Below are 69,425 nucleotides of genomic sequence, written 5' to 3'. Positions count from 1 at the left end.
GAGTTGCCGTGGAGGAGCTCGGGCTGGGCGGCAGCTGTGGCGTCCACTCCTGGATCGAGGACGCAAGCGGCAATGGAAGGCGGGTTTCTTGGTTTGCGCCACAAAACCAAGGAGGTGGACGGCGGTTGAAGACGCCAAGTCGTGGAGGCACGGGCGTCGGTCTCGGGACTGACGGAGGCGACGGGCGTTGACGGCATCTAGGGCCTCGCTGCGGGCGAGGAGGTGACGGGCGTCGGGCGGCGTCTAGGGCCGTCAGAAGGCGTGGAGGCGGGAATCTTCCCGCGCGTGGAGTTTTGGCGGTTTTCTCAAAACCGGCCACCTACCCGGGTTTTGCGGGCCCTCCAAACCGCGGACCGGATCTTCGTCCACACGGCGGCATCGCCGAGAAGACTTCGACTCGAAGAAAGAACCTCGGCCGTCGGATGAGTCCAATGTATCTTTTCCAGTTTTACCCCTACGGGCTTTCTAGTGTCTAGTTAAGTCTGGGGGTATTTTAGTCTTTAGTCTAGAGAGTTAGTGAGGTTAAAAGAAAGAGGAGGACAGCTAGCTCAGTGAGTCTGGGTGTTCCCGTCGCCCCCCCCCCCCCCCCCACCTTTTTGGTTTCTTTTGTTCTTCTGGTTCCTTCTCCCCTCCTCTTTTCCTTCCTCTCTAGGGTTAGGAAATCACCATGGATCATTGAGTTCTTGTACTGAGATTGGAAGGGAATGGAGGCCTTATCCTCCTGTGCCCTCCGGGGTGTTTGATTCATCTTTTTTGCTGTGTTCCTTTTTATTCCCGTGGTTTGGAGTTGGCTCTGTTCTTGGTGCAGGAGCTTTGGGCGGCTTGATTCTTGTGCATGCGTGTGCAGGGAATTAAGTGCAGTACAAGAAGCAGACACCCCCTGTCCTCAGCACATGAGCAGCAGCAGCAGCGAGGAGCCAGGAGGGGCACTGGCCTTTTTGATTTGGCGCCAGGCAGCAGCACAGGGAAGGCCAGCGGGGCACAGTAGTTGCGGGGCAAGGGTGGTGCACGGCGCGCGCACGGCCTCACGGAGTGACGTGGCTAGCGGCAAGCGGTGCTGAAGGCTGGTCAGCAGCAAGCGGAGCATGCTGCACGCGCTGCAGGGGGGCACGCAGGCTGCCGTGGGTAGGGGCGTTCGCGCTTGCCGGTGCAGGGCACCTAGTGGAGGAAACGGTAAAATTCAGCAGCTTTGTGGTTTCGTGTTTGTGTGATTCTTGTGCAGGGAGACGAATCGAGTGCGTGTGTGGGAAATCCCAACTCTGATCGTGTTCATTCTTCATCAGCACAACTCTGCCCGTAAGGTGTTCGATGAATTGCTTCACCAGTCTTTTCTTTTTCTGTCGATTTTGCTAGATTTTTCTTAGGTCCCTTTTGAGTAGCAAATCATGTTTTAGGGCTGCCTTCTAGTATTAGTCGCTTAGCTCCTTCTCTAGATTTATTTTCATGCTCTAGGTTTAATTAATTTTCTGCTTAATTAAACAAAGCAAAACAAAAATTAGTTTAGTTGTTCTTGTGTTAGCTAGATTTCATTCCAGTATTTCTAGTTTATGTTTTATCTATGCTCTAACCCCTTTATTCGAGTTTCTGAGATATTTTGGCTTTCCGAACGCTTTGCTCCGATCTTTGTTTGCGTGCTTGAACTTGTGAGATTTTGTTCGGACTTTTCTCGATCGAGCTTCCGATTGTGAGTTAAGAGTACTCCTACTGCTGATATTCGTTCTGATCTATGCGGTACTGATACTCTTCGTCCGAGGTGTGTTGGGTGTAATCGGGACTTTTCTCTTTGGTTTTTCAAATCGAATTTTAGGCTCCCATTCACCCCCCTCTAGTCGCCTATCTAGTCCTTCAATTGGTATCAGAGCTTGGTTGAGGTTTTCAGTACCTTAACCGGTTCGAAAACCACTTGGCGACCATGGCGAGTCTTGGTAAGATCCTCGTGTTTGCGGGCGAGGACTATGATTATTGGAAGGTGCGTATGCGGGCCTTCTTGCAAAGCATGGGAGCCGAGGTTTGGGAGATTACCAAGAACCAGGTTTACGAGGTGCTTGCCGTTCGGACCACACCTCTTCAGGTGTCTGAGCACGAGGCTAACGCCAAGGCTGTCAATACCTTGTTCGCTGGCGTTTCTCGTGCGGAGTTCTCACACGTCCAGGGTTTTCAAGAAGCCCACAAAGTTTGGTCGTGCCTTGAGAACTACCACGAGGGCACACCTCAGGTGAAGGCCAGACTATTCGAGACTCACCGGCGTGAATACAAGAACTTCACACAGGGGCCGGGTGAGAGCATTGGCGATATGTTTAGACGGTTTCAATCGATTGTGAACAAAGTCAATGCAAACAGATCTGCTGATGCCCTTGAGTACACGGAGCACGAGAAGGCCCTCAAGTTACTCTACGCACTTGACCGCTCTGTGTGGGATCTCAAGTTGAACACGATCATTGAGTCTGCAGGCTATGAGACTCTAACCGTGAACGAGCTTTTCAGCAAGCTCAAGGCCACGGAGGCAGATAACCAGACACGAGCCAAGCTCTTGTGACTGGCCCAGGTGGAACGAGCTCTAACGCTAACTCTGCTCTTAGCTTTTCTCTTGCCTCTTTGCCTTCTGTTACAGATGAGCAGCTGGAGACGCTGGGCGACGACGACTTGTGCCTCCTCATCAGCAAGTTCCAGCGCGTCTACCACAACAGGCAAAGGAAGAAGAACCTCGGGTGCTACAACTGTGGCGATTTGAACCACTTCATCGCCGATTGCCCTAAGAAGTCCGGCGGTGGCTAGAACAACCACTTCGACAACTACCGCCACCGTGACCGCGATGACGGAGGCTCCAACAAGGAGCGTCGGCGCCACAAGTACCGCAGTCGTGACCGGGGAGGACGCTTCGACAAGGAGTCGCTAAAGAAGCGCTTCCAGTACAAGGCCAAGAAGTGGGAGAAGGCCTTTCTGGCACAGCTCAATGACCTTGACAGGAGCTCCGACACCGACCGCTCTTCTTCACCGACCTCCAACGACGACGACAAGAAGAAGAAGAAGAGGGACAAGGAAGCCACCAGCTTCATCGGCCTGTGCTTGGCGGCCGGTCGGCGCAAGGGTTTCTGCACCATGGTGGGCGAAGCCGATGGTGCTCGTGCATCTTCGAGTGGACATGCTACACCGATGCACGTCGACTCTTCTCCTGGATCCGAGAGCGATTCAGAGGTAAACTCCACAATCGACCTGCTTGATATGGAGGTTAGGGAGTTGTACTCCGCTCTTGACAACCAGAAGAGGCTGCTTAAGGAAGCAGCTAGAGAGCGTAGAAAGCTTAGGGCTGAGCTGGCTTGTGCTAGGGAGAAATCTAGTGAGGATGAGTGCGCTGGCTGCATATCTCACATGAATGAGAAGAACGCCTTGATTAAGTCTTTAGGGAAGACTAAGGTCGTGGAGTCTAGCCCACCTATTGACTGCTCTGTTTGCCCTAGTTTAATATCTGATTTGGATAATCTTGCGGTAGAGAAAGCCAACTTGGAGAATGAGAATACCTATCTTAGGGCGATTCTTAGTTGGGTTTCTGCTAGTGAGCCGCAGTTGGGCATGATGATTAAGCAGTTCAAGCGGGGTGATGGGTTTGGGGTCGGTTACACATACACGAAGTCAGACTTTGACAAGTTGTATGGTAAGATTGGCAAGGCTGCTGGAAACACTGCTAGTACGAGCACGCAGCCTTCGCTTGTTGACCCCGCGGATGATGTGCTTAAAGAACCACCGAAAGCACCTCCGCAGAAGCAGGTTTAGGTTCCAAAGCCCAATGAGCTGAGGAATCCCCTCGACACGCTCCCTGCTGCTGCAGCCCATGTTGCCCAGAAGAAGGGGGCTGCTCCTCCCCGTCCGCAGGCCAGGCCTCCACCTCCCAAGTGTGAGGTGAGGTACCACTGCGAGTACTGTGACAGGGAAGGTCACCGGAGGAGTTTTGCTTCAAAAGAAAGCAGGCTGTGAGGCATGAGCAGGAGAGACGGAACGCGGACATGTACTCTGCTCGGGTGCATGGTCCTCCTCGGCATGGTGGTAGGCAAGATGCTTAGGCGCACCGTGTAGTTGGAGGTCACGGAGACGGTGGTGGTTACCGTGCTCCAGTGGGTTGTCGCTCTGCCGGCCGTGCACCTGGTCATTTTCAGTACGGCTATGGACCACGGGACCAAGGCTTTGGACGAGGTTTTGAGGCTCCACGCTTTCCTCGTGGTGGTGTTCGTCAGTCACGCGGTAGACGGGACGGGGGATACGCTTTGTCTGGTTTTGCTAACCCCTCTGTAGAGCAAATGGCTCGACACTAGTTTGCTTCTCACTTTGCTAACCCCAGTGTTGAGACATTTGCTCACCCTTTGTCTCACTACTGATGTGCAGGTTGGAGGCTTGGAGAACAGGTGGATCATGGACTTTGGTTGTTCGCGCCACATGACCGGAAATGACAAATGGTTCTCCAGCCTCACCCCAATGCGCTGTTCAAGTTTCTGATCGCTTTACCCTGAGAGAAGTTGCTTTGGTTTCGAATCTTGGTTTTAATTTGCTATCTGTTTCGCAACTTCTTGATGAGGGGTTTGAGGTTCGCTTCAAGGAGGGCTATTCGCGTGTTTTGGATTCCAGAGGAGATTTGGTTTGCCGGATTACACCTCGCGATCGGGTTTTCTTGGTTGACTTTTCTGGAACTCCTCTTGGCCCTTCTCATTGCTTGTTGGCTGGTCCTTCTTCTGATTTGTGGAAGTGGCATAGGAGACTTGGACATTTGAGCTTCGATTTGTTGTCGAGACTTAGCTCACTTGGCCTAATTCGAGGATTGCCCAAATTGAAGTGTCAGAAGGACCTTGTGTGCCATCCGTGTCGCCACGGGAAGATGATTGCCGCTTCTCATCCGCCTGTTAATCAGGTGATGACCGCTCACCCTGGACAGTTGCTACACATGGACACAGTTGGTCCTTCTCGGGTGATGTCAGTTGGTGGGAAGTGGTATGTTCTTGTGATCGTGGATGATTTTTCTCGCTATTCTTGGGTCTTTTTCATGAGAACCAAGGATGACGCTTTTGACTTTGTTCAAGACTTGATCTTGAGGTTGAAAAATGAGCTACCCCAGGCCATGAGAGCGATTCGCAGTGATAATGGCACAGAATTCAAAAACGCTCGTTTTGATGCCTTTTGCAGTGATCAAGGGCTTGAACACCAGTATTCTTCTCCCTACACTCCACAGCAGAATGGAGTTGTAGAACGGAAAAATCAGATGCTGGTTGAGATGGCGAGGACGATGCTCGATGAGCATAGGACTCCTCACAAATACTGGGCTGAGGCGGTTAACACCGCTTGTTATGTGTCCAACCGCATTTTCTTGCGTGCTTTCATGCATAGGACTTCTTATGAGTTGCGATTTGGACGCCAGCCCCGCGTTGACCATCTCAGAGTTTTCGGTTGCCGGTGCTTTGTGCTGAAAGATGGAAATCTTGATAAGTTTGAGTCTCGCTCGTCTGATGGCATCTTTCTCGGTTATGCTTCTCACTCTAGAGCGTACCGTGTGCTAATTATTGATACTAACATCATCAGAGAGACTTGTGAAGTCACTCTCGACGAGACTGCACTGTGCAATTCTTCTGTCTTTGAAGTTGCAGGAGATGATGAGCTCGACACCTCCATCTTTGAAGATGAGGAGGAAGAAGCTGCGGAGGGCGACCCTGTGGCTACCACGCATGCTGTGGACCCAGTTGCTTCCGCCACGAGCTCAGACGATGACGACGGCCCCGACCTAACTACGTCTACTTTCCGGGGGCCGGTCGAGCAGGTGACTCTGGCTTCACCAGATGCACCTGAGGAGACACCAGCGTTGGTTGAGGAGGAGGCAACTTCGACAAGGGAAGCACTGCGGCACATTCAGCGCCGCCATCCACCTCAACAGATGCTAGGTGATCTCAACGAGCGAGTCACCAGGTCCAAGGTAACAAGTATCGCTGGGTTTGCTCATTCAGCGTTTGTTGCCTCTTTTGAGCCCAAAGATATTGGACACGCTCTTTCTGATTCTAATTAGGTCAATGCCATGCATGAGGAACTTGAAAATTTTGAAAGAAACCAAGTTTGGGTTTTAGTCGAGCCTCCACCTGCTTGTAATCCCATCGGAACGAAATGGGTTTTCAAAAATAAGCAGGGTGAGGATGGGTTGGTTGTTCGGAACAAGGCTCGTCTTGTTGCGCAGGGGTTTTGCCAAAAAGAGGGTATTGATTTTGAGGAGACTTTTGCCCCTGTTGCTCGTTTGGAAGCTATTCGAACCTTTCTTGCATTTGCTGCTTCCAAGGGTTTTAAAGTTTTCCAAATGGACGTTAAATCTGCCTTCTTGAATGGTTTTATCGAAGAAGAGGTTTATGTGAAGCAACCCCCTGGTTTCGAAAATCCCAAGTTTCCAAACCGTGTTTATAAACTTCAAAAAGCTCTTTACGGTTTGAAACAGGCACCTAGAGCTTGGTATGATAGATTGAAAACCTTTTTGCTGGCCCAGGGCTTTAAAATGGGATGTGTGGATAAAACTTTGTTCCTCATGCGGTCTGGCTCTGATTTTCTATTAGTTCAGATATACGTGGATGATATTATCTTTGGTGGCTCTTCTCACGCTCTTGTCTCCAAGTTTTCTGAGCAGATGTCCAGGGAGTTCGAGATGAGCATGATGGGTGAGCTGCAGTTCTTCCTCGGGCTGCAGATCAAGCAAACTCCTCAGGGCACGTTCATCCATCAAGCCAAGTACACCAGGGACTTGCTGCGGAAGTTCGACATGAGTGACTTGTCACCTCATCCGACTCCGATCAGCACATCGACAGCGCTTGATGAGGACTTGGACGGCGAGGTGGTGGACCAGAAGGAGTACAGGAGCATGATCGGCTCCCTCCTGTACCTGACGGTAATGTGACCGGACATTCAGTTCGGCGTCTGCCTTTGTGTGCGCTACCAGGCTTCTCCGCGCACCTCCCACAGGCCGGTGGTGAAACGCATCTTCAGGTATCTGAAATTCACCCCTGAATTTGGTCTTTGGTATTCTGCGGATTCTTCTCTGGTTTTGGTGGGTTTTTCTGAGGCCGATTTCGGTGGGTGTCTGTTGGATCGCAAGTCGACATCAGGCACTTGTCAATTTCTCGGTACATCTTTGGTGTCTTGGTCCTCTCGCAAGCAGTCTAGCATAGCGCTTTCTTCCACAGAAGCTGAGTATGTTGCCGTTGCTAGCTGTTGTTCCCAGATACTTTGATTGAAACAAACCTTGCAGGATTATGGATTGAGTTTCGGTAGGGTTCCCATCTTTGTAGACAACATGTCAGCCATTAGCATTGCAAAGAACCCTGTCCTACACTCCAGAACCAAACACATAGATATCAGATTCCATTTCCTACGGGATAACCATGAGAGAGGCCACATAGACTTGATCCATATTCCTTCAGAGAGCCAAACCGCAGATATCCTCACAAAACCACTTGAGCAGGACACCTTTACTCGCTTGCGAGGGGAGCTTGGGGTTTGTTACCCCTTTTGATCGCTGACTTTTCTTTGGTTAGCTTTGTAGGTTTTATTCGCGTCTCTTTGTTTTCTAGGTTTGGTAGTTGCATTGTGCATATACATTGTACATGTTTGCATTTTGCATTGCTACACTGCACTGGCATTCTTGTATACACTGTTATGATCTTCTAGTGCTTGCTAGTGTAGTTTCTTAGACTCCATCATGTATAGCTTGCTCCACAGTATATGTCATATCATCTGAGTTAAGCTATTTTGATTTGAAAATCTGAAAACATTGTCACCCTATCTTGGCTACTAGCATGATAGGATGTATTGATGTGCTTTGCTATCTTATTCATGCTAGTGTGGCTTGTCATCTTTGACATGAGCTAAAATTGTTAAATTTGTTTAAAATATATCTAAAATGGAATGAAAAGATCCAGGTGGGATTGCTTGTCGCACTGATCGAGCTTTCGGGACGGCTCACATAGCACTAGTGAGAACCCGGGTAAGGCTGTGCATGACTGAAGCGAGTGCCTTAAGCTTCTGACTGCCTTTGGCATAGGCTTGGCCTTGTTGCTAAGTAAAGCATGACAAGCTTTCAACCCCTGGCAAAATCACTTGCTTGATAAGTTTAAGATGCAGAATTGAATCATGATAAAATATATTGGCTGCTTTGGATCACCTTGTATGAGTTTGACTAGCACTGCTTTCTTTCTCCTACTTGCTGTTGCTAGATCATGGGTGATGCTTTTATTTTTGCTAAACTGAACTAGCTAGCTCTAGAATTGATTGATATATCCTATTGAGCTGGATTCAGTTCCTGTTTATGAAGCACACATGCCTGTCACTAGTTGATCATATCTGAGTATGCCTGAGTGTTCCACGTACACCCTCTGCACGACATTCATTGCATAGCATGATTTCAGGGGGAGTTTTAGGCATCTTTTAGGCTTGATGTGTGCAAGTGCCAACAAGGGGGAGAATTTTTTGGAGAAGTGATCGAACAAGGGGGAGACTTGGTTGATTTTTGAAACTTGTTGCGCAAAAGGCATTGATGTGGTGAGAGTTGCACTTGTGAGAGGGAAAAGCTTTGCTTGGGGAGTGTCTGCTTTGTTTCTGGCTCCTGGTTTTCCTCGTTTTCCCTCCACTTCCAGCATGACTGCGTCGAGCGTAAACTCTGTCTTTGAGGAGTCATGTTTTGGCTTTTGATCGATTGCGTCGAGCCATTGCCCTTGTCTTAGGGAATCGATCTGTGCTTGAGTAAGTGACTATTCTTGACTTTCTGAACTTTTTGTCACTTGCTTGAGTTCTTCACTTTCTTGCTTCTATTTTATCACTTCTTTGGTTTCAGGTGGTGTGTTGACAATGCACTCATCAAGGGGGAGATTGAGGAATATTGAGTACTCTATCCTGCCTGTGATGAGTGAATTGTCAACCGTGCGGTGTGATCGTGTGCTTGGTCTTTGGATTGCAGGTACACGGGCATCGAGTGTCGACGTAGAGTTGCCGTGGAGGAGCTCGGGCTGGGCGGCAGCTGTGGCGTCCACTCCTGCATCGAGGACGCAAGCGGCGACGGAAGGCGGGTTTCTTGGTTTGCGCCACAAAACCAAGGAGGTGGACGGCGGTCGAAGACGCCAAGTCGTAGAGGCACGGGCGTCGATCTCGAGACTGACGGAGGCGACGGGCGTTGACGGCGTCTAGGGCCTCGCTGCGGGCGAGGAGGTGACGGGCGTCGGGCGTCTAGGGCCACGGCGTGGAGGCGGGAATCTTCCCGCGCGTGGAGTTTTGGCGGTTTTCTCAAAACCGGCCACCGACCCGGGTTTTGCAGACCCTCCAAAACCGTAGACCGGATCTTCGTCCACACGGCGGCATAGCGGAGAAGACTTCGACTCAAAGAAAGAACCTCGGCCGTCGGATGAGTCCAATATATCTTTTCCAGTTTTGCCCCTATGGGCTTTCTAGTGTCTAGCTAAGTCTGGGGGTATTTTAGTCTTTAGTCTAGAGAGTTAGTGGGGTTAAAAGAAAAAGGAGGACAGCCAGCTCAGTGAGCCTAGGTGTTCCCGTCGCCCCCCCTTTTTGGTTTCTTTTGTTCTTCTGGTTCCTTCTCCCCTCCTCTTTTCCTTCCTCTCTAGGGTTAGGAAATCACCATGGATCATTGAGTTCTTGTACTGAGATTGGAAGGGAATGGAGGCCTTATCCTCCTGTGCCCTCCGGGGTGTTTGATTCATCTTTTTTGCTGTGTTCCTTTTTATTCCCGTGGTTTGGAGTTGGCTCTGTTCTTGGTGCAGGAGCTTTGGGCGGCTTGGTTCTTGTGCATGCGTGTGCAGGGAATTAAGTGCAGCACAAGAAGCAGACACCCCCTGTCCTCAGCACATGAGCAGCAGCAGCAGCGAGGAGCCAGAAGGGGCACTGGCCTTTTTGATTTGGCGCCAGGCAGCAGCACAGGGAAGGCCAGCGGGGCGCAGCAGCTGCGGGGCAAGGGTGGTGCACGGCGCGCGCATGGCCTCACGGAGTGACGGGGCTAGCGGCAAGCGGTGCTGAAGGCTGGTCAGCAGCAAGCGGAGCGTGCTGCACGCGCTGCAGGGGGGCACGCAGGCTGCCGTGGGCAGGGGCGTTCGCGCTTGCCGGTGCAGGGCACCTAGTGGAGGAAACGGTAAAATTCAGCAGCTTTGTGGTTTCGTGTTTGTGTGATTCTTGTGCAGGGAGACGAATCGAGTGCGTGTGTGGGAAATCCCAACTCTGATCGTGTTCGTTCTTCATCAGCACAACTCTGCCCGTAAGGTGTTCGATGAATTGCTTCACCAGTCTTTTCTTTTTCTGTCGATTTTGCTAGATTTTTCTTAGGTCCCTTTTGAGTAGCAAATCATGTTTTAGGGCTTCCTTCTAGTATTAGTCACTTAGCTCCTTCTCTAGATTTATTTTCATGCTCTAGGTTTAATTAATTTTCTGCTTAATTAAACAAAGCAAAACAAAAATTAGTTTAGTTGTTCTTGTGTTAGCTAGATTTCATTCCAGTATTTCTAGTTTATGTTTTATCTATGCTCTAACCCCTTTGTTCGAGTTTCTGAGATATTTTGGCTTTCCGAACGCTTTGCTCCGATCTTTGTTTGCGTGCTTGAACTTGTGAGATTTTGTTTGGACTTTTCTCGATCGAGCTTCCGATTGTGAGTCAAGAGTATTCCTACTGCTGATAGTCATTCTGATCTATGCGGTACTGATACTCTTCGTCCGAGATGTGTTGGGTGTAATCGGGACTTTTCTCTTTGGTTTTTCAAATCGAATTTTAAGCTCCCATTCACCCCCCCCCCTCTGGTCGCCTATCTGGTCCTTCAGGATGTCATGAGGAATTTTTTTCTTGTCCCACTTGAAGATCTTTAGGAGTATCTGATGAGCATTCAGAAGCCTTTGCACAAGGATGCCATCAGACTTGGGGAGAAGCATAACATGGTGAAACTTTGCCTTACCTAAGGAGCTAACAAAGATATTAGACTTGTCTAAGGGTCCAAAGCATCAGGCATTTTCAGCTCTCTCCTCAAGCAAAGAGTGACCCAACACCTTAGACTCTTCTTATGCTAGTGGATATGCTCCGGCATTGGCTGTTTCACCAGGTATAGATATGTCAACATTGTCATTTGTTGCTTTTGAATATGAAACCATCCTGACCATTTTATGCACGCTTAGATACTCATTAAGGGTCATTACATCATCTACCAGAAAGTCAACCATGTAATTGTCCTTGTACTGGTCATAAGTGATGCTAGACAACGTTGTTGCAAAATTAAACAAGAAAGAATAGAGTAATAAGTGTCACCAATATAGAAGTGTGGCTCAGAGTAGCAAAAAAGAAATGTTCGGCACCCAATTCTACTGATGATTATATCGTCTAGGTATTAGATTCAAATCACAACCATTACAAATATTGCTATCTTACCGATCAAAATCACTCTAGCGGAGTGATTATTCTAATACAGAAATGAAATTTTAGATGCAAATTATATTCAGCAATTAAGTTACTGACAACATCAATGGACAATGATGTTAATCAAAATTCAGTAAGAACATTAAATGTTTTGGCAGTACACCTCATGCATATTTTCATTTGGAATGCTTACAACTGAACAAATGAACAAAAGATCATTTGAATCATAGCCATGTAGCGTGCACATAGTCCCTCTACCGAAAAAAAATGCAAATCTACTATGATAAAGGATCAACTATATTGAGAAATCGGTGCCCCTGATCTTGACACTGATTTCTGAGAAACATACCAAATTAGTGTGATACTATTTCTTATGCAGACTCTATACCCACACTACACCGAGAAGACTTTCGGCTAGACACCAACACGTGAAACCAACTCTATACATGAGATAATTTTTTATTCACTATAGCTTGATACAACACAGGACTCTTGTATTTTTTATGCGGCTATCATATCATGGCGCAACTATACAATATGACTATCATGCCATCTTCTAATTGAGACCTCTTATGCCATGGTATGGCAAGAGGGAAGAAGAGCACCTTTATTTATCGGTGCTCATGTTTGTTATGGTGTTGTCATGTACTCCCTCCATCCTATAATAAGTGTATTTCTAGAGTTTAAAATTTATCCCAAAATAAGTGCACGTCTAGTAATGGGACCACCTAACTTTAGTTGTCTTTTTCTACTTTCTCTCCTCTCATAGTGCAATGATTACATCTTTACGGGGGTATATATATAATTTCTCACTAACATTGATCTCTTCATCCAAACTCTAGAAGTGTACTTATTTTGGGACGTAGGGAGTAGTAAACTTTCACACTATTCTTTACAAAATATGTAACTCTAGAACTTTCTCTCATTCTTATCCAACCATCCAAAATACCTAATTGTAGAGAATTCCTATCTTGCAGATGAAGCATGGCAACTCTATCTCTTGCCATTTTAAAATTCTTCTAGAACCTTCTCAAGTATGTATTGTAATTTTCAACAAACTATTTTCGATCAGATCATGTGAAAGAATAGAAAAAAATGAAGGTCATTCAGAATTACTCATTAAGTGATGATATACGAACAATTAAAACAAAATAAGTAAATAGCCCAGTGGCGCGGCGCGGCATGCGGGAGTAAATAGCCCTGATTATTTTGCATATAGCATCAGCCTGTAAAATAGCAATTGTCCCTGGCTTCCCAAACTACTCCAACTTGGATTTCAAAGATGAATTCGATATCAGCTTTCTTTATTTTAACTAATTACTCTGTATTAGGATAGCTTGCTATACTTGAGTAGTACTACTACTACTACAACATTTTATTACTAAGGTTGGCGAGCCGAGCAGAGGTGAGAGCAGGTATAATAAGGGGAGGTAGGCGGGCTCTATGAATTGCCACATTACATTAATGCTGAGGTGGAGGAGAAAACAGACAAGAGAGAAGAAGCGGGCTGCAAGTTTACAGCCAATTGAAAGCAAGGTTAATAATTTAACTAGTTGTTGGCTATATTCCATTACCATTCATTCTAAACCAATCTTATAACCAGCTCATATAATAGTTGGCTATATGTGTGGACTGCACAATTAATATATGATTCATCTTCCCTTTCTTATTCCCTCACTAAGTTTATTGGAGTTTGTGTTGCACCTGGTTGAGAGCATGCTGTAAACTTGCAGCCCGTTTTTCTTCTCTCTCCCTCTCTCTCCCCCTTCCAACTCTGCATAAATATATTGTGGCACTCATTTAGCAGCTTACGTCACCTTATTAAAGGGTGGCAATAATACAACCAAACAACATGTTATATGTTTTTGCCACATCATATAAAGTTTTAGACATAGGCTAAATCATTAATATATGGTCCATCTTGTTCTCTCACAAATTAAAGCATTTAGGAACATGTGCATTAATTGGCTGCAGTGGAGGAACGTGAGACCTAAAATTAAGTGGGGTCAAACCAAACGGGTGAGCTCAAGAAGCCAACATGCCGTTGGCAAACACAGCCCCAAGTCGTGTGATGTGATAGTGCTTGCTCATTTTAGCTAGCTTTGCCGGAAGTGCTAATGTGCTATGCAAGAAATTGGATGGATGAGTTCAGTTTTGAGGGTAATGCCTAGTGCTGAATTAGCCGATTATACGTGGTGTTTAGAAATCTTATCAAAGAAAGGAGGGGCCGGATCCCAGCTTGGCCTCCCTACCGCGACCAACCTGCGCCAAGCCATGGGCAACAGAGTTACAAGAACGAGGAACATGCAAAACTTCTACAGAGCTAAACAACGTCGCCATAATGAACTTCGCCTCTCTTAAGAGTACACCCGATGGTGCTCGATCCATTTCATCCGATCGCAACGCCTTCACCAGGATCTGAGAGTCAGTTTCCACGATGACGCGATGCATACCACGATTTGCGGCAATCTGAAGTGCTTCGATACATGCATGAGACTCGGTATATAGAGCATCACTGACCAAAGCTAGCCTGCCTGCACCTGCAAGAACAGCATTGGCCTGGTGGTCACGGATCACAAAACCCCACGCCCCTTCCAACTCCTCAGCCCAGAAAGCTACATCCACATTTATCTTCTAATATCAGGAGGCTGTGGTGCCCATCGTGGAACACCCACCCTCGCCATTTGCACACCATCGCCGGTGGTCGCATCCGGCAGTTGCTGTGTTACCATTCGAGCTTTGTATATAATCTTCTCAATGGTTCTCCGTTGATCACCCGCATTGGCCTTATTGCGAGCATCCCACCATGACTAGAGAAGGCCGATAATGAGAAGCTTCGTCTCCTCAGATAATGAAAGGACATGGGCTGAAACTTGCATGGCCGAGGGCAAACTAGCCAGGCGATCCTCTCCTCTTCCAGGTTTAGAGTCCTCCAGCATTGTTTCACATATTTGCACTTTAGAAAGCAATGTCCACCATTTTCATCCAGCCTCCAACACACCGGGCACCGAGTGTCAATTTCCATTCCCCGTCTGCTAATATTGCGTCTGACCGGTAGACTGTTGTGAGTGAATCTCCAGAAAAAATGCTTCACTTTCGGTGGGCACTGCAACTTCCAAATCTTCTGCCAACCGAATCCATGATGGGAACTCTGGCCAACGCTTGAGCTGCCTTCACCATGTTGCCGGCTAGTCTCTCTTTCTCTGCAATCATCCAGGACGTGATAAACTGACTTGACAGAGAACTTCCCCTTGCTGTCCAAGTGCCATGCTAACAAGTCCTCCATGCCGTGCTTGATTGGTATGCTGAGGATACGTTTCCAATCCTCCTCCCAAAACACTCCTTGAACCATCTGTCCATCCCAATCACCCGTAACTGGATCTATCAATTATGAAACTCTTGTCAAAACAGTTTGACCTCTTGCAGTAATCGGCCTTTTGGTCACACCATCTGGTATCCATGGGTCAAGCCAAATGTTGATCTGTGACCCGTCACCAACACGCCAAATCAATCCCTTGTTCAGCGCTTGTATGTCCCGGACAATGCTCCGCCACGAGTATGAGATGCCCGGTTTTTCCTTCACTGCCAACAGATCACCATGAGGAAAATATTTAGCTCTGAGGACCTGTGCACATAAGGACTCCGGATTAGCAAGCAACCTCCAGCCTTGCCTTGCCAGCTCGAACCGGAGGCATTGGGGCGACATTTGGAGACAGGGAGGGAGCAACAGGTTGGGAGGGAGGATCCAAGCTGACATCGGTGGAGGAAGGTACCTCGCCGCCGGATCTGGCAATTGGAGTCGCAGGGAGGTCGCCGGCGAGCTCCATGGGGCAGGATCTGCTGGCGGCTGACAGGGCCCTGCCCTAGGGTTGCAGTCAGTTGTGTCCAGGGGAGGAAGAAAGGCAGGACACGGGAGGAAGAAAGGCAAGTAGCGCTCAGGTCTGGAAAATAGAAGGAGAAAAACGTTTCGTTTTTTGCTGTGTAATCGATGGCAGAGTGGGTAAATATCCTCCAACTTCACGAGGAGGTATAAAACGTCAATATGTGAAGTACGCTGCTTCAAGAAATTTGTGAAGTTGAGGCCAATTTCACCATTTTTTATGAAGCTGACCAGGTGAAGTTGTGGGTGTTTGGTTTGAGATATTGGAAGCTGAGCAGCAAAATTTGAAGTGAAGCAGTCCCAAACAGGCGTGCAGATCTCAGAACCCCAGCCCCCATTTTTCTTTTCTAGAACAAAGCTTCTCCTTAGACAGCCAATGCATTTTATTCTCATTTTCTTGTTGTGCCCACCAAAACTGACAAATCATCGTGTTGATCGCATCACATAATATTTTTGTGAGATCCAAACAAGACATTGCGTAGCTCGGAATTGCTTGTGCAACTGCCTTTATCAAAATTTCTTTCCCAGCCCTGGATAACAGCTTCTCTTTCCAGCCCTGCAGACGTTTCCATACTCTTATCTTTCAGATAAGTGAACATCTTCTCCTTCGACTTTCCCATATACACAGGTAATCCCAAGTACTTTTCATTACGAGCTTCCACACTAATATCAAGAGCAGCCATCACCTGCAGCTTCTGCACAAATTTTGCGTTCCGACTAAACATAACCAACAATTTCTCCTTGTTTATTGTCTGACCCGAGCAGTCCTCATATAACGAAAGAAAATTTTGCAAACGATTTGCACTCCGTTCATCAGCTTTCAAGAGTAGCAAAGAATCATCCACAAACAATAGATGGTTAATGTTCGGTGCTTCTCGACACACTTTCACCCCCTCCAAATCACCTCTTTCTTCGGCTGCATGAAGCAAACATGAAAACGCTTCAGCACACAGCAAGAACAGATTAGGGCAAATAGGATCCCTTGTCACAGCCCCCTTTCAGGTACAATCACATCCGTAAGCTCACCATTAACTTTGATCCTATATGTTACTGTAGTCACGCACTTCATGATGGTGTTCACCCATCGCTCATGAAACCCTCAGGAGCATTTTCTCTAGGAAGAGCCACTCCACTCTATCGTAGGCCTTGCTCATATCCAATTTTACAGCAGCAAAACTATCCCGTCCACTCTTTTTCGTCTTTTTCGTCTTGGATGCAATTTTACAGCAGTAATGTGGTATTGGTATAAAGTACTAGAGACGAGATGATCGAGCAAGTCGGTAACCGGTTGTCCGGATTCTGTCCAAAAATGTTCCCAGTGAATTCTGCATCAGTTCCAGTATGTCCATGACACGCGGACGTTGAGCCTGCAGTCAAAGGAGACAAAAGACAAAGCTCCATTCGCAATGGAACAACGTACTGCTACCTCCGTTCAAAAAAAAAGTACAATCTAAATTTAGACCGAGTAAAACTAAATTTATAAAAAACAGTATTAATATTTATAACTCTAAATAAATATATTATAATAAATATGTTTTATGATATAACTATGCGCTGTCATATATTTATTTTTTATATATATTTGGTTAAAATTAAGATAAATTAACTTGCTAGAAATTTAGAATTACATTCTTTTGGATAGAGGGAGTAGTAACGACCTACTACCTCCTCCGTCCTAAAAGAATACAATTTTAGATTTGAATAGTCAAACCTCTTCAAGTTTAGTAAGTTTATAAAAAGATATATTAACTTTTATGGCTCCAAATAATTATATTATAAAAATATATTTCATATAATTAGTTGGTAACATAAATACTATTAGTTTTTAATATATATTTGTTAAAGTTGAGGTAGATTAACTTGGTAAAAAGCTAGAATTGCATTTTTCAAGAAATGAGGGAATCCCAACTATGCTAGAAATACGTGCCCCATTCACAAATGGGTCCACTATTATTATTTGCCGCACTACAAGTAGTATTCCTTAAGTACCTGGTCTTCAAATTTTTAACCAAAGTTAGCGGTATTGAAGATAACGTTTCTGCCGATGAAAAAATAGAGGACTTTCAAGGTTTGTGTCTAGAGTTCCCAATTGCATTTTTTTTCCGTTTAAAGTCCTTTGGAGCAAAAGATTTGAATTCTTGCGGCCCTTCCGATTCCAAATGTAACATGCTAGGTAATTAATTTTAGAGGAAAACAAATATGTATCTCTGTCATTTGAAATCATATATATGTATATTTTTCGTACCATCTAAATGCTTCATTTCTTTTTTATTGCTCTATAGATTAACGTTAAATTCGAAGTGCTACGGCTCAGCGATCTGAACCTTATATTCCATTCTAGAACAGAAACTCAAGTTTTTTTTAATGAAAAAGGAAGCATGATTTTAAGAAAAAGGAGGGAGAGAGAGGGGGATGCTTCCGGTTTAAAATTCAACCGAACAATTTGTCTACATCCCTCCGTTTGTACTTCTTCTATTTTTATTTATATATCATATTAGATTTATCTTAAATTAAATTTAAACAACTTTGATCAAATGTATAGAAAAATAATAATATTTATAATATTAAATTTATTTTATTAAATCCCGTGAAGTCCCGTAAGGTATATCATGCTCTGGAATCAGTTCGCCAGTGGCAAACCACACGGATTACCGCGGGTCGAGGCATGACCCACTCGTCAGTCGTGACTGCCTGGCTGGTCAGACTCGTGTCACGTCACATCCCGCGTGCCCTCTGCCTTGCCCGCAAATCCCTTCGCCACGAAGGAAAAAGTACTAGGCCGCCATCACGAGCGGAGAAAAACTGTCAGCTTCGCCCTCTTCAATTTCCCACCCATTTCCTCGAACCACCGCGCATTAAACTCCTAATAACCAATCTCCCGTCTCCTCCCCTGCCCGCCTCCCAATCCAACCCCCGCGCCTCCCCGGGAACCGCCCGCCCGCCCCCCGCCACCCTCCCGCGGCGGGGATCTCCTCCGGGCTGGTTCCTGACCGCATCGCCGCCGCTCCCCCAGACCCTCCACGCGCGCGCGGGCACTGCCTCGCAACGATCGACCGCAGGAACAGCCTCTCCTGTCTGGGTCGATTCGCGGGGGATTTCGGTCGGGAGATTGCCCCCTTCCCCTCCCCATCTCCGATTTGGACTGTTTCGTGAGCCGGGATGGGGCTGCAGCAGTCCAAGGAGGAGCTGCTGTACCAGCAGGTCAACTACGGCAACGCCGACGGGATTCGGGCCCTCCGCGCGCAGGGCGCTGGCCTTGAGGTCAGTCGGCCACCCAGCCCAGTCAGGATAATAAACTTTTACGCCCTTATCACCGCACCAACCCCTCGACTCACTGCCGCGCTGCTGCTGCTGCTGCTGCTGCTGCTGCTGCTGCTGCTGTTTGCGTGCTTGGTTGCAGTGGATTGACAAGGAGGGGAAGACGCCCCTGATGGTGGCCTGCATGCGTCCCGATCTGCTCAACGTGGCCAAGGTGCTCATCGAGTTGGGAGCCAATGTCAACGCCTACAGGCCAGGTATGGGCGCTCTTCTCGTGCCTTTCTTCTTGTTACACTGTCTTAGTTGAACTTACCACTGCGATTCCTATGCCACAGTACTGGGGTTTGCACAGATTCGGTGGCCCGGATAGGGAAAAAAGGTTGGGGTTTGCACAGAACTGGCGTGTTCCTGTTAGTTTAGTTCTAGGAAAAGAGCCATAGTTAAGGATTGCTCAAGAAAAAGGTTAATTTGGATACAAATGTGGGTGTAAAATGTGTGGAGGTTGGAGTTTGGAAGTATAGCAGAACCTTAAAGTTATTAGGGAGCCTAAACTGCCCAATCAAATAGGTAAATAGGGTACATTTCAGGCACATAAGAGCATGGTTTTTAAAGCGTTAAGGCGAGGCGAGGCGAGCCACCACCGCCTTATCGCCTAGGCGACGCCTAGGCGGGCTAAGGTGGACTAAGGACACCTTAGGCGAGGCGAGCCACCACCGCCTTGTCGCCTAGGCGGCACCTTAAAAACACTGCACAAGAGAAGGTTTAGCAAACAGCATTCCATTTAGATACCCTTGAGTATTATATGTTCATGGAATCAAATCAATAAAGACATGGTGTCACAGTATAGCACGCTTCTGTCCAACTCTGCATTAATGAAATGTTAACTATTTGATATGATTCTTCCAAGTTGCTGAAAAAGTTACATGTGGCAATAATCTCAGAACGCATGCTTGGTTGGAGAGTCTACCATTTCTTGTTATTATGTTTCTAATCCTCCCCATTTTCCATTGGCAGGATCATTTTGTGGGACTCCATTGCACCATGCTGCCAAGAAAGGGCTTGAGCAGACTGTCCATTTACTTCTCACACATGGAGGTATATCATGATCTATATATATATGAAATGCTGCATTCCTTTCTCGTGAATTGTAGTAGTTTTGTTAAATGCATATTCTTGCAGCCAATCCTTTCATACCAAATGATGATTGCAATACTGCCCTTGAATTGGCAAGAGAAAAGGGCCATGTGAATGTCGTACGGGCCATAGAGGTATGTTATTTACTGGGTGTCCTACTGTGCATATAGTACTTAGTACTTACGGAAAAGTATTCGTTCTGATTGTTTCACACATTTCTTATGTAATTATTTGTAGGGACGGATTTCTCTTTTTTGTGGATGGATGAGGGAGAATTATGCTCCTGCTTTTTTGGATGCAATTGCTCCACAGTTCATGACAAGAAAGATGTAATATTTTATTGACATTATTTTCTGTCATTTATGTTGTACATCTGGATGCATATCATGGAGCAATTAGGTGTGAGAATCATTACACAGTATGTTTATGAGTTTCTAATCCTTGCTTCTTTTTCCCAGTTGGGCTGTGGTTATACCCTGTGAGGTGCGGGCTCCAACCAGGCTTCTTAAGTTGGAGCTAGCTATATATCCTGAATTACAGGTATGACTTAAAAGTTTGAATGGATTCTGCTTTGTTTTTAAATTATGCAGTTACTGTTTATAGTTTTGGATATTTGGCGTATCTCCTACACATTGAATTCCTACGCTATTTTTGCAATTAATTAACATTAAAATGAGCTAGCAATGCTATTAGCATCGCGTCCCTGGCAAAGAGCGAAGCGAGTAAATCACTGGTGCTGCCATGTTCTGTTGTTAAAGCGCACATGTGCAATCATTTCCTTTGTTTGTTTCTTAGAGTTGTGTTTTGCTTACTTCAGCGATTAGCAGTGAACACTGTGCCTCCTTGGTTGCAGTCGATATTTTTTTCTTGATGGTACATGCTATTGAAATGACCATGATTTGTTATATTTGTTTTCTTAATGAACTGCAGGCTTCTAAACCACGTGCTGTAGTTAAACTATGGAAAGCTCAAATTGAGGAACCAAAGCTTAACCTGGCTGACCCTTCCATTATCATTTTTGACAAAGGAACAAGTATGTACCATGCTTTAGTTTTCAATTTACAGATTTGGCAATTTTAAATGCTTGATTATGTTATTGGCTACTTGCTTTGCCAATATGATTTCCATTGTGGTGTGTAATGATGCTTACATCTGATTTAAGATATATCTTATCTTTTTTTTAAAAAAAGGAAGTGCCTTGGGTTTCTGAAGGTTACATGTTGGCAACTCATTTTATTCCAACTAGAGTCTGGATTAGGAGACATGCTGTGTCACGAACTCACGACTGCATATATATCTTCCGCGCACAGAAGATCAATCAGCATGAATTGTCACACCCTTATACGTATACATATGTATGCTTGATCACTCCCTTACTCTTCTAAGGGGTCAGCTGGTTATCTTTAGTCATCCCTAAGTCTCCACTTAGATCGAAACTCACATAAATCCACAAAAACCTGCCTATCATTCTATCTGTTGAGCTCATGCCATGGCTGTCGCTGCAAGCAAACATTAGACTTACCATCATTGGTTGCAAATGGATAATTTACATCAAAAAAAATCCCCTCATCCGCTGGTGTGCTTTTATTACACTATATGGTATTTTAATAAAGAAATATGAAATGTGAAATGACAATGAACAACGAACAACAAACAACGAATTGTACTGCATAACGTAAAATAACTTTTATTACTGTGCTCACTGAGGATCAAGGTACTTCGAGCAAATTACCTTATCATTTGGTAATATTCAATTTTATCCTAATAGAAACTTGACACCATTATTACCAATTTTTAAGGCTGCAGCCAACTTGATCAAATTTCTTTGTTGTATGAATCCATTTGGTCAATGGAGTAGTTCTTCATCTTGCTATTTCTGAAAGAATAACAGTGTGTTACTTGCTTTAATTGCTGGACAAATTATTTTTATGCTGCTTCCACATTTCTTTTGATATTTTTGAAATATCTTAGTCTTACTCATGACAATCAGTTCGACCCCTTTATGAACATTGATTGATTTCTGTCAAGTCCATCTGAGAGAAATAGGTAGCCATTCCTTATCTAAAATTGAGTGAGATGTCCTTTACAGAGACTCGATACAAGATCTTACCAGCCTCTGAAGGTGACAAACAACAGCTTCAAAGGTTTTATAATGCCTGTTGTGGCATGGCACAGGTAACTTACAGGAATATTTTTCTTGCTCATTTATTTATTCATGGTATATCTTTAGTGTATCTGAACATTACTCTTATATTTTCTTAACTAAATTCGTCTAAAAGAAGGCTTGTCCTGTTAACAATATTTGCTTATATATAGATATCTAAATAACTACAGTAGTGATGATGTGAAGTTGTGGTCTCGAGTTTCAATGAACCAGAAGTTGCTGGATTTAAATTTCTAGCTTTGTACAAGAGAAACAATAGTATAATCTAAGCATCACCTTCTTTTTAGGTTTTCAACACGGCTCCAGCACCACTAGCAAATCTCCCAATGCCAAATCTAGTACCTGCAAACTCATCTGTGGCACCTTCAGAACAATCTGCACCCAGCAAGGAGGATGTTGAATTAGCGATGGCTATCAATGCCTCAATTCAATCAGCTATTGCGGAGGGAGTGCCCGATGTTCAACCAAATGCATCCACTCCCAGCACCAATGGCTGGGTTATCCCTCCAAGCAATTCTCACAACGGATGGGGACCTCCAGCAGCTCCTGCACCATCAAAGTTGAGCAGCCAATCCCAAGCCCAGGTTGACGGCCCAAGCAGCAGCACATACAATGGATGGGACATGCCTGGAACAAGCTCTAGCCAAAGCTCATCTAGACCCAGCAAAACCCAAACCAACCCTCCACTCGTGATTCCGCAGGAAGCACTTCCGGCTCTTCCAACCCCAACCGCCCCACCATTCGCGGAAGAAACCTTCTACAGTGGCCCTGTTCAGTATCCATCCGTAGATGCTACTCCTGTTGATGTAGCCATGCCTGCTACCACCGAAGGTGGTGCAGCAGCAGCTAGACCAGGAGAAAATGAGGCTAATGCGAGCGGCAGTGGCAACACTCCTTCCGGCACCTGTGTTATCTGTTTGGATGCCCCCGTGGAAGGTGCCTGCATTCCGTGCGGCCACATGGCTGGTTGCATGTCCTGCTTGAAGGATATCGAGTCCAAGAAGTGGGGGTGCCCTATCTGCCGCGCCACGATCAACCAGGTTGTTCGCCTCTACGCCGTTTGAGGAGTTGAAACGGTGAGCCTGGAAAGTCAGCAATGGATGGTTCTCGCGACAAGTTTTGATGGGAGCATCTTTATCTAAAAAATTATGCAGCTGTGACTGCAGTGTAAATTATGACTTTCGTGTAATGTGATCCACTCGGGCTGTTATACGGTGGTCGGTCTTGTGTATATAAGTGTAAGACAATTGTGCTGTGATAGCAGTAACAGATCTCGAAACAAAGTGTACTTTTGGCTGCTCTCAATGGTGGCATCGTGCTGAAATTTACAGTTGTTTGAACAACTGGCAAGAGAGCAGCAAAATGCATTGCTTCATCTTGTTGCCAAAATCTCTCTATAACGAATCCTGGACCAAGCTCAAGCATCTTATTGGGCCACGTCGCATGCTTTTTTCCTGCCGTCGGATTTTGATCGGACCATCCAGAATCGGGCACAGCACCTAGTGTTTCCAGAGCCTTCCCGAGCGCCGCCTCGCTCGACTGGTTGCTGGTTCCCCGCCTCGCAGCAGCAGCCCCACGTCCCGCCGTGCAGCTCTGCGAACGAGGGACGCGCGACCCGCGCAGAAGCCGGAGGCACGCGACCACGGCACGAGGCATCTGGCGCCCGCCGGCCCGGAGGCCCGAGAGAGAACGGACGTAGCCAAAGGAAGGGCGCTTACCCTCGTCGTCGCCTACCTCTACGCTCCCTCCGCTTGTTGCCTAGTACGTCTGCTACGTGCTATCCGCCACCCGCGAAGGAGCAGCAGTGTCCACGCCGGCGCCATTGGAATGCACATATGATGAAGCAGGCAAGTAGTGCCAGCCCTTCGCGGCTCCCCGCGCGCCCTCCCACTCCGCCGAGCGCACCAGCAAGCGCCCTGGCAGGCGGAGCGGCCATTGGAAGATGCCCGATAGCTGCTCGACGAAATGCCTCCAAGGCAAGCTACTCACTAACCCAACACTGGAACCAGACGTCCTCTGCCTAGGAACAAGGTGGCAACAACGTCCTCGGCCACGTTTTACTCGCATTCGATGAACAAGGTACTGTGTCGTTTTATAAGATAGCTTCTTGTTGTCTAAGATCTAATATGCATATGCATGCAGGCTGTTCAATTCATATATGCAGATGCATGTGTGGGCACGCGTGATAGAGAAGCTAGCTATATACAAAGCATGGTGATTGGGTACAGCGCGCGGCGTCACCATCAGCAGCCAGACCTCACCAGGAAGCTGTGTACTCATCCTCACTGGGTGAGCTTGTGGACCTATAGAAATGACTGCAGCTTGTTATTTTGCAAGCTCTTGCCCCCATCAAAGATATCTTGCTTGCCCAACTTAAGCAAAGCTGACAGCATGAGATATGCTCTATATGTATTTGATGAAATGCACAGGTGTGGACCAGCGTACTCATAGTCATAGCTATTGCTGATGAACGCGACATACAAGCTCTGAGACTTAGATGATGGATAATGGTAAGTGCAAACAAATTGTTATTTGTTTTCTGGCCCTTCTCCATTTGTCTGCAACCATTATAATCATGCCCAAAACACTTTCTTTAAGCATAATAAGCATAGCTTGGATTCGAACTGTTTTAAGTTGTAGTATCAAAAAAGAATATATAGTACTGTAATCTTAAGTTTCATCTTGTTGCCAAAATAGAGAGCGAGAGTTGGGAGATGAAGAGTAAGGGGAAACAAAGATAAGAAAAAAATTGGCGGCGTTACCCTTTGCTGGGTAGCATGGTAGAGACACGTGGCGGGAGGGGGGAGGGGAACAGGCAGAAAGCAGCGACACCGGGGACGTCGGGGAGCCGCGCCGCGTCCCTCTCTATCTCGTTCTTCCTTCCCCATCCTAAACCCGGGGGTGTTCTACGGCAGAAGAACCGAGCGCGTTCGGGCCCTCCGAGTGCTGGGCGCGGACGTCGAGGCACCTCACTCACTCTAAGATGTTGCTGCTAGCTTCCGGCTGCAACTTAGAACCGGAATCACTCGAGTCATGCTGCTGTGGTCCGGATCAATGTTGCTTCTCACTTCTCAGTCGACCGACGTGATCGGGATGATCCCCTGACGAAGGCAACCGTGCGGCCTCGGTTGCTGGAAGCGGCCATGGTGCTGCTACATTTTTACATTTAAAATTTATATATCTAGAAAATTTAAGAACGAAGAGAGTATCTTCTAGGCAGCCGTCTCATCCTTCATCTAGCGAAATATTCTCTTAACATAGATATTTTATCCACTCTGTCTCTAGACCGAACAACCGAACATCTACGGATAAGGACGTAAGTGGGTACCCAATAGTATTTTTTGTCACTTAATTAATTATGATAGCATGCCACTCTAGTTTATTTCTTCTCCCAAATTATTTACATAGAATGCCATTCTAGTTTATTTTATCAATTTTTTTAATTGATCCAATAACTCAAAATATATATAACTTGCATTCCTATCTACACATGCTCAACTCATAATCAATCTTGTCCAACCAACCAAACATATCATATACGTGTCTAAAATTATCATATCATAAGTCACATATCATATACGTATATTTTTTTCAATGGCAAATCTGCTAAACTAAAATTAACGGTTGGCAAAGTACGCTGGAACGGTGGGGCCAAAGAAAAAGCCAATAAGAAGGAGACACCTGGAACTGTCGGGCACAGTGCAGGGAGGGGGAGCCGAAGAGGCAGGAAGGAACCGCAGCCGCGTTGTTCTTCGTCCCTCCCCAAAACCCTCTCCTCTCCAAAGAGAATTCCCAAATCTACAACCCTGTCAGCGTGGATCCGTCGGTTCTTGAGCCCGAGTCGCCGCGTCAGGGGCATCTTCATCCGTGAGTGATCGTCGGGTTCTTTGGCCGGTTTCTCAGAATTTGCATTCTTGGTCGTAATCCTTGCTCCTACCAGAAATGTTTCATCCGTGAGGTGATTGCTCTCCTCCCCTGCCTCCGCCTCCAATCTCTTGAGCTTTCTGTTGATTCCAGATGGGTGCCTGCGGAAGCAAGCGACTGATGCCGCTGGATCGGCAGCTGCACAAGGAGGTGCCTCACGGCAGCATCGAGCGAATTCGTGCCCTCCGAGCGCAGGCCGCAGACCTCGAGGTAACTAACGGTTAGAGAGAGTTAGCTCTAGCTCATGTTTATTGTCTTGGGAATTAGTTGATCGGTAATGCGCTTATCGGCTTATGCTGGGGTAAATTAAATGCTGCTTGTCAGTCGACTGACTCGCTCAGGAAGACCCCCCTGATGAAGGCGAGCGCGTGGCCTGGGCCTGGAATGGCCCTGGTGCTTATTGAATTGGGGGCAGATATCAATGCTTACCGACGGGGTATGTAGGAATGCTCTTCCCATGTCTTCTATTATTCCTATGATGCACAAAAGGTGCATTGCAAATTCAGTGGCCCCATAGGAAACATTTACTTCTACCATATGTTGTGATTTTCACAAACGCTCGATTTGGTGTTGCCTCACATCTATCATTCCAGCTCTCATTAGTAAAAATGTGTTTTCTTGTGACTTGTGATCCTTCGAAATTATGACAAAGCTAGGCGGATCTAGGATTGGTGCAAAGACTAGAGCTCTCTCCTTTTTTTTTCCTTTTGAAACGAACTGTCAGCTCTCGTGTCAATTATATTAAAAAGAAGTATTAGAGCGTCTGTAATTAGGCAAATTCATACTTTATTGGCTAAACATGCACTAACTGCAAGCGAGGTTACTATTTTGTTATAATGTCCATGATGCCTCCCTCTCTAAATGGCTGAATCACGTCATGCAACTGCACTGCACCATGCTGCCGATTCTGGTGCCGAGACAGTTGTTGAATTACTTATCATACATGGAGGTATATGATGATGAACTGTACATGATAACTTTGCTTCGTTCCATGCATTATATCGTAGGTCTGTGTAAATACCCCTGTTGCTGTATTCTTGCAGCGAATCCTTATTTAAGAAACGACTATGGTGAGACCGCACTTGAATTGGCGAGACGAAAAGGCCATTTGTACGTTGTATGGGCCATAGAGGTAGATAGTCCTTTATCATCCTATTTTGTGCTTACAATGCCTATGACACTTTATTCATTTTGATTCTTTGTTAATATTTTGTCTCTAATTATTTTTAGCGATGCATTTGTCTATTTCGTGGATGCATGAGGGAGAAATATGGTGCTGATTCGTTCATGACAAATAAGATGTAATTTTATTCTTGGCTCTGTTTACATAACTTTCTATAGCTTTTGGTACTATGTCTAATGCATGTCAAAGAGCACATATTCACTACAAAATATGTTTTATGAATATATAAGCCTTTTTTCTCCCCAGTTGGGCAGTAGTTTTACCCTGTGAAGCGCAGAATCCAACCAGGCCCCTCAAGTTGGAGTTAGCTATATACCATGCATTGCAGGTATAGCAGTAACTACAAACTTGATCCGACTCTGCTGTGTTTTTGGGGAACTCTCATAGAAACTACTGTGTACAGTTGTGGATTTCTGTATGTATCTATGAATTCTATTCCTGCACGCATTTATCTTCGACATGTGTAGTAATTGCATTACTGACCTCTTGCTTTTCAAGTGTATCCTTTTCCCCTTGTCCAGTCCTGTAGTAAGAATTAGGACTTGTCAGAAGATTAGAAATTTGTGTATAGCTACTGATACATGCTCATACCAATAATTTTTTTAATTTTTGGAGGAAACTTCACTGCAACTACCTGTACCTCTGATATTTTTTCTGTTCTTTTCTTTTTCTAACTTCACAGTTGTTTGGCCTCTCTGGTGGTTTTGATTTGTTGCACACGACCTGAAACGTGAGGTAGTAAATAAACTCGAGGGTCAGAGTTGGAAAGCACAGAGGGCAGTGGGTGGAATCATGATAAGCCATGCATTGTAGATACATATTTGGTTAGGAGGCCCAGCCAGGATTAACAACAAAAATGAAACTTCAAGAAATAGCTGCAGTGCATTTGAATTCTCTCCTTTTGTTTGTACCACAAATAGAAGTTATGCCACCTTTTTGTTGCCGTGCAAGACTATAGATACAATTTTAATAGAGCTAATAAGGTCATCACCTTTTGGTTTTCAATGTAGTGCACATTTTTTGTCAGGGGTTGTAATGAATGCTATACTTCCTCTGTTGCAATTATATATTTTGTTCAATTTGATGGCTGTCTGCTACTAGAATCATATCGTTTATGATATTTCTTTTACGCGTGGATAATGCAGAATTCTAAACCACATGCTGTAATTGAACTATGGAAATCCCAAATTGAGGAAGGAAAGCTTAATGAGGAAGACCCTTCCATAACAATTTTTGACAAAGAAACAGGTATGTACTTTTTTTTTGGGGGGGGGGGGGGGGGGGGGTTCAAGTTACAGATTTTGCAACATCTAAATGATTGTATAGTAGCTAATGCTTGTTTATGTTGTTGGTTACTTTCTGTCATGGCATGATCTGTCTTGTGGAGCTTTTACATCTTGACGATTCCTTTTACTTTTGAGTCAGATGCAATGTTATGCTAGGGAGAGTGACCGGATAGCCGTTCCTTTTTAAATTTTGTTGAGATGTTCTGTGCAGAAAGTCGATACGAGATTTTATCAGCCGATGAAGGTGACAAACATATGCTTCAACGGTTTTATGATGCATTTCATGGCACAGCAGAGGTAACTTCCTGTGGTGTTTTCCATGCTTATTAGTTTAACCATGCTATACCCATATCATCTGAGGTCTATGTTTTCATCTTTTTTTAATGGAACAATATTTTTATTTGCATCAACAAATAGATTTATGAATAACCATAACAGCCATATGCTATCAGATCTCTTCCATATTCTCTAGCAATAACAATGTAAGGTCTAGTGTTTGGACTAATTTGAATTAATTTGCTGAATTTTGCAAATTTTAGACTCCTTGTTAACATGACATAATTTTCTAAGCATCACATTCTGGTCAGGTTGTCAACCCGGTTCCGGCACAACCAGCAGAACCACCAATACCGAGATCATTACCTGCAACTTCATCTTTGGCACACAGCTATGCTGAGTTAGCAAGGGCTAAAGCAGAGGGAGTTCCAAATGTTCAGCCCAGTGCGTCAAGTGCATACATGGACGACTGGGGGAGGCTTCGAAGCAACTCTCTCATTGGCCGATACGGCCGACCGGATGCTCCTGCGCCTTTGATGATAAGTGGCCATGCTCAAGTCGACACCAAAAGAAGCAGTAGACACAATGGACGGGGCATGGCTGGAACAAGTTACAACCAAAAGAGTCCAGACGCAAGCTCTGGTGAACCTGTGGAAAGCGAAGCTAAGATGACCAACAATGGTAATCCCTGGCGCAGATGTGTTATATGTTTGGATGCCGCAGTGGAAGGTGCCTGTGTTCCGTGCGAGCATATGGCTTTCTGCATGCCCTGCTTGAAGGACATAAAATCCAAGAATGGGGCGTGCCCTATTTGCCGCGCCGCAATCAACCAGGTTATCCGCCTCTATCAGGTTTGAGGAGTAGACTTGGAAAATTGGCAATTGGTACCTTTCCTATAAGCTCAGATGGCGATGTCTCTATCTAGAAATTAATGATTGCATAGTTCATGCTGCAATGACTTTGTCCAATTGTGAATTGGTTGAGCTAGAAGCCCACTAGTATAGGGCAGTTATATGCACATATCTGTTTAAGTCAATTATGTGTGAACACACCCCCGGCAGACGGCAGTTCATCTAATGGCATTTGCTGATCCTCGTTGAAATTCTGATTACTCAGCTGCGCATGTGTGTTGATGCTCTTAATTCTGATTACTTTTCCAAGGCTGTGCTGATGCTTTTCATAATATGAGCGAAAGTTATACATGGAGTTGATCACGAAGGATCCAAGCAACTGGTACTTGCTTTAAAAAGAGCTGATCGGATTCGATTTCTTTGATGACAGTGGTTTCGACAATCGGTAAATTGGGGGTGCGCTGTAGGTGCTTGGTGATTTATTAACTTAGCAAAAGATTATGAAAAAAAATTAAGATGGAACTTATACGGCTTGGTATTTGTTTCTTACTACAACCAGTTGTGGCCAACAGGCATATATGATGTAAATTGGTGTGAGATAGACGATAGTCCTGGTTGGCAAATTAATTGCCAACGGTACTCTTGGGTGTGATTCTCATATGGAAGGAGGACATTTTTACCTCCAATTATCAAAGTCTGATCCTCCTCCTCCAGCTAAAACACCGACTTCTGAACTACGCAAAATACAACTCTTTTCGTTTGCAATAAGCAAGCAGAACTATTGGCTCGTTTTTGCAGACATTATTGGGTCAAATAAAATATATCATTACATGGCAAAAAATTTCACCTCAAACCTAATGGACTGAACACGAATTTCTAGATTTTGAAGTATAAACAAATTGCTACTATTTTTGGTGGATACTGATTTGGGCCAGAAATTAGTCCATTTTAAAACTGTGAAGTTCATGTTAATCTCTCGTTTCTAATAGGCATTTTGCAATGTACAAACATAGGAATGTTTCTTTTCTCAAATTTCTCATTTCTAACTGTCCGGATAGTACGTTGTAAATTGGTATCAATAGTCCTGTTGGCAAATCCACTGCCAACACGACTCTTTTTTTTTTTAAGGAAACAGGGGGGGAACTCCCCTACTGATTATATATATAAATAGGAAAAGAAGCTAGATCTCACAAAATTACAGAGCTAAGAAAGAAGGCAAAAACTACAGAACACTCGATACGACAAGACTTTAGATTAAGGCCAACCAAACTTTCATTTCGTCAACCATGGACTGCTTCGCTCTGTGAAGGAGAAGGCTGAATTCCGTGCAGAACTTTCTTTTGCAATCTTGGACTGTTGGGTGACATTATTAAAAATCCAGTCATTTCTGGTTGTCCAGATGCACCAGGCCATTAGCACAATGATCTCTAGCGCAAAGGAGACCCCAAGTCATCTTCCGATGCTTCTGAAGATCTGAAAACATTGACCTGGTGGAGACATCACGAACTCCAATTGAGTCCCAGCAGGCCTTTGCAAAATTACAGCGTAAAATCAGGTGTGTCTCAGTCTCAAGCCTTTGCAAGATGCAAAGGTCACAAGTGACTGAATCTAGTTCCATCCTTTTCCTCTGAAGAATGTCTCTTGTGTTGATTCTATCCTTGAGCAACAATCAGAAAAAAAAACCTTGTGTTTTATTTGACAATTCGCCTTCCACAACCATTTAAATAGAGGATGAGTTCTTATGAGCCCAATGAGATGTAAAGAAAAGTGGTCCGAAAGCTGTGTCGGTGCTCCTGCTTCATTCAGGGTGATGAGAGGATTCTTAGCAAAAGAGAAGAGCTATGGGAACAGTAGTTTGGGAATATTATCATTCCAGATATCTTGCCAGAGAAGAATTGTAGTTCCATTTTGTGCTGTTGCCTTGGCAATACCTTTAAATTTATCCAGCAATTTCACAATATCTCTCCACCAAAATGAACCCATTTTCTGTTGTCCTGGCAACTTCCCATAAGAATAGTAATTTTCCCATACCAAACGTACCCAAGGTATATCTGCTAGAGTGAAGAATTTGTATAGGAACTTTAAGAGGAGAGATTCATTGTGGGTTGTGAGATTGAGAACCCCAAGACCACCTTCTTGCTTTGGTAAACAAATCATTGGCCAAGCAGCTTTTGATGGTTGTTGGGCTGTCAAATCTAAACCTCTCTGTAGGCAGTGTTTCCTATACTTGTCAAGTTCTTGATTACCCCTTTTGGAAGCTTTAAGGTGCAGCATTGAAAGATTGCTGTGGAAGACAGGACCGAGTTGATCATTTCTAATTTGCCTCCAGGGGACAGGAAAGCAGAAGTGCAAACCAGTCTCCTTTCAATTCTCTGGAGCCAATACGACTCTTGTAGGCATTGTAAACACTAGCCTAAAACTAAATGGATCAAGTCCAAGTAATCCCGGCTTCGAGGTATCTCTACTATTACTAGAGCAAGTAATGATTTCTTGGTTTGTCAATAGGAGTTCTAATCGGAATTCAGATGACCGTATATTGAGTTAATGGTCTGAAACCATTTAGAATTAGCGTTTGGCGAGTAAAATAGAAAAAGACTGAAATCCTCGACCGACACGTACTGTGTTATTATAAAATACATATAGTATATAATATATATATATATATTATGCTAATAAATATATTTATATGGCTTCCCGTAGCAACGCATGGGCATATTTGCTAGTTATTTTCAAATTACCTATTATATTTCCATTGGATAGTTCTTTGGTGAGTTGGTAGGTGGCTATTACTCAATACGCGCTATTGACATTCACGGGTTGTTTGGATCTCAGGGCTAAACTTTAGCACATGTTATATTGAAATGTTTGATTACTAATTAGAAGTATTAAATACAGACTAATTATAAAACTACTTGCACAGACGGAGGCTAGTTTGTGAAACGAATCTATTAAGCATAATTAGTTCATGATTTGACAATGTGATGCTACAGTAACCATACACTAATGATGGATTAATTAGGTTTAATAAATTCATCTCGTGAAATAACATCCATCTATGTAATTAGTTTTATAATTAGTTTATATTTAATATTTCTAGTTAGTAACCAAACATTTGATGTGAGATGCGCTTTAGCCCTGTATCCTCTCAGCGTAAATATCACAAGGAGCGTGTCGGTTTTCTTACGAGTAGCATATATATAGTTATATGAGTTGATATTTTTTCAATCTGTTGATGTGTTCCATCCACCTTAATTTCTATCCAGTACACTTCTATCCAGTACACCATTTGAAACTCACATAATAATTTGCGAGAGGTATGTAGCGCACCCAGTACACTTTTATATATGAAAAATCTTGAACAAGGTATATAACAGGTTAGAGAAAAATGGACCAGTATTGTTACAGAAAGAAATAGAGAAAAGAAATGGCATTTGTGCGTGCACACATGACACACCCCACTCCCGACGACGCTAGATGACCATCAACCTTTGGACGACGCCTCAAATCCTCAACGCATGTGCCCTTCGAGTACCACCATTATACGTGTATCCGTCGATCGCCGCATGATCCCTACTAATCGAGCTCAGAGTACTCTCTGCAGCAATGCTTGATTCGGTTCCCCAGAACGACGCCAAAGCCTGGATCCTAGTCGTCGGCCACGGGGGGTAGGGGCGCCGCCGCCTCCTCCTCCGGCGCGGCCGCGGCGGCGCCGTCCTTGGCCGCCGCGCCGCCGGTCCCCTCGGAGCTGCCCTTGCTTTTCCGGCGGTTGGACTTCTTGGGCACGGCGGGAAGGTCCTGGCAGGTGGCGGCCGCGCCGTCCTCGCCGGCCGACGGCTTGTCCTTGTCCTTCTTGCGGTTCTTGCGGATGCCCTTCTTGGCCTTGTCCTTCTTCTTGTCCTCGGCGCCCTCCGCGCCCGTGACGTCCATGGAGGAGGTGGCGGAGCCCCGAGAGCGGTGTCGTCTCGACTTGCGCGAGCCGGGGGACGGTGGGGAGTCGCCCCCGCCGGCGTCGCCGGCCTCGCTTTTCGTGTCCCGGAAGGAGGTTTCGCCAAGGTTTCCTCCATCCATGACGATCTCTGTCAGACAAAAAGAGAGATTTCAGTCCGCCTGTTCTTTTGGCAGGTGATGTCTTATGATCATCATTTATATGAATTCCTTCACATTTCAAACCAAACCAGGCTTTGTTCTCTGCTCAAAAATGTTCGCTCCTTTTTCTATTTCTGAAACAAAACTCCATTTCTTATAAAAGATTTTTCTTTCATTGCTAGCAAATCCAGTTCCCACATGATTAATTTCAGAGTTCGCAACGAGAGAGAGGATCGCGGAGATGAAGGAATTATTCAGGCAAGGAAGAAACAAACCTTGAGAAGCCCAGGGATTTGCAGCAGCTGTGCCTCCACTCTCACTTCTAAAAGAGGACGAGTCCAGCGGTGCCGAGTGGTAATCCTTCATCTGTCAAATCCAACATTTTTTTCATGACACAATGTAGACATAAAGCTCGTCTACCTTGAACATTTGATGTTCTTTATGCCAATGACAGATAATGTTGCCGGCTTACCCAGCTAGGTGCTCCTCCAGCATTGTTGTTGTTATTGGCGGCGCCAGGACCGTCCCAACCGATATGTGCAACATGTTTTACATCCGTTGGGAACCCGATTTGCATTTCTGGCTCCTTACCATCTGGTTGCGACAATTCAGTATGAAAAGGAATGATGTGTCAATGCCGGTGTCCTCCCTGGTATGAACAATCAGTTTTAAGGTTTTGAATGAGCGGAGATCATGCATACCCATCATGTTTGAGATGTAGCGGAACGGCTTCAGGATACCCTTCTTCATCTTTGTGCCCATGCTGTTTCCCCTAAGCTTTGTGTATGTATGTGGGTGCACGCACTCTACTTGAACTTGCAAATTGCTGATGGGATCAGTCCACAAAAATTACAGTGAAACGATACGATTGAACAAAAAGAAATGAAATGCCTACATTCATATTAGGATGTTCAAAGTACATGTATAAAATTGAACAGAGTGCCATAATGGAATGCTTACTCTGTTGGGAACCTTAAACTCTGTTAACAAGATTGGCCAAATATTGGCAATTCTTGTTAACCGGTTCTCAACCTTCTTCAGTGGGCCAATGCCATCTCTCTGCCCTCTCAATCTCTTTCTCTGTGAAGGCTAGCTCAATATTGTCTAGCCTCGGGCATTGCCACAATATTACACTGACCGCAGCGGATGGCCCCCTTGCGGTCAATGCTACTTCGAGGGCGAGAAGAGGAGATCTATCTTATGCCTAATTTTTTGGAGGGTCAAGAACCCTTTGAGCTTCCTCCTAATATTATTCAACCATGCGTGGGTGTAGGAAGAGGCTACCTGTCCTTTTTGTGGCTATTTAAGGAGAAGACGGTTATGGAAACTGGATGGAGGATGCAGAGGAGTTTATCTAAAGATAGCCATTTGGGCAAAGATGTCACTCGAAATGATCCGTTCTTGTTTATACCTTGAGTTCACATGATTTCTGCACTTCAACTTTTGTGCACATGTTCCGCCTGTCCTAATGGCCAAATTTATGCAAACTTTCAAGGGCTTGATTTTTTTTCAACAAGCGCAGCCAAGAAGAGTACTCGCCGATCTAGTTCAAGGCATATTTGATTGTGCTTGAAAGTGGTCTTGTTGCAGTTACAATCACCCCTAAAAATTACTGGAAAATTTAAATCCATTTTGACTTTCCCCAAACATGAACTTTCATAATTTTGAGTTCTGAGATGATATATTCAGTAGTCCAGAGGTGAAACCAAGTTGAGCTTTACCCAATTTTGCATCTTCATTTTTAGTTGAGTTAAAGGCCCCCTCAAAACCAAGCTGGAGGTTGCATTGCAAACTCAAGGTTGAATTCCCTGCCATGCATTTAGAAATGGAGGGCCCAATGGAAAAATGTGATAATTGCAGATTGAGGAACTTATGGAGGGCCCAATGGAGGGCCCACACATAGACGGAAAAATTTCTCAGCGAAACAAAAAACTGAGAAAACTGGTGTCCGGTTTTTCAAAAAAAATTGGTAATTTTGAATCTGTGCCCACCCTTTTCCTCCTAATCCATATGTCTTCTTATTTCTATGCATTCTGATGTCTTATTTTTCATATTAGATTGATTGGAGATAATTTAGATTATTTTGTATACAGTTTGAGAGATTTTTCATTTAAATTTTGTCCGAAAGAAAAATGGTAACCCGAGAAATCCGATAAACACATTTATCAGCAACCTTCGGTTTTTTTCCGCGCACCAAAACACACACACACGCTTAAATCACGGCGGGGTAGTAAAGCCCCCATCCTAGATGGATTAGCTGACGTCTGGGAGCGACAGTTTGCAACAAAAGAATTTCTTCAATGGCATGTATCCCAGATGTATTTTGTGGATGTCCATCTGTGATAATTCCTTTGTTGTACAAATAAACTTTTCCGCCAACCATCTATAATAATATAGTTATCCTAGACGTTGACGTTTAGGATAACCTATGTAACGTCAAACAATTTCTATAAATTTCCGGCTGCAATGATCATATCTAAGTTTCTCTGAGTTAGGACAGCTGTGATCATACCTAAGTTTCTCGAAAACAGAAGTTACAAACCAAATCTCATCCATTGAAAATTGACACGGTCAGCCAGAAGTTATCCTGTGTTCATGATATTTTGATCGAACTAATCAGAATACTGAGGCGAACAAATGTTTATGGAATACAACAAGGGTATAATAAATATTACATTTTGAAGAGACTCATTATCCTCAATACAAATTCAACAACGCCTGATGCTTGTTTCTGTGTAAGCTTGGCACGGAGAATGCCGAATGATGAACGAGTGCACTGCATCAAGACGCCTTAAGATCGTCCATGCCCACACTGGCCTGCAAGTAGACAGGTGCATCATAAGATTGTTACCTTCAGAAAATGTTGGGTTGGTCGCCCCAAAAAGTACAGTAGTTTGGACTGAACTTACCAGAAACTTGTGGTTTTCTGCCAGCAAAGGGGAGAATGTTGAGCAAAACTTCTCAATGTCTGCGTTGATGTTGCCTGAACCACTGATGATCTCCATGAACTTCTTCCTGTCTGGTGCAAGCTTTATGGCAACCTGAAGTAAACGGGCATTAGTATGCATCAGTGCATGTAAATGTTAGTGCATTTCAAGCAGTAGAGTGAAGTGTCCGCTTGTAGCTGATGGCACAATAAGTAGTCACTGAAGATATCATGTTTTGGTTTTCGCTAGTAAACTTAAAATTAAACTTTACATCATCGGTAATTACTGGACGGTTGACAGATTATCAGAAAGCATAGCTTTATTCGGAGCTTAGATAAGGAATAGTACCGAAAAGCTCGAACTCGCCAGCCAGCCATGCCATTTCTTCAGTGTTTTGCTATATGCGTCATTGCAAGCTTGTGACATTTGCCAATCTGGGTGCTGTACCAAATTATGGAACAGCGCGACCAAGAAGTCCATGGTTCTGACGATCAAATGCACAGCACAGTTACAATACTGATACAACACTGAAATGTGCAGATTTTGCTGGGTTACCTTGTCAGCCAGAGAAGACCGTTAGTACAACTGCTAGAACTTTTGGCAGTCTTTGCGCTAACTTCTACTTTCACCAGGCTGTGCAGCTGCTCGTACTTTGTAGGATCAGATGCATATTTTGTCTCCAGCCTCTGCACAAGAACAGAAAGAATGTGTCGCCATAAACTGCAGTAAGAACCAGAAACAAATCAAAGGTAGCAGAATTTGCTTTGACCATTTTGTCAAAACATACGAAATTTTCGTTGGCATGGCTTAGGTGTGTTACCATGCATATCATCAATCAGATGCATATGAAGCCTCTGATGTGGAATGGATTTCCCTTACCGTGATATTGCCTCCTATATCAGTCTTGACAATAGCCATGGCTGACCCGAATTTCTCTGCAATGATCCACGAATCAGAATGCCATTGCTGTAACCACATCAAAGTAGTATCTGCTAACTGGGGAGAAGTTCCCTAAATTTATTGCAGGAATGCAAAACATAGAGACTCTCCTGTTTACCTAGCACAGGAAGGATGTGCTTGCATACTTCGAGAAACGGCTTGGTCAGGATCACGCCGCTCTCTGACTTGACATGCTTCATTCCCTCAAGGGAGGGCGTGAACACAGTCCCCGCCATCTGTACTTCTGCACCAAGCTAGGATTGATCAGCAAATGGCGAAGCAAACCAACAGAGAATCTCGTCACAAAAAAAAACTACAGGGAGTCTGAAGAAACAATAATCCTCAACACTGTTTCTGATCCTATTTCCTTAAGAAACCAGCAAGCTTCCTACTACTTTGCCCCTAATGCACCAACTATACAGAAACCACATCAAACAACCTCTCAAAACAATTTGCACCACCAATCGAGAGCATAATTTCCTTGATAGAAACGATTAGCAAATGTTCAGGCCCCTACCAAATGTTCAGTGTAGAAGCATCTGAACAAACAGTGCAATCCTAAATCACAAAACGCACTCACCTATTCAGGTTCAGGACGGAGAAATTGACGACAGAACAGAATGGGGGAGGTCTGGGTGCAGAAGAAGAGAGGACCTGAGAAAATGAGGAGACGTGTGCCTGGATGGCCGAAGTGGGGGAGTTGTGGGATCCGATAAACTGGGCTTCATGGTGGGTTATTTATAGCAAGGGACGGCCTCTTATCGGCTTCCTCGTTTGCACCATGGACGTGTGGGCACCAGAGTTGGCTGACACCTCGATCAGATTGCAGGAGGGCACGTTATTGACCATGTTTGTAGAATTGTCCTCATGCTGCCTGAAGGCCCTGATTCGAAGTCAAGTCAGTTGCATAGTCCTACAGGAGTACAGGGGGTACAAATTCATGATGTATTAAACATTTTATTTTCAATGTCTTATAGCTTTCTTCAACCATTGTCTTTCAGAAGATATATATGGATTGGAATCATGAAAGTTCATGAGTAGATTTGCTTTGAAATATAAATTTGTTGAACATAAAATTGTGACTAGACATGTACGAGTTCTCCTCTGGTGGTCCTTTCCATAGAAACCTGCATGAATCCTAAAGTAAATGAGTTATTAATTATTGGTCTAGGCCCAGGCCGCAGCTTGCTGAAGCCCGCACCTTGCCAATGTGAGACCCCCGCCCCCCCAACCCCCCAAAAAAAGAAAAACTCTCGATCTCATCTTCGTGATCTTTGCATTCGTCGGCTCATTTTCCTTGGTGTCGACGCGGGTGACAGGTATACATGTCGACATAAAGCACAGGGAATTCAAAAATTGACTAATATATTCATTACTAGTATAAAAATCCAGCCTTATCTCCCATTTTTCTCTTAACATAAAGAATTGAGTTGCAAATTATGAAGTGCTAATGAATGATGTAGCACATCCTCTAGAGAATGTGTCCATCAGTTCGAGTCTATGGCTCGATATAGGGGTGCTCACATATGTGTCTATATTGTGCTTCGTAAAAAAAGACATCTTCCAATTCGCTAGAATACCATGAAAATTTTATATTTCACTTTGGGAACATATTCTTATAAAAGTTTTTATGCGATTTATTGCAATGAACCACTAAACGTTACGCCACCCACCACCATCTCTTTTCGGGTTAAAGCCCAAACCTCCAACGTCTACTCTATGCTGTGAAAGCAATACCCATGCTTGTTTATTGAAAAAGAACATGTGTCCAGAGCATGCAAGTAACAATAATTGGACAAGGTTCTGATGAAGTTTTTGAAACATCAAGCGCTAATATCCTTTAAAGTAATATTTAAAGAATTTATTTTATTTAAGCATTGATGGTCAAAGTAAAAATGTTGACCAAAAAAAGTATTATATTTACGATTGGAGGAAGTAGTTTAAAAGAGTAGAAGGAGCAGGCTAAACCGGAGGATTAAGGATCCATCCAGCCTCAAAAGACAGATGGGACCTCTAAACTTCTGAACAAACATGCATAATGATCATCTCCTTCCCAATCCCCATCGGAATAATCACATGAGTACTTTGGAATTTCCTTTCTCCAAAAAGGAGATCATCCATCAGATCAAAAGCATCATTGTTCATCATTAACCCTCCCAGATTCTCTTCGAGCTGACCCTACGGGCTCAGAAGTAAACTAACCTATAATTTAAGTATCAACATGCTCTGACACTCCTGTACTACTAGACATGGCGAGCACTCGTTGCATGTGACGTGCTTAGACGTGATGGGCAGTGCATGAGAGCATCATCTCCTTTCATGTGCTTCGCCAATGCAATCACCAGTCGCAGGGAGGGCTACGGTTGATGGTCAATAGGCCTGATGGCAAAGTAGTGGTTGCCCAAATGGGCACCTGCCGATCTAGACCCACACCGACAGTGTGTGGTACAATCATTATGGAAGAGATTGGCTTAATTTGTCTCTTTGCTAATATAAAAGTTAAGACGCAAAAAAAATCATGCAGTGGCTCTAAAAATAATAATAATTTTTAGTGATGTGTACATGTAGGCCAGTGCCGTATTAAAATTAAATCCCCTCCAAATTATGTCGAGATTTTAACACAAATATTGCAAATAGTAAAATAGTGTGGGATGGCTCAATGCACAGTAAATGTTGCTACTTTTCCACCAAAATAAACTAGAAATCTTTACATGAAACCCTCAATGCTAAAATTAGAATCTGGATAAATTTTGTGTTTGAAAGTTTTCTTTCAAGTGAAAAGGGATCATTCTTATTTACTGTCTCGATTTGTTTCAGCTCAAAAGTTGATTTGACTAAGCTCAGATAGTTTAATATTCAAATTTTAGTTTATTTATTACTGGAGTTTAAGGAGAAATTGAGGTGAAAGTGTCTCATATGGTTAATGTGTTCAAAGTTTGATTTTATTTAAATGGGTTCATAAATTAATGTTGTGGCATGTGGGCTCAAAGTGTTAATGTGAGTTTTAAAGTGACAAGATAAGTTTAGACTGAGGCGGCAATTCAAAGTTCATACTTGGGTGGTCAACAAGCGAATGTTGAGCGGATTGGCCATGGTTAGCCCAAGATGAATGAAATACTTTTTTTACAGGAAAACTACGGTGGGCAAGATGCCAGCTTGAACTTTTATTAAAAGATATGGTAGACCACATATTACAAAGTAAAGACGTACAACTTATCACAAAGAAGAACAACACGAAGACACAACTTGTACAATTCTAAAGATAATACATGATGCGGGCCAAGAGACGGCCACTGATCGCTGAAAAGAGTCGCCACCGAGCAACATGCTCGCTGGACGAACCAAGGCCAATACGCATCCATACTATCCCTCGTAGTTATGCCACTCCACTGTCGCCCTCCATCTGAGGGAACACCCAATGAAGTGGGGACTAAGGGCAATGGAAGGCGCGCCTACCACAGCTTGTCGAACACGACCATCTCCCATGAAGTTGGAGGCAACACCATTTGTAGGACATCTGAGCTCCACTACTGTTATCCAACGCCATGAAAGGGAAGGAAGCCTTAAAGGGGAATAACAGAAGTGGCGGAAAATATCACCCGACATTTGATTTGATGATCCACCAACAAGGACAAAGCCGACGGAGTAGATGTGTCGAAGGAGAACACTTGCCAAACTACAGCAATGGCCACCGACCAACATCAAGCAGGTCTAGAAAGAGTACGAACAGAGAACAGAGAAGATGGTAGGAGACTCCAGGAAGAAAGCATCCGCAACAAATGGACCAACTCGGCAAGAGTGAAGGGAGCATAGATGCTTGCAAACGGTAACCGAGCGGAGGTTAGGGTCTCCCCGCGCACCGAGCGCAACGCTTTCGCTGTTGGACCACTGATAGAACAAGCAGCCATAAGGCAGCAAATGGGGTCAACAACATCTAGAAATTCACCGGATCTGCGAACAGTGGTAGGGCACCTCCCCAAGCGGAGGTGGGGCAACTCCCACGCATCGAGCATGGCACTTTCGTTGTACAGCAATGTGAATCTCCATAGTTTGGCCTCAAAACTCCCCAAAATACTGAGGGCTAACGTAGAACCAGCAACTCAACGCTGGAGTCCACAAGACCCACCCCTCCGCATCCCGAAGCGACTATGGGCTACTGATCCCATGGATCGCCACCAACCAATGCAGAGAAGAGATAGGGTCTCGCCAACGAAGTGGAGGAACACTCGACGAGCCGATGACGAACACGCAGGTTGCATCAAGAAGAAGGAGCTGGCAAAGTGGGCCCCATGGCTCCAGATCTGCGCATATCGGCCTCGGTTGAGGCCACACCCGGCCGCCAACCCTAGAACCGCGAGGGGTGGGTAGGCGCGTGGGCATCAGGAGGGATCGAAAGCCCTCACGCACCATGAGGTACACGACCTCGTCGGCCATGCGTGGGGTGCCACCCGCTCGCAGCCACCCACGCCCCCTCCGCCTAGCCCCACCACCACGACAGCCGCTTTCATCGGATCCACGCGCGCAGGGGGTGGGGGAAGCCATCGCGGCGAAGTTATGAGGAGAAGCCCAGATCCAGGGGAGGGGAGGCTATCGCCACTGTCACGACTCGTACTAGCAGCATAGAGGTGTGGAGGTGCAGGTGGAGGGGCGGGGGATGACGGCCGCACGGAGGGGCAACGCCCACGGTGGGGAGGAGGGGCGTCGGCCACGGCAGAAAGGAGGAAAGAAGGCCCCGCCGCCGCCATCCTAGCAGCCATGCGGGCATCCGGCGGCTGTTCCGGCGACGGCGAGGGGCAGGTTAGGGCAGGAGAGGGGGGAGGTGGACCCACCCGAGTCGCCCCTGGAGGACGAGGGGGGATGAATGAAATACTAGAGGGAAAGGAAATATATGGAAATGGAAAGAAAAATAACTTTTTCCCATACCAGACAGTTTCAGTGCCCATTGTTGAATGACAAATATTTCTTGGCAAGGTCAAAATAAGTGATATCCTTTTGGTTTGTTAGCAACGGGTTTACAAGTTTCAGGGAATGGCAAGTGTACATCGGCAAGTGATATAATTATGCTTCGTTGGTAAGGGTTTATATGTTTACAGTGGAGCACGAGTCCCAAGGAACGGTATAGTAGACACAAATTGCCTCGTTGTCTCATTTTCTTTACTATTGAAATTCCAAGGAGCAGTATATGGGTATTTCCCTCGTGGCAAACAAAGTGTTACATATATCCTTTAAATTACCCAAGAATGCCCATGAGGCCCGGTGAGAAAGAGAAGACCATTATTACAATAGTTGAAAAAAAGACCGTACTACCAGCATCCAATCCTGATCCCGGATCCGTGGGCCAGGATGCATACGGTACATACAGGACAAAACGCACTGAAACCTATACCAAAGTGTCTATGTGGGATAATAAATACTTAAATGATGAGGTGATAGCAGTGTGCGAGGTTTATACGAGGTCTCGGGGGCTTAAGGGGCCTCACTGTTCAATGGCAGGTGAATAGAAAACGTACATAGGTTCATTTGCATAACCACCGGAATTCCATGGTTATTCCTTCCCGGATTGTTATAATTTATTTTCTCTTAGGCGTTACTACTGCCACTCTTAGAGGGTGTTTGGTTCTTATTATTTAGAAGTATTAAATAAAGTCTAATTATAAAATTAATTGCAGAATCCCTGGCCCAATTCCCGAGACAAATCTAATGAAGTATATTAATTCATGTAGTTACTGTAGCATCACTGTTGCAAATCATAGATTAATTAGGCTTATTAAATTTATCTCATGAATTAGCATTTATTTGTGTAAAAAGTTTCTTAAACAGATTTTATTTAATACTCCTAAATAGTAAGATTTTTTTTGATACGACGGGACTAGAGTTTGGTCCGTCAGAACCAAACAGGGTTTTAATAGAAGTTCCATTCTCAATAAATTGTATGCCACCTAGGATCATTTGATGATGTGGCCAAGAAGTAAAGAGGAGAGAAGAAACTAGTTTCACCTATATAAGATAACTTGTACATGGTTTTCAACTCTTGATGAGTCATAGAATTAAGCGCCATAGGTAGGAGCATATGAAATTAGCAAAGATGAAACAATAGTGTATTGTAGGAGGAGTCTCATCCATTTTTTAATTTTTATTTTGTTGATGTGGCACTCTTGAATATAGGAAAAATGAAAAACCTTCCGTTGGGATTGGTCCAAGCCCATAACATCGCTGAAAAATATGGGGAAAAAGCGGTCTCTCCATCAGAAAGGAGAAAAAAGTTATTGCTCCATCCTAAAAAATATAAACTCGGTCGGACTTATAAAACATGTGATTTATATATATTTTAGGATGGAGGAAGTAGTTGAAATGAAAGCACCGCTTCTAGCCTAAGGAGTTCAAAATTTTCAAATTAAATTTTTGAGCCAAGCTGATTCAAACTTAATCCCTACTCCCTCCGTCCCTTTTTAAGTATTAAACGTATGTGTGAGGGCAGCACGCTTCCTAAGCAATACTTATAAAAGGGACAGATGGAGTGTGGCAAAATACGAAAGGATTCCTTTGACGGACGTCCTCCTAATGTTGGGCAGCCGACACGTGGGCTCGGATCCGCATGTCAGCCACCAGGTACAACCCTAGAAAGACTCGCACGACAAATGGCCCCGAGCTGACATCGATGAGACATGTATCGAAACAGATTCAGGCACGTACGGTAATTAAACACCCTCGTTCTATTCCAAGTTACAAAACCTGCCGCGCACAATGATTTAATAGTTTCTTCATCAACCAAACACCACACGAGCTCCTATATACCGAGGCCAGGGACGAGGCAAGAGACGGGGCGTCGTCACGAGCGCTCGTGAACTCCATTTGCCCTTTGTCTGCCGCTCGGTCCCTCCATTATTGTTTCAGATTTCCAGAAACCCGATTACGTGGTGTGTGGAATCAGCGCAGCTGCTCTGCCCGTCCTTTCTACCCTGCCCTCGTCGATTCCCAGGCTTGTTTTTGCTGGGAATCCTAGGCGCTTGGCTGCCCCCTCTCTCTCTCTCTCTCTCTCTCTCTCTCTCTCTCTCTCTCTCTCTCTCTCTCTCTCTCTCTCTCTCTCTCTCTCGCCCCCCCCCCCCCCCCCCACACTCTTTTTCCACGCAGCACCTTGGACTACTTATGAACTCAGCTAATCACACTGCCCTATAGCAGATCTTCGATGTGCTAGCTAGGATTACCCAGAACACGAGCCACGAGCCAGAGCTAATGATTGGGGTCTCCAGATCGACGCATCCGGGGCGGGCGATCCCACCAGCGTCTGCGTGGACTGGAGTGGCCACACGGACGTGAGAGAGGTGCCAGGGTGGATGGCCGTGGAGCAAGTCAACCACATGTTATTTCGCAGCTCATAAGCAAACTGCAAGCGAGCCATCGAGTCCGCGACCTCTCTGACATTTTGTTCTTTCTCATGAGTGGTGAAAGAATCCGCCCAGCCTTAATTTCATGGAATTTGAGCAAAACGCAAGCATAAATTTGTTTCGGAAAGGTAGTGTAAATGGGGAATATGGGTACGTACTAAATTAAAAGGTGGCTGATCGACCTCGACATGCATGCGACCAATAAAAGGCATTTGATCTGCAACAGTTTTGATGAGACGTTTGATTTGTAACAATTTTAATGAGCATACCAGAGACGTATTCTTATCGCACTTCGGAATGTTCTTGTTAGCGTATCAGCCTGGTCCATGTGCCATTTTCCGATTAATTGCCACCATTTTAACATAATTTCTTCAATTATCTGACTCCTATGCATTGGGTGACCGTTATTTTATGCAGCACATATAAAAATTCGACATAGTCCTTTAGTGAACACTGCATGCGGATCATATTATAAATCAAATGCGTAACCATCTAAATTACAACCTGCCGGCATCTCCTTAATTAACACTATTTAAGTATAGGCTGATGCAGCATCTGGCTGTCGTGCGTGGCAATGGCAACTTGGCAAGAACAGCACAAAACCACGTGAGACAGCTTGGACAAAACCCCACCCTGCCACGGTGGAAAGTGGTGATCGACTTGATACCAGGGGCTTGATGCAACTGTCGGTACAATAAAAAATTGATGAGGCATACCAAATCATCTTAAAAAGAATGAAAGGTACCTTTGGCTAGTTCTTAATTCATGCTGAATGGAGTAGTATCCTGCTACAGTGCCTCACTCGGAGACCAATAATGTAGTATTTTTGTTTTTGCTGTTGGACATCTCAACAGAAAAAGGAGAGGTCCAACTGGCTATTAAAAAAAATTACCTATTTGCGCAACCTGTTCTATTTTGTCGGCAGCTGATGCCATCATAATAACCGAGAAACTGTCCTCTCAATTAGTTTCGTGAGCACTGCTGTTTCCTAATCCTATGATAAATTATACTCGGTACCTAACAATCACACATCTGCAAATGCTATATATTATGAAAACAAAAAACTATGATTTAATATTGAAGTGATATTGACCTTATTTCACTTATAACAAATCTTGGATTCCATGTGACTTATTAGTAAACCTTATATACCATTGTGCTTATTAACATTCTTTATATAGATGGCTGAATAAATTTAAAATTGTAGCAAGCCATATTGATGGACCCCCACCAAAATTTCTACTCTATCCGTTTCAAATTGTAGATCATTTTAGCAATTCTAGATGCATAGTTTTTGCTATGTATCTAGACATAATGTTTATCCAGGTGCATAGCAAAAGCTATATATCTAGATTTGCCAAAAAGACGTACATTTTAGAACTGAGGGAGTATCTTGCTTTTCCTCGAACAATGCAACCGTACCGGAAAATAGACTCCCTACTCTGTCAACGACTTTCAAACTCTGTTCAACATGGAGTCTAAAATTCTCGGGGTAATTCTTCGTACGCTATCACAAATTTGCTCAATCAGTCCGCAAGCATCACAAATCACGGCATCCCAAGAAATCATTATCAATGAGTTTCAAAACAATAGTTTAAAGGCCAAACATCACAACAATGGTTTGGCACTCCCGGCAAGCACCAACCTTGACAGTGCTGTGACCCTAGGACAAAGAAGAAAAGAATTCGAAAAGGCTTGGTGCTCGCTGGCTAGTGTAAATTTTTCTCAGGAAAAGAAGCCCTCTTTGTCAGGTCCCTTTCATGTCAAGCTCTTCTCCGGCTGGCAGATCGCAACGGTGGTTGGAATGGCGCCTTCGCCAACATGGCAACATGCTGCTGAGGCTGAGTGCAGTCTCCCTTGCAAGCATCGGCAGAGCACCATGTTATCTAGAAATAAAAATGTGCAAAGCACCAAGCTTTGCATGGGATTAGTGCTAATACCAGCACAATACAACAAAAGTGGAGGGCTCAAAGTCAAAAAGGCCATGATTTTCCAGCCGATTTATTTTCTGCCCATAAGTAAATGCCACTGCTGGCAACAGCAACACCACCTCCACCCCCGCTCCCCCTCTCCCATTCACACTCAACACAGAGCAGCAGCAGCAGCAGCAGCAGCAGCGCACACTGTTCTTGTGCCGAGGAATTATTTATTGCCACCGCATCGATTCTTAGTACCGGGAAATTGATTACTCAATCCCCTCTGGTTCCTCCATCCACCCCATGTTCCTGAATTTCTCAGGATATTTTCCTCCGCTCCGCGCCAGGGCAGCATTTGCTCGAGATTTATAGCCCCCCTCCCCCCGCTTTTGCCGGTCCCTTCTGCTTGTCCTCTTTTCCCCCACTGGGGAGGTTAACATCCGGCACAAGCAAAGCGCCGGTTCTTGGTGCAGTTTCTGTGCGCTCCCTTTTTGGCTGCAAGATCTGATACAAAGAGGAGAGGGAGAGCCGGGAGAGGAAGGGAGGTTCTTGTGGAATTCTTCGGCGATGAGGCCCGACGCGCGGCTGGATTCGGTGGTCTTCCAGCTCACCCCCACCCGGACCAGGTGAGAGCATCCTAGATCTGCTCATGAAGCGGCTTCGATTCGGTGGATCGTTCGTTCGTTCCTTCGTTGGGTTTTGGTTTCCGGAATGGTGGCAAGAACTGATTTTTACGAATATTTTGCGGTTAGAAAGTTTGGTCTTTCTGACGGTTCGAGTGCCGTGCATTTTACAGTTCGGTACTTGGAAGCTTGCCATTTGAAGAACAGTTCTGTGTAGTTGCACTGTACTAAGATGGTTTTGTCCGTGCCAGGACTGAATAGAGTTGTATAATCTTGATGCAATTTGACTGAGCAAATTATTTCATCTTTGCTATTGTTTTGATGGGATTGGTGGTCTCCCGATAACCACTCAGTTGCTGTTTTGTCGATGTTGTCTGACAGAACTTGCCCTGGTGCTGTTTTCAGGTTCGATTTGGTGCTGATAGCAAATGGCCGGAAGGAGAAGTTTGCATCTGGCTTGCTGAAACCGTTCCTGGCGCACCTGAAGGTCGCACAGGATCAGATTGCCAAGGGAGGGTACTCGATCACGCTCGAACCAAGCTCAGGGTTCGATGCGCCATGGTTTACTAGAGGCACTGTGGAGAGGTTAGCGTCTAGATTTCTACAGCGGTACAGTCACTTCTGTCATTGCCTGTTGGGTCATTCTTAACTCTTTGCAGATTTGTGCGTTTCGTGAGTACTCCGGAGGTTCTTGAGCGAGTCACAACACTAGAGTCTGAGATCCTGCAGCTTGAGGATGCCATCGCTATCCAGAGCAATGATAATCTTGGATTAAAATCTGTAAGTGGAGGATTGTACCTTATGGGCTGTTGCTTGTATTTTTCCAGAAGGATGACATATTCTTGCTTTCCCATTTGAAAGGTCGAAGACCATGGAAGAAAGTTGACTGAAAGCAATGAAGGTAGTATGACCTCGCACCAAACTTGATTGCTTTTGTGAGCATGTTGTATAGTATAGTGCTTGCCTTTGAGGAATGTATAAATCTTTAACAGCGTTTCCTTGGGCCACCAAAAGGAAAAAGCAAGCTGCAATCCACTCAATTATCTTAGAATATAGCCATCATGGAGTTTGATGCGACATCACATCAAGGACCATTATTAAGTTGGTACTTATTATTCAACTCCCAAAATGTTAGGGATGAAGGAAGAGCCAGTTTGGGTCATTTGATTCAAAGGCAACCTTTACTATCATTAATGTTGTGGAACAAGTAGTTTGAAGCTATTATGGAATAGATCAAAGCGACTTAGATATGAAGTTTTGTTTTTTAACCCTCATTATTTGGTAATAGGATAAATCTACAGTATGCTATTGAATAGCTCTTGGGATCCATCATATGCCACTGGATGTGAGGATAACATGTGGGACCTGGTCCCACAGGTCAGGCTCACATCAGTGGCGTATTGTGGAACCGTGTAGTTATTCAGTGGGATATTACAGAATCTCCCATTACTAGGATTATACTCCCAACAAGAGAATTCGGGATGGTATTATGTTCCACATTTAGGGGAGGACTGGAATGGATCGAGCGTTTCATCCTTTTATTTGTCTTATCTGTCGGCTGTCACCCCTTGTCTTTATTACTACTACTACATGCCTGACACTATTTGTCTACTAATAGGTGTCCGGACAAATTCTGATCCTGATGCAGCCACGGCAATTGTTGTCTACAAGGTATGATCATATGGAGATGCTATATTTTGTTCTTTAAGTGTATAGTGATCCAACACTCAATCTGAGTTAGATGTTTGGTTGATGACAGCCTGGGTCACATTCAACGCCACCAGTTCAGAATGAAACAACAGCGCAGGAGGAGAATTCAAAGTACTTACACATCTCGATTTTTTGAATATAATATTTTATTACTTATCACATTTTCTGGCTAATACTCGACCAACCTAGGAGAAAATATGTGGCATTGTAAATAAGAAGAAACAGGCACCTGAATTCGAGTTCAAGAGGACTCAAACCTGGGGGTGGAGGTGTATGACCACACCTCCCACCAACTGAACTAGGTTCAGTTACGTAAATAGAGCCATATAAATTCATACTTTACAAAATCAATAATAAATTAAGGATATTAGATATGAGAAGATTAGTATTCATTCACTGTTCTATTGTCGTGATCTCTATCAGAAGCAGCACGTGTACTTCTGAGATCACATTTGGTTTCTTACTATTGTAAGTATTTTCTACACTAGAAAGCTGTTAACAGAATTACATTTTTTGGGGCTTTACAACTTTTGCAGAGTTCAACTTCTCAGAGTGCTTGAAACCCGCAAAACTGTCTTGAGAAAAGAGCAGGCAATGGCTTTCGCCCGTGCTGTGGCGGCTGGGTTTGACATTGACAACTTGGGTTACCTGATTGCATTTGCAGAGCGGTTCGGTGCTTTACGTCTGATGTAAGTATAACATTACCATTTCTTGGTCTGTTTTTTCTCTCTCTTGGATATGCAGGAGAGTTATGAATGATATCATTAAAGAAGAACGATATGGTACAGAACCAGTTCAAGCCATTACTAAATTACATATGGGGCGCCACGTGCTAAACGTGAACACAACCCAGCTAACATAAGGCTAGCAGCCTAAGACTGGAAGCTCCTGCCGCACACCATAAAGAAGCCTCCCCTAGTACCTCTCTATCTCTAAGAAGATGTCTAAAGCCGGAAACATATTATCCATTATCTAAAAAAGTACCCCTCTAGAACAGTACTAACAAAGGCGACTCTCCATTGAAAACACACCCATTGTGGTGCTTCCAAATTTCTCAAGCAACAAGAATAATAAGAGTACCTGGTGTTTTTGTATGAGGGACTGAACTAGTTATCTTAATCTCTTGAGTGCTTTTGGCTTGACCTTGGGGCTCCAATCCATGTCACTTGTATCATCAGCTTCCTTTATTTTAGCATGTCTTAAAAATCAGGATAGTGTGGGTACCTTAGATGTTTTATAAGCTTTATGCAGATGTGAAACATGAGCTTTGGACAACTGTACTATTTCATGCTCCCTGTCTTGATACTTTTCTTGAACTTTGTTCATTGATTTGTACAACCGCACAAGTTTAGTCATTTCATCGAACTAATAACATCTTATCAAGACATGTTGCATGCTAACCGCCTCAATTTTGCCAATTGAACAGGAAGGCATGTTCCCATTTCGTTGAACTGTGGAAGCAGAAGCACGAAACTGGACAATGGATTGAAGTTGAACCTGAAGCAATGTCTACACGCTCTGAATTTCCTCCATTCAATGCATCTGGCATTGTGTTCATGGGAGACAACATGAAGCAAAACATGGAATCAGGGTCTGTTAATGGGGAGGCAAATGGCGAGGATGGAGCTAAATCTGGTATATGCTGTTGCATTTTCCCAAAAGAAAGCATGTGACTTCAATTTTGAACCTTGGATGAAAGTACTCCCCCCCCCCCCCCCAAAAAAAAAGAATATCTTTTCATATGTGCTAAACATGTTACTGATAAGCATCTACTAAAAGTACTAATAAAGGAAAGTTATATTATTTTATGTTTCAAGCCTTCTGGCCATGAGAATGGTGAAAATTAATATTTTCAAATATCAGCATTTCATATATAGTACCTTTTTTAGGCGGATGTGCTATCGTATTTTATTTTTCTTCTTCAAGAATGAAAGGGATTGCAATTTTTCTTTGGTCTGGTAATGCCTATCCAGTTTGTTGTTAATCTCAAAATCTTTCATGCACTCAGATAAAGTTCATTTAACTTGCAAACAGAGTTCATATTGTGCAGTCATAGGTTTAGTTTATGTGTTATCACTCTCTTAAGCACCTTAAATTTTCCTTTTATTACTAAATTTAAGAAGTTGTTTGCTTTCTGCTTCGCAGACCAGAAGCCTGGCCAGCAGATGGGATCTCAGGCAGCATATCCCCCATGGGCAATGCATCCTCCATCTGGGGCAGTTGTTTATCCTCCTTACCCAATGCAAGGAATGCCTTTCTATCCTGGGGTGAATCCGTACTACCCTCCATATCCTCCAATGGATGATCCTAGGTACCACTACTCTGGAAGGAAATCTTCGAGGAAGCACTCCTCGGATAGTAAAGACTCAGAAACTCTGGATGTTGAAAGTGACCATAGCAGTTCAGACAGAGGAAGTTATCATGGTCGCAAGTCACATAGAAAGGGTAAGAGGTCAGGAAAGAAGAAGCCTAGTGTAGTTGTTATCAAGAATGTGAATGTAACATCTAAAAAGCATGGCTCATCAGAGAGCGAGTCACAATCAAGTTCTGATGTGTCTGAGGAGAGTGACGATTCACACTCAAAATCAAGAGAAAGGAAGCATAAAAGCTCAAGTTCGAAGAAAAAGGAGGGAAGGAAAACTACTGATTCAGGAGACGAGTATAGCAAGGATGAAACATCAAATGGTCAAGATGCAGAGCAAGGTAACTGGAGTGCATTCCAAAACTTCTTGTTAAGAGCAGAAGAAAAAACAAGGTCCAGTGATGCAGACATGTTTGCTGGTGAAAAAGAACCCCCATCGAGGAGGAAAAAGAATGTAATCACTGCTGATCCTATTCTTTTAGCTGAGAGAGATTCTGGCAATGTCCATGAACGTAACACAGTTGGTTTTGATTCAGTCAATGGGAGGACTAGAGCTATCCGGCTTATGTCTGATGATGAACTTGTTATGTCTGGGGAAGGGAGAAGCTATACTAACAGTGAAATGAAGGAGATAGAAGCTGGTGGTGGAAGGTACAGGAGAGGGACAGGTGATGACTTCATGGTTTGTGGTCAGGAAAGTCAGATAGACAGAAGTAATCTGTTGGATCCTCTTGCAGAGGCCCGGTACAAGAATCCTGCTCAGCAGGACAAGAATAGGAATGATGTGGCAGATGAGTCCTTTATGATTCCTCTTAGGTCCAGCTCACAGGATAATTTTGGAGCAGAAAGCAGAACTACTATTGACATAGATGTTGAGCTTCCTACTAGCATTCATAAAACATCAGATGAAAAGGCTGGACATCAACTTTACTATGAGCCGGATGAATTGGTGCCAGATCGTGGATTTGAAGATGTTTCATTTGGATATGATCCAGCAATGGATTATGATAGCCACATGCTGATGCAGACTACTGTGAAGGTGGACGATGCAAAAGCAGATGATGTCTTGCCGGTTACTGACGCTGATGTAAAGAAGGCAGATAAAGAGAAGCTAAGGAATGCAAAGGATGGTTCGGACAAAAGAAGGAAAGATGCCCTATTGAGGAGGCTATCAGCTCCAAGGACCCCACTGAATGATGCACAAAAACGTGCACAGAACCTGCGGGCATATAAAGCAGATCTTCAGAAACTGAAGAAAGAGCAGGTATCGCACATTTTATTCCATCCCCCCTTCTTTGCATTCAAAATGGCTAAAATATATGCAGCATTTGTATTTTGAGTCAGCAGGCTTGGGTTCTGTTTCTAGCTACCACAACTTGCTTGGGACAAAAAGGGCTGTTTTGTGATCATCCCTTTCAAATGGCCAACCAGCTAGGTTTAAACATAACTATGCAGTTTCTTGTAATAATACATTCCTGCTGGCAGTTCTTGTAAGGTAGAATTTCAATTAGTTAAGCTCTGCAATAATTTCCCATATTTTTTAAAATCTTGTGAACTTTTCTTATGATGTAATCTACATCTAGAAAACAAAGAGGAGATATATCCTACTCCAGAACTTTTTATGCCATTGCGATTACCTTTTTAATTTGAAAATCTGCCTACTTGATCATTTATGATTGTTGATTGTTGAAAATGCTTAGGGAAACAGAGCATGCGATTTCTTTCCTGGGCACATGTATTTGTAGCTGAGTTTATCAGACATTGCTTGATTCTTACGTGCAATGTAAATCTTATCGAAAAATTGTACCATATGTGCATTTGAATTGCTAGTAACTTTTCTTAATTTTCAGGAAGAAGAGCAAATAAAGCGACTGGAGAGACTTAAATTAGAAAGGCAAAAGAGGATTGCCGCAAGAGGAAATGGGAAGAGTACAGGGAGCGATACTCCTAAAGCAAATGGTACCAATGGATTGAGTAAATCAGTTCCATCCTTCACTGGGGTGAAGAAAGAGAAAAATGGGACAACTGAATCATTCAGTGATCGGCTGAAGAGACTTTCTGAACCGAAGAGCATTGCTGGGGTGGAGCATTCCTCGAATCCAAGGTCAAACGGTGCAGACCATTCACGGAGAAGAAGCATGGCATGAGTTGACGTGATATGGAGAACTGAATATGTTAAATCTATCATGCAACTTAGCCCAGCAACCTCACTAGAACCCGGAACAACATCTTGAAAGGCTTCTTGTACAGGAAAAGAAAAAAGGCTGGTATTGGGGCAAACCTGCTTCAGAGATTGTGATTGAAAATCAAGTTATCTTCAATGGCATGGCATTGTACTTTCAATTTAACATAATTATTTCATTCTTTAATGGAGGGTGGCTTGTAATAGCTGTAAACCTGTTTTTTTGGCGATACCGTGCTATATTGTGGGTGTATTTATGGAATGGATTGATCGGTGCTCAAGCCTCAAGGTGTGTTGTGGTATTGTTTGTAAATCTAACCACTTGGGCCGCTGTTTGATGGCATGAGATGGCCGGTCCAGTTTATACGGTAGTAGAATGAATGCATGACATGCTACAGATGCATGCTGAATGTTTGGTATCAGCATATCCGAGTTGACCCTCAATGAAGGCACAGGATATTTGCTCCCTACTTTTTTTTTAAAAAAAATTGCATTTGGGAAAGGGCAACTATCAAATATCAAATTGATATTCATGTAGCCCATCAAATCTATCAAAATATTTAAATTTTGTCTTACTTTTGCTCAGGCCACCAGTAGAGGATACCGCACCTGCTTTTGTCAAACTTAAAATGGTCCATACTTAAGCTTGGCCTTTTCGCTGTAGTGCTTGCAAGTCAGAGTTAACATAGCATGAACATGCCGAAGCCGCGTAAGTTAAAGAAAGTAGAGTTCTCCGTGCGTTTTGAAGTCACTTTAAGAGCAATATATGCTAGAAATAACGATAAAATTCAGTCACCGTTAGCAAAAGAACTGAGACAATGATTTTTGTTATTGGTTGTGTTATCAAACAGAGTTGGCAGTTGGCACGTTCAGATGAATAAGAAAACAGCTAAAGAGTGCCGTATGCACTCTTTCATAGACGATAGTTTGAATAACCGAGGGAAAGAATCACCGAATACAGGAGTTACAACAGTTAGAGGTGTGTTGTTACTGATTCCCGCAGTTTCATTAATAATCAAGTACTTCCAGCAGATATGAATCAGGAAAAAAAAAGCAATGGACCTAAAAGTAACAGGGACACCTTACAACAGCTTTAATAGACCCTCTATCAAACTAAGGTGGAGTAAAAAAAAATTAACTCCAGCAGACCCTCTACTTGACCCTTAAAATGAGGAGGCTTCCAAATCTCCCCCTTCACCACCCAGGCTTGGGATCTCTAGGGAGCCCTCCATCCGTGGGCCCCACCAATTGCCTCTTCTTTCTCCCTCCCAAGCACGTGCTCTGTTGTCTCATGCTGCGCAACACCTAACCCGTCGCGTTGCGGCGTGCCCCCCTCGCATGCTGCCTCGCTGCCATTTCTCCTATACCTAGCCACGCTGGACACCTGAGCTCCGGCCGCCCTCCGCCTAGCTGCGTCGTGCGCCCTGCGCTTGTTGACCCACGCGCCCGAGCCACGCTGCGCGAACCGAGCTTCGGCCTCCCTCCGCGGGCTGGTGCGCCAAGCGCGAGCTCTGGCCGCTCGTCACGTTGGTGCCGTGCGAGCCGAACTCCAGCAAGCCCTTGCCTGCTAGCGCCGCGCAAGCCGAGCTCGGGCCGCAATACGTGCACCGGTGCGCCCGGCCAAGCTCCGGATGCCCCTCCCGCCGACGCCGCGTGAATCGAGCTCCGCCCGGGCCCTGCCTGCTGGCACCGCACAAGCCGGCCGTCCTCCGCGCATCGGTGCGCCTGGCCCGAGCTTTGGCTGCCCCTCCTGCCAACGTTCGTGCTCCCAGCTGCCATGGGGAGAGGCAAAGTGGACAAAAAGAGAGGAGATCTGACAAATGAGCCCCACGTATCAGCAGGAAGTAAGGGGTTAGATTTAGAGACCTTTGCTGGAGTTGAAGGAAAAAAAATCAAATTCTCAAAAAATAGGAAGAGCCCCTACTTAACAAGCCGAGGGTCTAGCTTGAGTATTGCTGGAGTTGCTCTTACCATAAAGAAAAATTAAAGATCTCAATATTTATCAGTGTACTGTAACTGCACTAGCAAAAGCAATAATGCTTAGTTGCTTAGCCAACATTTATTTTTAAGGGAAATTTTCTTTTATGCCACCGAATAAACTTATAATCCCTCATATGCCATTAATATATGTATGACACATGGCTCCCCTACCATCACGACAGTTGCATATAATGGATTTAGGGTTTAACCAGTGATACCTGACAGATTTTTTCTATTTTTAATTCCTGCACCGCTGGGTAACACACAAAAAAAACTATAATCACAGAGGCAACTTATGAAGCAAAACAACTTAGCCTTTAAAATGCTAAGCGTATCTTCACATGTAAGTGGTGATGAACTTGGCGTAAACAGTGCTAATGTGACCGATGCACGCAGACACGGTCCATAACGCATGTCTTCAATCATTATTTTTTCATTCAAGCATCTCTGTCCTTTTATCCTTCTGAGGAATGTCGCGTCGGCACTCCAAGAACAAGAATCAAACATGTGTCTTCCTTGCTCGCCGTGCAAGTACTTTTTGCCGTCCGCCGCTAGAGTATCCCAACGGCACTCCAAAGCATACGCGACGTGCCGACGAGGAAACCCGTGGCCCAAAACCAAAAGCCAAAGCCTCCCCCAAGTCCCAATTTCGCGGGAGGAGCCGCCCGTTAACACTGCCACGTCGCCACCGGCCGGCGACGGAGCCGGTGGAGACGTGTGCTCTGCTAGTTTGCTCTCCTTTTCACCGGAACCAAAACCGCCCGGCGGAAAGGGTCAAAGGGGAAAGAACGGGAGCGCGGAGAGGAAGACGGGACACCTGCGCTGCTGATCTGGCGCGCGCGCGGCCGCAGTCCACTCGCTAGATAAACAAACAATCTAGCCGTCCCGTCCCGTCCCGGCGACCCGGCAAGGGAGCTGCAGCGACAGCGACCGCCGGATTGTTAATCAGCCGAGACGGGGCGTCTTCTTCTTCTTCGTTTGTTTTATAGAAAAGAAATAAAGGTGAAAGCTTTCTCGTAGCTTCCCCCCTTAACACGCCGGCGATTCTCGTGGCTTTCGCCGGTCCAGCTCGAGGTTCTTCCCCATTAATTCCGTCGAGCTGTAGCCCGTCGTCTTTGGCGGCTGCTGCTGCTCATTGTTTCTTGCTGGTTCTGCCGGCCCTTTTCTTTTATTGGCACATTCGTGACGACTGTGTTTTTTGTGATTTTGGGGGGTTTTACTTGCATAGGTTCCGCTACAGTCGTTTCAGAGCTCGTCTTTTCATCTCCTCTTTCAATCTGTTCGTAATCTCGGTTAGTTCCGGTTCAGATTAGGGGGGATTCGTACTCTCCTGGGTTAAAATTTGTCGTTACTTTCCTCGTGTCGTTCGCTCTTCCAACACCAGCTTTCTACTTACAAAAAACACGCACGATTTTCTCCCAGTTTCGAGTAATTTCAAGTTTTTCTTCGAGTTGGAGTTTGACTCTTGGCTTCGCTGGGGACCCTAAACTTGGGGCTTGAGCCGGTCCGGCGGAATGCCGAGCGGGAGCTTGCTTTCCCGCAGGAAGCGTTCGTGGCGTGCCAATGAGCTCGTGAGCAGGAGCACCCTGCAACTGGTAAGACTGTTATCCCTCCTCTTCCTTCAACTGGTCCTCAAACCGTTCTTGGCTGGAGACATTGCCTCACCTATTGCTATTGGGGGAAGTGGCAAAACTGTAATATCTGCCTCGGTACTAAATTCGGTAACATAGAGGATTTGATCGGTAATGTTGATTCTAGTGAGCTACGTCTATTTTCTGATACCTTATTCTGTTATCTTGCTGCTTATGGTGATTGTGTATTCAGAATCACCTGGAATGGTTTCTCCTAAAATATATGTTCACAAAGTTGCATTTTTCTCTATTGTTCAGAGCTGTATTAAGAATTTCGTTGGCTATACTGAAAAAATAACTGCAATTTGCTTAACCATCTGCATTTGACCAAATCATCTTGTTAAGAACTTTTGCCGTTTGATTTGGTTAAATTTTAGGTAAAAGTATGTGAATCGTCCAGGGTATGACATGGAATTCTGTTGTGACTGGCTTCTTTTTCCCCTTATGAATCAATTTTCTTTGGCAACACTCAGCTGGACTTTGATGATGGCTCACCACCAGAGCATGCATGGAGGAGGAAACTAAGTAGTCATGCTAATAGATTGAAGGAGTTCAATGTTACATTCAGAGAAGCAATTAGAATGGTATGGAAAAAAAAATGCAGCTTTCAGCTTTCCTTGTTCATAGAAGTTGTACACTTGTACCTGTCTTCTTTGTATCTTCAGTCTGCTGAAGTCCTGAAGTCATACATGATTACATGAAGAATCAGCATCATAAATTACGCGTTTTTCCCTGACTATCAGATGAAACTTGGTCTCCGACTTTGGTCATATATTCGGGAGGAAGCTTCTCATGGAAGGGTAATATGCTGATTTCACATTTCATATATCCAATTTACGTTATAAGTTAATGGCTGTTTTTTATTCTGATGGTTCACTTTTAGCTTGACAATTTACCAATTGGCAGAAAGCACCAATTGATCCCTTCACTAGAGAGAGCAACAGACCCTCAGCCTCACAAGGAGTACCTCTTGGTGGGATGGGGTGTGTGTGATATTGGTTTACAACCAGCCTTTCTGTCTTTCTGTTTTCACGAACATTTACTGTGTACACTCAATCCTTTCCTCTGCAGGAGTGGTAGCATTTCAAGAGGCTTTAGGGGAGAATTCAAGCATTGGCAGATAACTCCTGGTTATTGTGAAATGTCTCCTGTGATGGCCAATCAATTTTCGGTAAGTCCGGGAGCTTGTCACTCTTCTGCTGTATCTTAACTCTTAAGATTCTGCCAACTAGAGGTTCATGGTAGTAGAAGCTCAATCAAACTGTATATTTTACTATGAAAACTCGTGGGAACCAGATATGAAAGTTTCTAAAAGGTTCCATAAAAATACTAGCTGTAGCGGAAGGCAGGTTAAAACTCAACATGCTGTATCATTATATGAAAACGACTTAGTGAGACCTTTGTCATGCAGAATGTGTCTTTTTCATATTTTTGGCAGCGTTCGACCTTGAAACATTTCATTAGGTATTAAAGATGGACTACATCACAATTAGCTAGCTAATTTTCTGAAGTCTTCAGACTTGTTTTTCAACATGATGTCCCTCCTTATTCCGTTGATGTTTCTGAGCAAAAATAGGAGACTTTTTTGATGAGGCTTTTATGGTACTTGTTCCTTTAGTTCTTTCCAATCAGATAGTTGATTTGAAACATTTAGTATTTCCTCAAAACAATTGATCAATTCTGCCAACGCTCTTGTTGTAATACCCACTTGGTAGATAGGAATATCTCTTCTAGACAAAATAAACTATACTAATGGATTTATTGATTATGAAAAAATTGTAAAATGACAGCACATCTCATTACTATCTGGAGTCTTGACTAAGCTTCCTGGGCCTAAGTTGCTGATATATGGTAGATAGAACTAGGGCAAGATAAACCAGTTCGCCCTCCCTTGGAGGCTCTGAACTATTTTGGGTTTATAATCTTGCTTGCCCTCAACTGATACAAGGGTCTCTTTTATTAGAGACGACTAACTTGACCCCTAAGCCAATATCCTAACTGTATAAATCTAATTTATCTCTATCCTAACAAACCAACTAATCCAAGCACTGTTCACGTGCTACAGTACTGCGTGAGCAGAAAACCTCTATCCTGTGCCTTCTAATCCTGGTCCTACTACCATAACAGTTCCTGCTTGTATTTAATCAAGCAGTGCAGGTTTTTGCTATGAAGTCTAAATTTTGACTGACAAGCACATCATGTTTAGTCACTATGTTATTTGATTTGCAGATCTTTGTCACTCGGGGAGGGAACAAGAAATATGCTTCAGTTTTGGCCCCTGGCCAACTTGATGGTTTGAAGTATGATTTTCTTCTTTATTCTTTTCTCATTGGTACCATAATTCTATGTTCTGTGTTTATGCAATTCACATATGTACTAATCATCTATCATATTTGTAATCTTTATTTGTCATTTCTATTTGCAAGAAGGATATGCCAGATGTTTTATTTTCTCATAGTAAATACTTTGAGATTTTCTATGTATTATGAAAAAAACATATTACCCAGCATGTTGAGCAGCAATTGTTGAGCTCAGCTTGTACCACAATGTCTGCACCATGCATCTATGGCGTTGCCTCTGCTGCTTCATGTAGCAATGCCTTGCCAGTATGTCACACATGGCTTATTTTGCTGTGCTCATATGTGCTACACTTCTACTTATAGCCAAATTGGACCAAATCGAGATAGGGAAAGGTGGCCTCACTTGACAATGACCAATCCAGGTTATGCCAGAGTCTTCTGTAGCTTTTCTGTGGTGTTAACTAGTATATTAATAGGACGATTAGGGGATAGAATGATGTCATGGTAAAGATTTGTGTGAGATGAAGATAAAAGGGCTGCTAGGAAAAGTATAAGACTGTTATGAATTGATATGTTTAATTCCAGTGGTGGATTTTTGTTGGAGACTTTTTAGGAAGGTGGTTGAGATAAGTTATGGTGAGGAGGGTATAATCTGTCTAGGAATTCGGGAGAAGAGTATTCTTCCGCTGTAGTGGTGCTATGGCCCACATGTTGGCACATGATATTTCTGTGCATATGACCAGATTGTTGTACGAATCATGTGCGGTAAGGGTGTTTAGATATTGCTCTAGTTTTGTCACTTTTAATATTCAGTCAAATTATTCTTGCTTAAACTTGATCGAGCTTTCTTATTTTATTCACATTTTCTAGTACCAACTCTAAATTATTCACTGTTCATTTTTTCTGGTTCTTCCTTTAGGAAATCTAGCGATGATGGTATATCATCCTGGGATTGGAAATTAAAGGGCGATCGTTCGACATACCATGCTCTGTTTCCTCGAGCATGGACTGTTTATGATGGTAATATTAGTTATTGTTTCTGAGAAAAGTTTTCTTTTGCTATCAGCATGGCCTTTAATCTCCAATGTAACATCCCAAAATGCTTACTCTCTCTTTTGCCACTGCTCATTTCTTTGAACCATTCCCATTAGGTTTATACAATTTGACTGTAATAAAGTAGACATACAGAAAATAAAAAAATATTAGAACACTATTGAAAACTGAGAAAATGAAAGACGATCCCCCAAGCAGACCCAGAACAGTTGATGATCACTTTTGAAGGATATTTCAAGAAGTTTGGAAAAATATTGGGAAAGGATGAATAATGGTCTAATATTTTTTTTGAAAGCTATAATGGTCTAATCTTACCTATCTTGTATGTAACATTCTCTATTTTTCCAATTATAAAAATGTTTTCAAACCTTTTCTCCCTGATTTTCACCTCTTTTTCTTTTTTTCCCCTCCAATTTCTATAGTGCTAGTACTTTTTTCCTTGATTCTTCTGCGTTCTCATTTTATCTCAACTGTCAAACAGTTTGACCTTAGGAAGTGGCAAAAAGGTAAATGGACATATGCATGAACAGAGACAATGGGTATTTTTATATTTAGTAGATTAGAATCCTTTTTCTATTTAGTAGATTAGAATTCAAACCAGTTGCAGAATACATATACTATTATAGCATCGTTGTACCGTATGCTAAACCCACGGTGCTATTAGTAGATAAGGCCTATGTATAACATTCGAGTTCATGATGTATGTTTGCTAACTGTTTTAGTAAGCAGCACATCATTTAAAATTTCCAAACATGCAAATAAGGTTTTCTGTTGATTTAAAGGCGAACCAGATCCAGAGCTGAAAGTATCTTGCCGTCAAATATCGCCATTTATTCCACACAACTATGAAGAGAGCAGTCTTCCTACCTCTGTTTTTGTATACACTGTAAGTCATCATTTGCTTTTCACATTAAAGTTTATGGAAACCAAAATTGAATTTATGTTTTCATATAGCTGCGGATCTAACTCTTTACTCTTAATATTCGAAAGCTTCTGTCCATTCTATCTTTTTTGTGTTTATGGTATCAGTGAGGGTATTCGTAGCACTTTTTAACCACTGTGGCACACTGGCATTTATCAGTAACTCTGAGAGACTCTTGTTACAATATCACCTGCAGTTATTTACTGCATGTTTGACGTGCATCATATTATGTTTTTTTTCAATAATTTAGCTTTTGTGGTGTTCCTATTCTTATTTTGTTTCTGATATTTTGCAGCTAGTGAATACCGGAAAGGAAAGGGCAAAAGTTAGCCTATTGATGACTTGGGCGGTATTAGCTACTACCATCTAATGTTTGTGGCTTTGCGCTGAATTTGGATTTTTATGATACATTAGATCTAATCACGTTTTATTCTTGATTTTCTACTAGAATTCCATTGGAGGACTTTCACATCATACTGGTGACCATGTAAATGAGCCATTCATGTTAGTATGATATCAATAGAAGTGTAATACTATGTTCTCTATTGCTTGTGCTCAATGTAGTGAAATATTTGTATTTTGTTTGGCATGCAGAGGAGAAAATGGAGTTTCTGGCGTCCTTCTACATCACAAGCAAGTCATCAATTGATCGCTCCTTTTGCTATTTTTTTTCCGAAGACATTTTAATTACTCCAAGTTGAAACTAAGAGCTTGTAGCAGATCTAAAATCACCTATATTCTTTGCCTGAAGAAGGAAGAAATTATGGCTCCATATGTGATGTTCTCTGCATATATTATAATACCTAACATACTATCCCTTTTGTTTCTTATGAACTAGCACTGATTTTCTATTAATAACATCGCAGGACAGCCAATAATAATCCTCCTGTAACATTTGCAATTGCGGCATGTGAAAACCAAAATGTAAATGTCACAGTATTGCCTGTTTTTGGGCTTTCTGGAGAAAGTTCTGTTACTGCCAGGGGAATGTGGGGCACGATGGTCCAGGTAAATTTTACATTTTTCCTTCCATTGTTTTTCCTGCCTGTAACTTCCTTTCTATGAGATTATTGTATTCTACTGCGTATCTTGTGTGGAACTAATTTATTTTTTGAAATAACCAAATGATTGTCATTTCAATGACTGAGACTGCATGTCATACCATCTGATTGTTTCATTGTGTAAAGGATGGTTCCTTTGACCGAGATAATTTCAATACTGGTGCCAGCATACCTTCTTCACTGGGTGATACAGTTTGTGCAGCAGTTTCTGCTTCCACCTGGGTTGAACCACATGGAAGGTGTACAGTTGTATTCGCGTTGGCTTGGTCTGCTCCTAAGGTTAAGTTTAAAAAGGGAAGTACATACTACAGGTAAATTCTTTATTCCTAACTTTTACGTGGTGCTATCATGATAGATTCAAATTGGGGTTGACACAACTCAGAATTGTTAAAAATGCTTCTTGATTCCTTAGTTCAAACCTTGAAGTTGTGGGACAGAGCATGTGGGAATAGTCTGTACACTTTGTTAGTCGTTTCCTTCATCCACATTTCAGCTTGTACTATAACTATATACTGACCTGTTTGACTGAAGAAACCTATATTTAATCAGATTTTCTTTTCAAAAAAGCTAATACTTGTATCTTTGGTTAAGCTCTCCTTAGTGATATGATTTGTATTATTGATAGCAAAAAAATCCAGGATTCCAAGCTTTCTGTTACTATAATAAGATTTTTTTTTTCTTGCTCTGCTGACAGGAGATATACAAAGTTCTATGGAACTTCGCCAAGATCAGCTGTAAATTTGGTACAAGATGCTTTGATGAGTATGTTTCCTGTAAACATCCATTGCACAACATATGTCTTTGTTCCCAACTTGTGGTATAAGTTTAATGTATGATGATAATGCTTATTAGCTTTATTCTCGTATTTGAATATTCTATTTTGATCCATTCATTGTTTATTTCTTCCATTCATTTCTGATGTATTTATGTCTCTATTACTCAAGAAGATTTGCTTATTATGTGCTTTCCAGAGTATAAACATTGGGAAGAGGAGATCGATAAGTGGCAGACCCCAATTCTCCATGATGACAGGCTTCCAGAGTGGTACATCCTTTACTGTGCATGACTTACACTGGTTTGACTGCTCTTGAGATACTTTTACTTATTATCAGTTACTTGGAATTCATGAATTTACTTCATATTTCTGTAGAGATCTTACGATTTAATTTGATATTCTTAGATTCCGATATGCTTGATAAGTAAAGATGTCCAGACTTTATCATATTTACAATTCTTGCAGGTACAAGATTACTCTCTTTAATGAACTGTACTTCCTAGTTGCTGGAGGAACCATTTGGATTGGTACTAATCTCTGCATATGATGTTACTCTTTTCCTTTTCCCAATTTTCTACTCTTGAGTCATGTTATGTCTGCAAGTAACACAAAGAGCTTGAAATTTTGGATATACACATTACTAGAATTCAGCAATTAATTTAGCATTTTCTTATCATCCTCTATTTACCAAGCTTGAGTGGTCTCTTTTGGACACAATATAAAATCAATAGGCAAGATGCACATTAAGTTTCTTCATTGATCCATATTCACAAAAAGATCTTTATGAAGTTCTTTTTTCCATATAGAAATAGTTCTATCACATGGGAAGTTGTTTTGTAACAATGAAAGCATTTCTTGCAAAATTTGTGTTGTGCATGTTGTTGGCATGTAGAGTCTTTTTAATAATCAAATTATTTTGGAATGAAGTATAAAGAAGAATATAATACTAGATTGATTCAAGAGCACACTACCTCAAAGCATATAAATCCTATTGTTCTAATCTTTTAGACTGCCAATTTCTGGTCTGAATATATCTTCTCTCACAGAAGGTGACAATACCAAAAATGATATTTATTTTTTTACATATGAATTTTTACAACTACTAATCTTATGATCGTTTTACAACTTTTGGTATTTGTAAGCTATATTGTTGTTACGCAGAGATAATGTGTCTTTTTATTTCCGAACACGACAGATAGCAAATCCTTGGTGGTGGATGCTGATAACAAGTCGAGTTCAAGTCCCCTTGAGGATGGTGATTCGCCACTTCATGACAGCACATGCAATTCTACAGTTCCCCTAATCGGTTTTGACCCACATGAGATTGATGACAAAGAAAACGTTGGAAAGTTTTTGTACCTGGAAGGAATAGAGTACTTCATGTGGTGCACTTATGATGTACACTTCTATGCCTCTTTTGCTCTTTTGGATCTGTTTCCTAAGATTGAATTAAGCATTCAACGTGATTTTGCTAGAGCTGTTCTGCGGGAAGATAACAGTAGAGTCAGATTTCTTGCTGATGGTGCCTGGGGTATTCGTAAAGTAATTGGTGCTGTCGCCCATGATCTTGGAGCACATAATCCGTGGCATGAATTGAATGCTTACAACATCCACGACACAAGTAGATGGAAAGATCTTAATCCCAAGTTTGTGCTTCAGATTTACAGGGATTTTGCTGCAACAGGTGATATGTCATTTGGCAAGGATGTCTGGCCAGCAGTTTGTACTGCTATGGAGTATATGGGACAATTTGATCATGACGGTGATGGTATGATTGAAAATGATGGATTTCCCGATCAAACTTATGATGCTTGGACAGTTCAAGGAGTAAGTGCATATTGTGGTTGCCTTTGGCTTGCTGCCCTTCAAGCTGCGGCGGCACTGGCCCGCAGCCTTGGACATGATGACTATGCTGAGAGGTGTATGGCAAGATTTGCAAAAGCTAAATCTGTATTTGAAGCCAGGTTATGGAATGGTTCATACTTCAATTATGACAGTGGAACAAGTTACAATAGCCGTTCCATCCAGGCAGACCAGCTGGCTGGACAATGGTATACTGCATCGTCAGGGTTGCCTCCTCTATTTGAAGAGGATAGGATAAAATGCACGCTTCAGAAAATATTTGACTATAATGTGATGAGGGTGAAAGGAGGACGTATGGGAGCCGTGAACGGTATGCATCCGAATGGGAAGGTAGATGAAACCTGTATGCAGTCAAGGGAAATATGGACAGGAGTGACATATAGTTTAGCTGCAACGATGCTGCTCCATGGAATGGAGCATCAGGCCTTCATTACTGCAGAAGGCATTTATATTGCAGGATGGTCTGAAGAGGGCTATGGGTATGCTTCTTGTTTCGTTTCACTACATACAAGTTCAAGTCCTAGCATCATTTACCCAATATATGCATAGTAATGTGAATAGTCCTATATATTAGTTCCTTTGAGATGACAACTGTGAAGTAAAGTGAGACTGTCATAAGGGTTAGATGTTACTGTACATTGTTCTTTAGTATGTGAAGTTAATGGCTGCTTAAAGCTCAACATAGCTGCCCTCTAGTTTCTACTAAAACTGCTATGGTTATTTAATGTTCCTGGCAATGGATATAGTTCTTTTACGACCACACTTTCTTGGACTCAGTGCAGTCATCAATTTGTTTCGTAACAGAAGTGGACCTGCATTATTCAACCTATTTTGCTTAATAATTAATAATCAATTTCCTTGAACTAATTCAGGTACTGGTTCCAAACTCCCGAAGCATGGACAGTTGATGGCCACTACAGGTCACTGATATATATGCGCCCCCTTGCAATCTGGGCAATGCAGCAAGCCTTGTCCCCTCCAATGTCGATACTCGAGGCGCCGAAGGTAAATACAATGGACAGGGCTCACATTTCTCCGGGCACGTTCCAGTTCCTCCAGGATAGCGTCAGGAAGATGACGCCCAAGAATGGCTGTTTCGGAAACAATGTATTTAACTGGGACTGTTGATGTGATGTTAGAGCTTCTATCTCGCTCTTGTCCATTGTATTTCTCTGGGGCACCTGATGTAGAAAGTGCAGAGTTTGGGAGGTGCGCAATCTTGTCTTGTGTAAGCTCGCCGTCGTATGGTGTACCTCTGACAGTGAGCCGAACTTTGTACATGGTTGTACAGAAAATTTATACGAGTACAGATCATTGTGTGTATAGTATTTTTAACGGAGTACTTTGTTTCATGGGCTTCCTCAGGTTGTCTTCGTTTAATCTGCCGGTACCGTTATCTTGAGAATGGAACATGGAAATTTTAATTGTGATGTTTGGAACATGCGGTAGAAGCTCAACTTATACATTTTTTTTCCAAAGGAAAAGAAACAATCTTTGTTCCAAGCCCTGAAATGCTTTGAACCATCTATTACTGTAAGTCTTAGCCCTTGGCCGAAAACCATGCTCCTGCTGAAGAAAAACATTATGCCATGTACCTAGGGACTCGAAACACTTTTCCCCAATCGGTGCCACTGCTTGAGCTCTCGTATGCACTTAGCTAGAGAAAATCAATGAAAGCCGTTCTCAATGCTGTAAGAAAGGATCCTGACATCCTAAGGGGGTGAATTAGATGTTCTTCTAAAATAAAGGCTCCAAGTATATATAAAAATCCAGTTCAAAATCTATCTAGATGTACACTGAATTTTTCTATCTACCGCACAAAAGTTTCACGCCTTAGGTTTCAATCATATAAACTATACATGTCAATTCTAGAAAAGATAAATGCAGAAAGTAAGTGCAAGAAGTAATGTGGAATGTAAATGAGATAGAGAATGCAAACTACCGGCACAACTTTTTATGGAGGTGTCGGAAAGCTCTTGCTTTCTCCTAATCCTCGTCGGAGCCCCTCATGAGGGAATGCTGCTGTAAGGACCAAGCTTCCACTCAAATAACTCCGTGGATAGACGATGAGCCTTCCCCACATGCAAGTTGGTCTCTATCTTGCCTTTCCCGGGTGCTCCTCGCCATCTTTACTAGGTAGAGCTTTTGGCAAATCGCCGAGGGTCTCTCCTCCATCGCATAAACACCGGCGGCCACTCTACAAACTCGGTTGGAGGGTCTTACGAGACTTATAAGCCTCGGATTTATAACTCTTGGTGTCCGCGAACACTGATAATAAAGAGATATGCAAACCTCGCCTAACTCTAGGTTAACACCTAAATTATTGCTAAGAGATCTAAAATAGCGCTAATCAAGCTCTAAGAATTTTGCTAATTGTGTTGATCTTCTCTTGAGCAATTTGGTGGATAGAGAAATTGAATATATATGTGTGGCTAATCAAGCTCTAAGAATTTTGCTAATTGTGTTGATCTTCTCTTGAGCAATTTGGTGGATAGAGAAATTGAATATATATGTGTGGGAACCAAATCTATAGCTTCTCTAAGATCTAACACACATAAAATGGCTGGGCAACGAGGTATTTATAGCCCCAACCAAAGAAACTAGCCGTTGTATTTAAATGATATTTTTCCGTGAACCACCGATTGATACTATTGGTTCGCGGAGGTACCCATTGTATCAATCGGTGATCTTCTTTTTTTTCTATGATTTCCAATGGCTACTGACACAAGCACTATATGATAATATGGTACTGTTCATGGTCACCATAGTATCTTACCGTGAACTCAGAGACATACTAAGTCATGCAACATGCCTACCGATTAATAAGGTGGTCTAGCAACAAGGTACCCATCGAATCAATCTGTAGCTTCTTCTTTCTCGACTTCCAGTGCCTTACTCACATATGCACCATATGACACTATGCCACCGCTCATGAGCACCATCAAACCTTACCATGCACTCAAAGATGAAATAAATCACATGACATACCCACAGACTTGTACCATGGTCCAAGAAAGTACCCATCGAATCAATCTATAGCTCCTTCCTTGACTTCCAACATCCAAAGACTTATACTATGGTCTGAGAAAGTACCACCAAATCAATCCGTGGCTCATTATTCACCATAGAGGCAATAGTCAAATAATGTCACACCCGATTTATAAGAACATAAATCGAGCAATCATATATGCGCCAGGATCAAGTCACGCATATATACAACAGATTATCAAGATATCACGACACATGTCACGAATAAAAACGTATAAATTATAAAATAAATATCTTTATTACAACTGAATCAAGAATCAGTTTAAGGAATGCGGAAGCGTAAAATGAATACATGAAGAGCTGGGCGCCACAGGGACGTCAACTGGGAGACAAACGCCTAGAAGTCGTCGAGTCCGCTGATGTAGTCCTCCACGTCGCCTGGTACTGAGCAGCAGTCGAAGATATCCCAAAGAGAACAGAAAAGAGGAAGAGGCAAGTGTGAGTACACAACTTGTACTCAACAAGTATAACACAAACTATGAGGCTCTAGGTTGTCTGACTCAACTGCATTAGCTTTTAATCTTGGCAAATTTTATTAAACCTAATTACTACAAGTAGATGTATTACCATAACCCAGTTGCATAAGAAATTAATCAATATTAATAAGAGCTACTGAGAACCATCCAAACCAAAACCACCCGGGGAATCTCCCTAATCAAAGGTTGAAAACCCCACTAATCAAAAGGAGGATCTGGGCCGCTCATGACTGTGAGCACAGCTGATATATCAGTTTTACACTCTCGAGAGGTTGCACAACTTTACCCACAAGTCATGAGCTACGCTAGTTGTTCATCACACTTCCTTAGGTGAGATGGCTAGCAAGCACACTACGAGACCGTTACAAAGGATCACGTTGGTAAGGTGTAACCGCTAAGGTTTCTGGATCAGCGACGATGGGGCCCACCTCCGGGGGTACAAGACACACAGCACAGACCAAGCCGGAGGAGCAGGGACCATTGAAGCTTACCACCCCTCTTGCCCACGCAGGTAAGTTACTCCCGAACCAACACGACCTAATTAGTAAGTCAAGACCGTCCCATTCCAGTCCTGTGGTTGCGCGGTTGTCCCAGGTTGTCGCTCTATGAACCGGTCCTTATGGAGAGTGGCCAACCAAGCACTAAGCACCGTGCTGGCCCCCTAAACTAAGTTTCTAACAAAACATCTTTTACGGAGACGTGAGCCACTCAAGCACACAGCACAGAGGGCCACGCTCAGGATTAAGTTGCATAAGACCATTAATCAAATTTAATTAAAAAGGACCAAGTTTGTTATAGCGCAGCAACCTAGCACAACTAC

General features: G+C 43.5%; 5 protein-coding genes and 1 long non-coding RNA gene across 13 annotated transcripts; 5 read left to right on the top strand and 1 right to left on the bottom strand.

The window, feature by feature from the left end:
- The first annotated feature begins 18,149 nt into the window (after positions 1-18,149).
- LOC112889215 (probable E3 ubiquitin-protein ligase XBOS34) lies at positions 18,150-23,151 on the top strand. The gene is made up of 9 exons (XM_025955728.1): positions 18,150-18,551; positions 18,691-18,805; positions 19,563-19,643; positions 19,728-19,816; positions 19,920-20,011; positions 20,141-20,222; positions 20,613-20,715; positions 21,772-21,857; positions 22,134-23,151. Exons 1-9 carry the CDS (start codon positions 18,450-18,452, stop codon positions 22,908-22,910), a joined length of 1,527 nt encoding a protein of 508 aa, XP_025811513.1. The 5' UTR covers positions 18,150-18,449; the 3' UTR covers positions 22,911-23,151.
- Positions 23,152-23,331: 180 nt separating this feature from the next.
- Positions 23,332-29,617, top strand: LOC112889216 (probable E3 ubiquitin-protein ligase XBOS34). 3 transcript variants are annotated; one of them, XM_025955729.1, is made up of 10 exons: positions 23,332-24,135; positions 24,276-24,356; positions 25,864-25,980; positions 26,095-26,206; positions 26,814-26,902; positions 27,001-27,071; positions 27,200-27,281; positions 28,099-28,201; positions 28,451-28,536; positions 28,827-29,617. In XM_025955729.1, exons 2-10 carry the CDS (start codon positions 24,354-24,356, stop codon positions 29,370-29,372), a joined length of 1,209 nt encoding a protein of 402 aa, XP_025811514.1. In that variant the 5' UTR covers positions 23,332-24,135; positions 24,276-24,353; the 3' UTR covers positions 29,373-29,617. The 3 variants fall into 3 exon arrangements, with proteins under 3 accessions (XP_025811514.1, XP_025811515.1, XP_025811516.1); XM_025955730.1 differs by having other exon boundaries at positions 23,332-24,356; positions 25,480-25,980; XM_025955731.1 differs by having other exon boundaries at positions 23,332-24,356; positions 25,480-25,980; positions 26,095-26,719.
- Positions 29,618-33,015: 3,398 nt separating this feature from the next.
- On the top strand, positions 33,016-34,371 carry LOC112889724. The gene is made up of 3 exons (XR_003228170.1): positions 33,016-33,488; positions 33,644-33,806; positions 33,929-34,371. It is a non-coding gene; the product is annotated as an uncharacterized LOC112889724 (long non-coding RNA).
- A 1,651-nt stretch (positions 34,372-36,022) lies between these two features.
- Positions 36,023-38,148, bottom strand: LOC112890284 (glycolipid transfer protein 1-like). 3 transcript variants are annotated; one of them, XM_025957187.1, is made up of 7 exons: positions 37,899-38,148; positions 37,437-37,572; positions 37,259-37,314; positions 36,935-37,065; positions 36,728-36,863; positions 36,362-36,493; positions 36,023-36,269 (listed from the first exon to the last, which is right to left on the bottom strand). In XM_025957187.1, the coding sequence occupies exons 2-7, from the start codon at positions 37,552-37,554 to the stop codon at positions 36,234-36,236; spliced, it is 609 nt and encodes a 202-aa protein (XP_025812972.1). In that variant the 5' UTR covers positions 37,555-37,572; positions 37,899-38,148; the 3' UTR covers positions 36,023-36,233. The 3 variants fall into 3 exon arrangements, with proteins under 3 accessions (XP_025812972.1, XP_025812973.1, XP_025812974.1); XM_025957188.1 differs by having other exon boundaries at positions 37,437-37,562; XM_025957189.1 differs by having other exon boundaries at positions 37,437-37,562; positions 37,973-38,148.
- Positions 38,149-46,755: 8,607 nt separating this feature from the next.
- LOC112888963 (COP1-interacting protein 7-like) lies at positions 46,756-53,777 on the top strand. The gene is made up of 10 exons (XM_025955405.1): positions 46,756-47,245; positions 47,648-47,827; positions 47,902-48,022; positions 48,104-48,143; positions 48,861-48,913; positions 49,002-49,063; positions 49,489-49,641; positions 50,379-50,587; positions 51,098-52,578; positions 53,165-53,777. Exons 1-10 carry the CDS (start codon positions 47,187-47,189, stop codon positions 53,459-53,461), a joined length of 2,655 nt encoding a protein of 884 aa, XP_025811190.1. The 5' UTR covers positions 46,756-47,186; the 3' UTR covers positions 53,462-53,777.
- Positions 53,778-56,112: 2,335 nt separating this feature from the next.
- On the top strand, positions 56,113-66,445 carry LOC112888871 (non-lysosomal glucosylceramidase-like). 4 transcript variants are annotated; one of them, XM_025955234.1, is made up of 18 exons: positions 56,113-57,071; positions 57,581-57,691; positions 57,851-57,907; positions 58,014-58,090; positions 58,179-58,278; positions 59,337-59,407; positions 60,327-60,427; positions 61,243-61,346; positions 61,678-61,731; positions 61,831-61,886; positions 61,977-62,015; positions 62,249-62,390; positions 62,570-62,754; positions 63,138-63,205; positions 63,415-63,487; positions 63,684-63,745; positions 64,414-65,560; positions 65,954-66,445. In XM_025955234.1, exons 1-18 carry the CDS (start codon positions 56,991-56,993, stop codon positions 66,207-66,209), a joined length of 2,784 nt encoding a protein of 927 aa, XP_025811019.1. In that variant the 5' UTR covers positions 56,113-56,990; the 3' UTR covers positions 66,210-66,445. The 4 variants fall into 4 exon arrangements, with proteins under 4 accessions (XP_025811019.1, XP_025811020.1, XP_025811021.1 ...); XM_025955235.1 differs by lacking the exon at positions 56,113-57,071 and having other exon boundaries at positions 57,630-57,691; positions 57,991-58,090; positions 65,954-66,372; XM_025955236.1 differs by lacking the exon at positions 56,113-57,071 and having other exon boundaries at positions 57,631-57,691; positions 57,991-58,080; positions 65,954-66,372.
- Positions 66,446-69,425: the final 2,980 nt, after the last annotated feature.

Source organism: Panicum hallii, chromosome 4, assembly GCF_002211085.1.
Source record: "Panicum hallii strain FIL2 chromosome 4, PHallii_v3.1, whole genome shotgun sequence".
NCBI lineage: Eukaryota > Viridiplantae > Streptophyta > Magnoliopsida > Poales > Poaceae > Panicum > Panicum hallii.
This window is presented reverse-complemented; position numbering and strand designations above follow the sequence as displayed.

Bases quoted from the DNA above. Each gene is read 5' to 3' on its own strand.
- LOC112889215 (XM_025955728.1), top strand. From the start codon at position 18,450: ATGGGGCTGCAGCAGTCCAAGGAGGAGCTGCTGTACCAGCAGGTCAAC. The intron at 19,644-19,727 runs GTATATCATGAT...ATATTCTTGCAG, and splicing joins TTTACTTCTCACACATGGAG to CCAATCCTTTCATACCAAAT. The intron at 20,012-20,140 runs GTAATATTTTAT...TCTTTTTCCCAG, and splicing joins CAGTTCATGACAAGAAAGAT to TTGGGCTGTGGTTATACCCT.
- LOC112889216 (XM_025955729.1), top strand. The intron at 26,903-27,000 runs GTAGATAGTCCT...AATTATTTTTAG, and splicing joins ACGTTGTATGGGCCATAGAG to CGATGCATTTGTCTATTTCG. The intron at 27,282-28,098 runs GTATAGCAGTAA...TGGATAATGCAG, and splicing joins CTATATACCATGCATTGCAG to AATTCTAAACCACATGCTGT.
- LOC112890284 (XM_025957187.1), bottom strand. From the start codon at position 37,554: ATGGCGGGGACTGTGTTCACGCCCTCCCTTGAGGGAATGAAGCATGTC. The intron at 37,066-37,258 runs GTAAGGGAAATC...GTTCTTGTGCAG, and splicing joins ATATAGGAGGCAATATCACG to AGGCTGGAGACAAAATATGC. The intron at 36,270-36,361 runs GTAAGTTCAGTC...GTCTACTTGCAG, and splicing joins CAGAAAACCACAAGTTTCTG to GCCAGTGTGGGCATGGACGA.
- LOC112888963 (XM_025955405.1), top strand. From the start codon at position 47,187: ATGAGGCCCGACGCGCGGCTGGATTCGGTGGTCTTCCAGCTCACCCCC. The intron at 47,828-47,901 runs GTTAGCGTCTAG...AACTCTTTGCAG, and splicing joins ACTAGAGGCACTGTGGAGAG to ATTTGTGCGTTTCGTGAGTA. The intron at 48,144-48,860 runs GTAGTATGACCT...GTCTACTAATAG, and splicing joins GTTGACTGAAAGCAATGAAG to GTGTCCGGACAAATTCTGAT.
- LOC112888871 (XM_025955234.1), top strand. From the start codon at position 56,991: ATGCCGAGCGGGAGCTTGCTTTCCCGCAGGAAGCGTTCGTGGCGTGCC. The intron at 62,016-62,248 runs GCAAGTCATCAA...ATAACATCGCAG, and splicing joins GGCGTCCTTCTACATCACAA to GACAGCCAATAATAATCCTC. The intron at 62,755-63,137 runs GTAAATTCTTTA...CTCTGCTGACAG, and splicing joins AAGGGAAGTACATACTACAG to GAGATATACAAAGTTCTATG.